Source organism: Amia ocellicauda, chromosome 20, assembly GCF_036373705.1.
Source record: "Amia ocellicauda isolate fAmiCal2 chromosome 20, fAmiCal2.hap1, whole genome shotgun sequence".
NCBI classification, from domain to species: domain Eukaryota; kingdom Metazoa; phylum Chordata; class Actinopteri; order Amiiformes; family Amiidae; genus Amia; species Amia ocellicauda.
In genome coordinates, this window is record NC_089869.1 from 16673887 (window position 1) to 16745770 (window position 71884).

The 71884-nt window shown below is 37.3% G+C and overlaps 5 protein-coding genes across 6 annotated transcripts in view; 3 read left to right on the top strand and 2 right to left on the bottom strand.

Moving 5' to 3' along the window:
- Positions 1 to 29415: 29415 nt before the first annotated feature.
- rps24 (ribosomal protein S24) lies at positions 29416 to 33594 on the bottom strand. 2 transcript variants are annotated; one of them, XM_066693144.1, is made up of 6 exons: positions 33495 to 33594; positions 32651 to 32716; positions 32150 to 32359; positions 31531 to 31644; positions 30751 to 30770; positions 29416 to 29500 (listed from the first exon to the last, which is right to left on the bottom strand). In XM_066693144.1, the coding sequence occupies exons 1-5, from the start codon at positions 33495 to 33497 to the stop codon at positions 30765 to 30767; spliced, it is 399 nt and encodes a 132-aa protein (XP_066549241.1). In that variant the 5' UTR covers positions 33498 to 33594; the 3' UTR covers positions 29416 to 29500; positions 30751 to 30764. The 2 variants fall into 2 exon arrangements, with proteins under 2 accessions (XP_066549241.1, XP_066549242.1); XM_066693145.1 differs by lacking the exon at positions 30751 to 30770.
- A 612-nt stretch (positions 33595 to 34206) lies between these two features.
- Positions 34207 to 48498, top strand: polr3a (polymerase (RNA) III (DNA directed) polypeptide A). The gene is made up of 31 exons (XM_066693150.1): positions 34207 to 34382; positions 35113 to 35248; positions 35397 to 35534; positions 35747 to 35918; positions 36251 to 36405; positions 36662 to 36901; positions 37089 to 37251; positions 37512 to 37648; positions 37744 to 37847; positions 38007 to 38148; positions 38254 to 38394; positions 38583 to 38652; positions 39000 to 39127; positions 39245 to 39383; positions 39535 to 39699; positions 40044 to 40216; positions 40369 to 40480; positions 40650 to 40768; positions 40881 to 41018; positions 41115 to 41285; positions 41606 to 41719; positions 43369 to 43455; positions 43538 to 43620; positions 43943 to 44113; positions 44202 to 44295; positions 44848 to 44940; positions 45190 to 45354; positions 45655 to 45819; positions 46296 to 46427; positions 46838 to 46970; positions 47351 to 48498. Exons 1-31 carry the CDS (start codon positions 34339 to 34341, stop codon positions 47497 to 47499), a joined length of 4173 nt encoding a protein of 1390 aa, XP_066549247.1. The 5' UTR covers positions 34207 to 34338; the 3' UTR covers positions 47500 to 48498.
- A 1629-nt stretch (positions 48499 to 50127) lies between these two features.
- qrfprb (pyroglutamylated RFamide peptide receptor b) lies at positions 50128 to 58734 on the bottom strand. Its single transcript, XM_066693247.1, has 6 exons — positions 58377 to 58734; positions 57342 to 57500; positions 56741 to 56802; positions 51798 to 52033; positions 50836 to 50933; positions 50128 to 50663 (listed from the first exon to the last, which is right to left on the bottom strand). Exons 1-6 carry the CDS (start codon positions 58732 to 58734, stop codon positions 50257 to 50259), a joined length of 1320 nt encoding a protein of 439 aa, XP_066549344.1. The 3' UTR covers positions 50128 to 50256.
- Positions 58735 to 60663: 1929 nt separating this feature from the next.
- On the top strand, positions 60664 to 67931 carry tbata (thymus, brain and testes associated). The gene is made up of 11 exons (XM_066693569.1): positions 60664 to 60773; positions 61291 to 61323; positions 61577 to 61674; positions 61808 to 62055; positions 64967 to 65137; positions 65543 to 65634; positions 65854 to 66021; positions 66369 to 66450; positions 67042 to 67195; positions 67401 to 67447; positions 67535 to 67931. Exons 3-11 carry the CDS (start codon positions 61658 to 61660, stop codon positions 67624 to 67626), a joined length of 1071 nt encoding a protein of 356 aa, XP_066549666.1. The 5' UTR covers positions 60664 to 60773; positions 61291 to 61323; positions 61577 to 61657; the 3' UTR covers positions 67627 to 67931.
- Positions 67932 to 69195: 1264 nt separating this feature from the next.
- Positions 69196 to 71884, top strand: part of LOC136716125 (microsomal triglyceride transfer protein large subunit) — a 12546-nt gene continuing 9857 nt past the window's right edge. The window contains exons 1-5 of the mRNA XM_066693621.1: positions 69196 to 69384; positions 69748 to 69935; positions 70055 to 70192; positions 70504 to 70611; positions 70834 to 70950. Coding sequence (XP_066549718.1) covers positions 69318 to 69384; positions 69748 to 69935; positions 70055 to 70192; positions 70504 to 70611; positions 70834 to 70950 — 618 coding nt within the window. The 5' untranslated portion in view covers positions 69196 to 69317. The remainder of the gene's footprint in view (positions 69385 to 69747; positions 69936 to 70054; positions 70193 to 70503; positions 70612 to 70833; positions 70951 to 71884) is intronic.

The window sequence follows — 71884 nt, forward strand, 5'->3', positions numbered from 1 at the left end:
CTTGCTATGGATTTTTTTTGTTTGTTTTCTAATTTGTTTGTGTTGATTTTGGCCTCATCTTTGAATCTTCTAAACCTTTATTTTCACTCTCTCTTTCTGCTTTTGTACCCTGAATGATTTCAAAAGCCCAAATTTCTTATACACCTTAAATTTCATTCAGATAATTCTAAAGCCATTCGTCTACCTAGACCTGTGGTAACTTGGGAATACTTGGGAGAATGGTTTAAATTGTTGTGTACACGATGATGAAGATGCACAAACAATAATAGAGACATGTAACTACTGCTAAATTATTATTAATTAAGAGATTGTATTAGCACTACATGGTTAGATTTTATTCTTGTATCTATTTGCTTCCCTGATACACAGTGAAAACAGCCCGTAGAGAGCAATTTCTGGGCAGCCGTCCAGTAGACTGCAGAGGGAGAATATATTTGTTTTGATGACCCCACGATGGGAACGATGTCGCTGAATTGAAATAGTGCAAAGAGAAAAATGGAACATGCAACACGGAAAAATTAAGTTTGGCCTGTTAGACATGTTATTTTAATAAGCAAGTGACACATTACATAAAACATCACCACAGAGCCCTAGGAAAACACTATTCTTATCAGATCTCATTTTGGCACTTTTCCCCAGTGAAGTATCACCAAAGTGTTCTTCACGACTGCGCTCTGGGACCTGGAGTATTTATTTTTCTGGCTTGAGGAATACATTTCCTTTCGTCTACTCCATTAAACATGGATGTGGCTCTCCAGTTGATATTTACTTTAGAAATAAACAGGTCGAAACTTGAGCATGAATGTTCCCTTTAATTGTATATGCTAACATTGGTACGTAATGTAAATCGCCTTGGATGAATTTCATAGACGCATTCAGCAGAGCAATGAGAGGACAAAGGAAAACATGCCATTGAAATGATTTTAGATGGATGTCTGCTTGTAAAACGAGAAAGTGAAAAGGTCATAACATTTATACCACTTTTTACAGCCAAACATCCTCAGACTGGCTATAAATATATAGATATTGGAACAGAGACATTGTGGGGATTGGGGATCTCTTGGACTGCCAAAACTTTTTCTTTAAAAAAAGTATTTTGTGCATCAAAAAGAAGAGTTATTTAAGATAGGCCAATCACAATCTGTAAAGGTCAAGGATACTATACTTTATGAGCTCCCCTACTATCCATTAAGATGTCTGTTTCTTCAAGAGAGACACATAATAAATAAGGCTTGCCTGTGACTCCTTCAACTATATTAATTTATCTAAAAATACATATACCTATTTGACATAAGTTCCCTGGGCTGCTGTTGTTCATCGGTGTGGTTGATTTTTTGTTTTTTTGCATTTAAAGTAAGAAACTGCATTATTGTTCAGTATTATAAACAGAAACTGCACTTGTTGCATGTGTATTCACAGTAGAGATGATAGGTTGCATGCTTCCTGTGGTTTTTATTAGGAGAAACTGGTCATGTATTAACAAGAAAAGTGTACAATAACTGCTGGGTTGGTACTTTGGATTAATTGACAGCAGGTTCTGTGTTGAGTGTACAACTGTTGAGTACAGATGATTTATGAAGGACAAGTTGATCGGGGTCCAAAAGTAAGACCTCTACGTAATGTCTGCTTTGCAACATATAACCATATTTCAGTACAACGTTGTGTGGTGACATTCATTACACAAGTGGTAATAAAACTGATTAACACATTCTCATCAGACAAACATTGGTTTCACATTCCAATTTGTACATGATTGAATATCATCCTTTAGGTTTTAAGAACACCCTCAACTGTAAAATGAATAATTTATTTCCACAACACATGCTCATGTTTTTATTGCTGCAGGCAAGAGCTAAACACTGACCTTTTTACTTGCTACATGTTTCACTTGCATCTCCTTTTTATCATATGTCTGCAATATCGTAATAGTATGAATTCATTGACACAAGCTTTTGGCATCAGGTTTAAGTCTATCACTACTATATCTTTTGACAACACTGTGTTTATTAATGACTTTTTACATTTGAACATGCTGTATAGTTATGTTGTGAATAATCAAATTCAAATCCTAAAATCCCACAGTGTTTTCTTTTAGATAACTGTCTTTGAAATATATATTTTTCTTAATGTTATACTGCAGTCATCAATGTAAATTTGAATAGTGAAAATTTGATGTTGTAACCATACAAAATATATATATATAAATAACACTATGTAACACAATTTTTATTCCTGGGTAGTAAGTGTTATTTCCTAATTGCTTATGCCTCAAAAGTATAGAAAATGGCTATTATTCCCTACAAACTTTGCTTTTGTGATCAGGACAGTGATATTTTGAAATGTACGTATTTCTTCACTTCTAAATATTTTGTAGTCATTTCTGTATTACTTTAGTATAAATACAAGTTAATTTTGATTCATATGTTGTTTTTTTCGGACTTTTTTTTTTAATGTGTTACACGGTGTAATCAGAACAGTATTATAATTGGGGTTGGATTTATACAAATGTATAAAGATACTGCTTAATTAAATCTCTTATAACACTGCAGACCAATATAGAAATAAACTGCATAATATTTATGAGGTTTTATAGTGTAAAGCTTTCTAGGACAAAATGGAAGACTATGATTATCCTCTCCTTTGGGTAAAAAAGGAACATTTAAAGGAGGTTATGATTGTAATAGTAATAGGTTAATGTAAATGATGAAAACAGTTCACTTGGTATGCATGGGGGAGGTGCCCAATTATTTTTATTTAGACACCTGACCATGATGCACTGCTTCCTAAGCCGCACAATATATTGGATTTATGTTTTGTATTATCCTACACTTAAAATGATGAGCTGATGATTTAAATCTCAACTGCATATTTTTCAGTGGCCGGTATCGAATTGGATTTGAGAATCACATACAGTATCCCTCAGAGATTTTCTTTAATATCACATAAAAGGGGAGAGGGAAAAAAAAAATCACATGTTTTCATGGAAAATAATTATATAAATGTTTATGGAGGGAACAGCTTAAAAAAAAAAAAAGCTTATTAAAATGATATACCTACCATTTAATAAGATATTCCCATTATGTTAGTATTGGACTAATAAGCCAGTTGTTTCCATTTCTGAGCAGGATACATATTAGACGGCGTAACAAGAACTGTAACTCCTTGTGGTCTGATCTCAAAATACTATATTAATATCTTGAGAGTTGTCTTTTTACAACAGATATATATTCCTGCACATACAGAGGCAGGAAGGCAGTTCAGTAAATCCTCCTCTGTCAGGAAACATTATTTGATGAGGTGCTAAGCTAATAGTAACATTTACCACATTGTGTTGAGACACATCAGTGCTGAAAATTAAAGGCTACATGTCACTCTTGAAGATAACACCTGAAGTACGAAAAAGAGTGTCATGAGAAAAAATCTCCAGCACTCAGTACCTCCCAGCCTGTCTCTTCTCAAATGGATTTGACAACCTTGGCAGTCCCTTGCTAAGTTGGTCTCATGCTGTTTAATACTGTTTAAAATGTCACTTTAGTCTAAGTAGGGGTTTCCTCTAGTACCAATAATATATATATTTTTTTAGACCAGAAGAGCTTATTTTATCCAAATTGAAAATATATACACTACACAAAAAACAACCACATAATGCACGCATTTTCTTCTGTTCATGCTGAACCTCATTGTCATGTAAGTGCTGGGAGGACCTTGTCTTTAACAATCATGCACAACATCTGGATGCTTTGCCGTGAGATCCGGGATGATGGATCCCTTTTATTTCATGCCCTTTCAAAACACTTAGAGCAAGAGGTTCTTACACAATTCTGCTAATACAGAAATAAACTGAAGCACAGGAAAGAACAGAAAGTACAGAACAGAACCAATATTAGAAGATAGCCAGATTTCCAAAGTCAAATGTTTTTGGCCTGATGGTAGTTATTCCATATCTATTTGATTAAATCCTCATGCAGAACAATACAGCGGTGTCTACAGACACATTCTTCCAAATGTACCAAATGAGTTTCCTTTTATACGAGCAATTTCCATTCTAAACTGGTTCACATAAATACCTCTTACATAACTTGATCGGAGTCACTATAAGCTTGAAGGAAAGTAAACCATGTTGTACATCCATCAGAGTATGTCCTATTCCTGTCAGCGCATTGCAGTGATGTGGCTCTTAAGTGGCTTATTCGGTAAAAGCCTCTGCCTGGAGTACCCTGTGAGCCTTTAAACCTGGAGATAGTTAGCTTGCCTGATTTAATGAAATTATTTCATATGATTACTCAGTCACAAAGAATCCCCAGTGGCCCTGTAAAATGGGCTTTACTCCACTATGTGTGAGTTAGGAGATCCATGCTTCAGCGAGAGACGGTGAAGCCGAGGGCTTAGGGGCTCTTGCAGCGCTGTGCCATGGCTGTCCTCCAGCTCACGCTCTGGATGGCAGAGCAAAAACAGGCCTGACAAGCACACTACTCTGATCACGGAAAGTAGATATGCTACACTTTTTGCTCAAAAGGGAGTTCCCTGCTTGCTGATTAGTAATCTGTATTTATAAGTGCCACACGTTTCTCTTTGTTACATCTTCCCTTCATTTAGAGAAGGTTCAACCATTGACCCTGCTGGAATTCTCTTTGTCCGAGGTTAGCAAGGTGGCAAATTGTTCTACTCATTAGATGAACCTGCCAGGGTAGCTCACACTTGACACTACAGTGTTGGTGAGATGGTTTATAAGAGTTGATTACCAGTGTGTATATTCAGGTACCTACTGTACTCTTTTGTTAAAGATAAAATAACCTTTAAGTGGCATATTAATCAGGATCATTTTTTTATACAGAGAAGCACATGCAATGCATCCTGAGGTATCTTTTACAGTGTCTTCTACTCCCTTCAGTTCATTTGGAAGCACAACTAATAGTGTTTGAAATATATAGTAGTTCACACACAGACACACAGACACATGAAGAGAGATTCACAGGCCAAAGGAATAGCACAGACTTATCTCCTCTGGTAGGTACAGGGCGAGATCTAGCAGCATCTCTGCCGAGGTGCTGTATGACAATGGTTGCAGGTTGTGCAGGTGCTACAGTAGGAAGGTCTGTCACGTTGGCAGGCTGCACCGTCTCCGGTCATGACTGCATCAGGGGTGGCAAGACAAAGAGATACCGGTTTGCCAAGAGAGACAGCTGTAGCAGACAACATTTAGTAACAGAAAAGGACGAGACAGTAATAGAAGCTCGTCAAGAGAGAAGTCAGCCAGGTCAATAAGGACAGTCAACTCTGACCTTGATTTGAACTTTGGAAATGAAAATATATTTATATTCCAAACCGTGTAGCATAAAACCTAATTATGTGGCCGGACAGCGTGTTTTAGTGCAGCTTACTGTGCAACTGGCAGTAAGTACTTTAATTTTTCTGTTTTAACTATTGCATTTATGATAGGCTGTAACTTCCATGAATTGCTATGAGCAAGATTATAATTAATACATGCAACTTAACGTGGTTGTTAAGAAATTTAAAGGAAGCAATTACTAACCCTGTACCTACACTGCAGTATCAGAATAGTTCTCTTGGGAGCATTGAATTTATACTTGATATCTCAAGAGCATATCTATATACATAATACATATATATATATATATATATATATATATATATATATATATATATATATATATATACACTCACCTAAAGGATTATTAGGAACACCTGTTCAATTTCTCATTAATGCAATTATCTAACCAACCAATCACATGGCAGTTGCTTCAATGCATTTAGGGGTGTGGTCCTGGTCAAGACAATCTCCTGAACTCCAGGAAAGAATGGGAAAGAAAGGTGATTTAAGCAATTTTGAGCGTGGCATGGTTGTTGGTGCCAGACGGGGCAGTCTGAGTATTTCACAATCTGCTCAGTTACTGGGATTTTCACGCACAACCATTTCTAGGGTTTACAAAGAATGGTGTGAAAAGGGAAAAACATCCAGTATGCGGCAGTCCTGTGGGCGAAAATGCCTTGTTGATGCTAGAGGTCAGAGGAGAATGGGCCGACTGATTCAATCTGATAGAAGAGCAACTTTGACTGAAATAACCACTCGTTACAACCGAGGTATGCAGCAAAGCATTTGTGAAGCCACAACACGTACAACCTTGAGGCGGATGGGCTACAACAGCAGAAGACCCCACCGGGTACCACTCATCTCCAATACAAATAGGAAAAAGAGGCTACAATTTGCACAAGCTCACCAAAATTGGACAGTTGAAGACTGGAAAAATGTTGCCTGGTCTGATGAGTCTCGATTTCTGTTGAGACATTCAGATGGTAGAGTCAGAATTTGGCGTAAACAGAATGAGAACATGGATCCATCATGCCTTGTTACCACTGTGCAGGCTGGTGGTGGTGGTGTAATGGTGTGGGGGATGTTTTCTTGGCACACTTTAGGCCCCTTAGTGCCAATTGGGCATCGTTTAAATGCCATGGCCTACCTGAGCATTGTTTCTGACCATGTCCATCCCTTTATGACCACCATGTACCCATCCTCTGATGGCTACTTCCAGCAGGATAATGCACCATGTCACAAAGGTCGAATCATTTCAAATTGGTTTCTTGAACATGACAATGAGTTCACTGTACTAAACTGGTCCCCACAGTCACCAGATCTCAACCCAATAGAGCATCTTTGGGATGTGGTGGAACGGGAGCTTCGTGCCCTGGATGTGCATCCCACAAATCTCCATCAACTGCAAGATGCTATCCTATCAATATGGGCCAACATTTCTAAAGAATGCTTTCAGCACCTTGTTGAATCAATGCCACGTAGAATTAAGGCAGTTCTGAAGGCGAAAGGGGGTCAAACACAGTATTAGTATGGTGTTCCTAATAATCCTTTAGGTGAGTGTATATACGCATACATACATACATACATATATGTGTTTGTGTTATACATTATAATTACCCTTTATACACTTATTATATTTTAAGGAGTGGCAATTCCCATCTGAAATAAACACTTTATATTGTACAAGAATAAAAATATATATTTTTAAAAAATAATGTCATTTCATGGCTAAAATCATAAACTATGCATCATGAGGCATTTATTAAATAACCAAATGGCTCCCCCTGCTGTTTTCAGCCTCATACAAACAAAAGGTAGAAAAAACAAGTTGACACTTAGGGTTGCAAATATATCAACTGCTTACACTAATAAATCATTGATGAGGCTATCACTCATAACATAAAAGCAATGATGATATAATAGTGTGCATTATAGGAGAATTATGCGTGCTAATATAATAGTGAAGAGCAGAAATAACACTTACATGTATACATTGAGTGCTCATCAATTACTGCTGTAATACATTAATAGAATGATATATGATGGAAGTTTTTTCCTTGCAAGTAAGGGTCCGTGTGACATTATTAGTGTGCCAATACAGCCCTCTTAACAATATGAATTATATATTCTACCACAGAGATTATATTATTAAAGCAGGGAACCAATAAAATTCCAATTGCTTTATTATTTATGACATGAATGCTTAATGAATTAGAGTGAACTTGTTCACATCACCTTCATTAATCAAAAGGTTTCCTCTTATGATTGAAAAGTACATCATTATAATAAAAAACTTAAAGACAAAGGGGCAAGAAAGATAATTGAATACAAAGAAAGAAAGCCTTTTTATTAGGTTGATTACATATATATCTGTGTGGATGTGTGTGTGTGTGTGTATGTGTGTGTGTGTGTGTGTGTGTGTGTGTGTGTGTGTGTGTGTGTGTGTGTGTGTATTAAAAGGACCCGAAAGATAATGCGCTTTCTACATGTCTTGGTTTTACTCAGGAAGGCAATTATACTGACATGGCCTTGTAATTAAGTATGTAAGCAATTAGGTATGTAGTTAAGTTGTGATACCATGGAACTGTAAATATTAATGTATTTATTATTCATAAACAGTAGTGGTTTTCTAAAACCAACTAATGTAATGCAGTCCTTTTTACATCTGTAATTTAAATGTATGTTAGGAGTCTCAGTAAGTTCAATACAACAATGTCAGCTCTGACCCCAACACAAACACACAAATATGAAAATGAATCTGTGTCATTAAATTCTTCCTGTCTTACAATTAAGAATCAAGCTATTAAGCAACAAGAATCTTAATGAGGCTGAAACATAGTTTCAATATATGTTTTCTCTTTATATTTGAATTGTACATCACCTTGTTAATTGTCTCCTTTCTCTAATGTATCTATTTTATTTCAGCCAGCTGCCTACTCAATCTGCTTTGCCCAGATGCTTCTCAGAAGTCAGGGCTCTAAGCGTCAATATGTCAGATCAATAGCTTTGTGTGGCATTGACTGCTCCACAGAAAAGACAAGCTAGACCTGCACAAAACATGTCCGGTATTCCTGCAGCAATTCAAACAGTTAATCTCTATCTCTATATCTGAATCCTCATAAACTCCCTTGTGAACACAATTTCATTGCCTTCACATTAAAGAGGTTTGAAATGAAACACTTCAGGCAACAGAACACTAATGTCATATATAACACACATTTTCAGGTGTAGAACCTAATGTTTATGGTGTATATTTATTCATAAATCAGATATCACCATAAATAGAATCTGTCAGATTAAATTGTATGTATACCATACATAAGATTATCTAACCAACACCTCATCTATATAGATAGAAACAAAAGCAGCATTTTAGATGAACAGTGATGTGGTCTTTCACATTTACAAACCATAGCTGCTCAGAGTGTGCTACAATTGACAATGAATCATGCTCAAATGTGTTATAATAAGTCTGAGTATGGAGAGAAGAGCAAATGGAAAATTCCAGTGTGGTGAATGCCTAGGGTATCACTTTCTGTGTTAATGCCCTGAAGAGCACACCTGAGAAATTGTATGGGGCTCTCTTGACTTTTTTGGCCTGATTACATTTCCTGTGCTTAAATGCTTCACTTTCTAGCCATCATTCTTTACTCTCTTGGGCAGTATTTGTGAGCCACAGTAGTATCCACTCTTTTACAGGTTATTCATTTTGTAGCAGATAAAAGACATTCAAATGATAAGATGACAAAACTAAATCAGATCAAGAAATGAAATAATAAGCTTGAAATCCCTCCCTCACTTTTTTGTGAACAAAGAGATTCAGGCTTTTGGGCTTCGACGGAAAGTGAAGTTCACTGTTTGCAGATGTGAACAGCTTGACATTTACATACATTAAACTAAGACACAAACTCTGACTGTACAACTTATTCAGGATTGAACTTCTGTTGTGTTTATTTTAACTCAAAACATAAAGAACAGGCAGTTCCATAGACATTTGTTGTTTAACTTCTCTTGCAGAAATAACACACAATAATAATTTATAAGCACTGGAATAAGACGGTTACTGTAGACGATTAGTTAGCCTTGACAGGATGGTGCACAGGTCATTTGTGAGAATTACATTTTTTTTTACACTTGAATTTCCACAAGAGCAATGAGAGAACCAGAGAAAGATGTATGTTTATTTCAGAAGAGCACATCGTACAGACACTAGTCACATTAATCTACTCATAACAAACAGTGTTTCCCCTTCATTCACCTTCTTGTTTTTTTCCCCCTACACGAAGAGTAAACATTGCCTCTAAGAATTCACTTTATGGTGGCCCATGACAACTGATTAATAGTCATATATCCTTGAGCGGAAGGCTTAGTAACCTCGGCGAGGAAATTCAATCTTATTCTAATACAGATTTTTTTTTAAAAGCATTGAAGAATCACGTTAATAATAACACCTGTTTGAACCATCTTCTTTGCATCTCAGCAGCGCCGTGTCAGCCATGGCAAGAACCATTCAGAATATGAGTGAACACATCTACACCTGCTTGTTTTAGAACTATACCTCTTATAACGTAACATTTTCTTTGGCTAGTTTCATAAAAACAATATTGCTTCTGAAGACAGCTCAGGTTCAATCAGTATTTGAATTCAAAAAGAGAACCTGAAATTACAATTCACTTTAACATAAACACTGTATTTACTAAGAGTCTTTAAGGTATCTTCTGATGTCCACACTTTATCTGGATCATTGTGCAGTTGCTATTATTTGATTTTCACATCTCAGTGAACTACAGTATACTGTTTTTAATACTGGGCATCTAATTGCACCTTCCACTTAATAACGGTTAATAATGCACCGAAATGTTGAACTTGCATTTATAGTAGCATTTAATTGAATAATACTTGATTTAATACATGCTGGCTACTGGAATTAATTGCCACTGTTTACTTTTTCAGTTGAAATGTGGTATTTCATCACGGCCCACAAAGACCAGAGAAGTACCAGTCATTAAAATATAAATGGAGAAGGGAGAGTGCAATAGTATGACATAGGCGGGTGTTTTATGTAAACACACATAAATACCGACTTTATTAGAAGAAAAATAAATCTTATGAGACAGTCTCACTATATCAAAAGAATGACATCAAACACATGGGCTGTTCTGATTCACTCAAAGACTTTCCCAGCTCTATGGAGTCGCCTGATCCCTGGGTGGTAATCTGTAGCCTGGTAGGTAACTACTGCCTCTCTAACCACTGCCATGGGATACTCCTTCCACCAGGATAAGGCAATGACTGGCTCCAGACAGAAATCCCACCTCCATTCGGGGATTTCAGGACCCCCGTTCTCTTCCCCGCCGCAAGTCCTGCACATCTCACAGTGGAGAATCTCGTATGCCAGTCACATCCCGGCCCTCACCCATCCTGGGACTGCAATCAGGCTCTTAATAATAATGCCAGTCACATCTGCTGGACTGCTGCTGCAGTGACTCGAATCATGCTGGTGCTCTGATGCAAATAACAAGGACATCTGAGATGGAAGACTGGGGAGCGTGTTTTACAATGCAGATACTAGTTCTGAGCTGTGTTTGCTTCCCCCTTTATTGTGTATGTTTAAGATGCATTACACAGTGAATATGGTATGTATTTGTGTTTTTGTTGTGTGAATTATTCCTTTTGTTCGAGTTTTCAAATAAAGAAAATTGAGTGTAATTTCAATATTGAACATCTGTAGCATTAAAAAAAGATGCAATTCATTATGCAAATTGTGTATTTCATAGATCTATTAATATTGTAACATAATTGTATTATTATTTATTATTGAATTCATCCCAGGTGACTTACATGAATAATGTTGGACACTTGAGTTATTGTAGAACTGATAGAAGATTCTAATCTTTTAGCATGTGAAAATATATAAACCAGTAGTTCTGCAATCACCACTGGAGAACAATCAAATTTGTTGCAGTGTAATATAAAAACAATAAATGAGACTAGTAGATCAATATTTTAAGGTAAAATGCTATATTTTAGTAAGTGAACAAGTGGCTTTCAATGCTTCTGTGGTCATGGAAATCATAATAAAGGTTATAAATTATAATAATAATAATAATAATAATAATAATAATAATAATAATAATAATAATAATAATAATAATAATAATAGTGGTGTAAAAGGCCTGCAGATTTGGTTCAGTGTATAATGAATCTCTCTCTGTCTCCGGGGAGCTTGTGCTGTTCTATACCAATCTCTCTCAAACTTCTCTCCCACTGCGCTTCAGAACGGCTGCTTAGAGAGACCACACACTTGTGGGGTCATTGCGCTGTTCAGTTATCCTGCCCATCCATCCTTGGTCTCTCATCTCAAGAGTGCTGCTGAAGATGTCGAATTGTGTTGAGTTATATGTCAGTTTCACACAGATGTCCACTTGGGGCTGAGTTGAAACAATTAAGCCCATTTCACCGGTGACGTGCAGCAGGTTAAAGCCCAGCCCTCCAGAGGACCCAGGCACTTCAAAGCTAGAGAGCTGGAGCCAGAATTCATTGTGTGACTGCAGGAGGGGGGGAATAGCCAAGAAATCAGATTTCCTGGCGACACAACGGCTGAATGTGAGTAAGACCATTGTCATTTAGGGTAAGCAGAGATCAATGAGGGTGAAAGGGTTTTGATTTAGATATCATTATACCATAATACACTTTCTAGAAGCAACCCCATTCAAAATCCCAGTAACATGTATCAATATGATACTAAATATTCGTGTTTATTCTTATTATTATATAATGGAAAATATTCCAACTGTCATCCAAGGCATCAGTGTCTATTCCTTCAACAGCACAATAATATCTGAAACACATCTCGGTAATATTGTCAGCTGCTGTGCTATAACACCATTGTTTGGAACAGAAAAGTAAACTTCAGAGCTGCTTTGGGAAGACGGCAGGTTGTTTTTGTCATATATTACACATGTATCTTTTGGAAGAATGGCAGCCAGAGCCACACATGACATTCACATTCACTGAAAGTGCAGCAAGCACGATTAAAATTCAACAAACTCTGCCTGCCAGCTAAATCTAATCACATTTCAGGACCTGAGAGCTATAAAGTAAATGCATTTTACATAGCGGCACCTAGCAACCAAAAAATTACAGAAAACTGACAATGAGGATTTCATTGGTATCACTGAGCATATATTCTGTATTTGCAGCTGCCCAGCAGTTGTGAGTTACATTGTTCACTGCTATGGGACCGAGGGCATAATAATTTAAAACAGAAAAAAAAAAAAACGGATAACAGTTTTAAAATTATTCTATTATTATTATTTTTAAACACGCATTAATTAAGGATTTCCTTCCATTTAGAGCATTTTTAGAGTTTTAGACATGTCTGGTATGAACTTCATAGCAGTCAATAAAAATACAAGGAATTTCTCAAAGGTAAAATGATTCATAAACATCAAACAAACAAACCAAATGACCAAGAACTCTTAAACATCTGGTATACAGAACTGGCCAAATATCTTGTTCAACATTTCTAATGATAACACATTCAAAACAATGCATTACTCATTATTCTGTATCCATATTAGCTCTTTTAAGAGAATATACGCCCCTGGCCACAGCATCACAACATCCTGTGAAGCTCCTGGCATGATGTACAAAAACAAAATAAGAAAACATCTGACAAGAATCACATACAAATTTCTTTATCATCACCATCATGATCCACTGCTGGATGAAGGCCTCCCCATGATGATTCCACGTGCTTCAATCTACAGTTTCCCTTTTCAACTCACATCTGCAAAGTTTATTATTTAATCTTCCCATCTTTTATGTGATCTTCTTCTAGGTATTTGTTAAACTCCTGGTATCCATTAAATGGCATTCTTTGTCCATCTTTAATCTGCTCTTCTTGCAATGTGGCTGGTCCACTGCCATTTTAACATTTTCACTCTTTCAATGATGTCACATATTTTCAATCTATTCGTCTTCAGGTTATTCCAAGCTTACATCTTACAATGCTGCTTCAAAATGTCTGCAGTTCCTGTATCATTTTTGCTTTAAGTGACCAGGTTTTACAGCCATAAGTGAGCACTGGTAGTATGCATTGATCAAATACTTTTCTCTTCAGGAAAATTGGTAATTTCTTTTCAACAGCATGGTGTTTCTTCCAAATGCACTCCATCCCATTTTTACTCTGCTGATTTCTTCCATAATCTCTCCATCTGCGTCAGCCACCACTGGATACCTCCCTTCCTTACTGCACCGCTTTTCTCTCCCCACAGGTGTCTTCGCTGGAGCCAGTCCTGGAACTGGAATGCGTGGAGCTTCGCCATCCCCAATGGAGTCCGCCACACTGGCTCTGCAGGTAAGTACGATTACTATTTTATTATTTTTGACTGTTCACACTCTAACTTGTATCTAATACTATTTTACAGGGGAAAAGCCTCTCTCTCTTTCACTCCTCTGACCTGCTGTTTTGATCCTGTCTCTGCAATTTGGCCCTGCTCTTATAATCAAGACTTATCACCAGGGTGGGGGAAGAGACAGGTGTTGTAAAGGGCTGCTGGTTGACTAGCACAGGTGTGTTCGACTATGCGAGAGCTCAAACAAAGAAAACTCATGCAGTTAATTAAATATATGTGAAACCAATTAAATAATCAAAACTATTAGGAAAGAAAAATACTTCAACCAAGGTTAAACCAATAAGTGCAGTTCAACAAGATTCATTGCTCTTGTACCTTATGTGAGATCTATTTCACTTTTCACTTAGGGTTTCTCCAGGTCCATTTTGTTGTTGTTTTTTTCTTGAATCTGTGATAAAAAGATTTGGGTTTACTGCAAATTCCACTAATCTCTTGCGTCTTTCATTCCTGTCTCCATATCTGTATTTACCTACTGTTTTCCAATTCTTACATTGAAGTGACGATTTTAAAGTGTGCTCTTACTTTTTCATGAAGTTGTCCTACTTCTTCATAAAAGTTAATATCTCTTCTTAGCTGGAGAACTATGCTTGCTGCTCTGTCAGAAGTGCCATCAAATTTAATGATGAAATTCTCCAGTGTATAATGAATTCAACACCACTTATGTGACCATTTTTGTTCCATAATAAAATAAAATATTGTCCACAGACTTCAGTTCACTTCCCATTTCACTTTACCAAGTTCTTCGTTGTTTTTTATTAAAACCAACAAATAAAAAAATAAAAAAACATAATATATCTATAAATATGTATAATATGTTAAGGCTTGCTAGAACCAATTGGTACCAATATCTTTCTCCGCAGTCCATACTGGCATCACACATAAGCAAAGGGTTGTATAAATATACCAACATCTGCACATGGCTGCATTCATTAATGTTGTTTTTAAAAGCACAGTGGGCATTTTTCCAAAGGGATTGAAATTATATTTATACTGGCAGGAGGTTCAAATAATCATTCACTACCACCTGTACTATGGGGGTAAGCCAACACAAAGCCGAGCCAATTATGGAAATTTGAAAACACCTGGACTTCTTCTTGTATCCTTTCTAAATTATTTTTGTAAGAAGGATGTCTCATTATAGTTGTTTTTGAAGACGTACTTGATTTTTGCTCACTGCTTTCAAAAACGGGAATTGAAACTGTATTGCGAAAAACAATCCCTTTCATTATACAGGGACCCAGAAAACTTTGTTACGTCGCTGCCCCCAGAGTAGAGCAGGCGCGGACCCACCATCTGTTAATTTTGTCTCAGAAAATACTGGTTCCCTGCTGCTGAGTGGCTGACAGAGCCCAGGTGATGGCAACTGCCGCAGTTCAAAACCACCCGCCAGCCCTCCGTGTCTACAGCTCCCTGGCCCTGCATATTAAAACCCATTCTGTGGAACTGGGATGCAGTGCTTAATATATGACTTGTCCAATGAGCTTATTGCCTTCAAATTACTCCAAATGAAAGTAAGTGAGGGAAGGAGAGAGGGGGCTCCTGGGAGAGAATTTCTATGCTGCTGAGAAGAGCCTAATTTTCTAACACCATCTGTTACCAGTCCCTGAGTTGAAAGCTCCATTTATGTCAAACCTCCCACTGCCTCGAAATGAAAACACTAAAGGCAAGCAAGGCCTTGCATATTTCAAACAAATTTGTTTCCTTCCATTGTCTACTGTAGTTCACAGTGTTGTTGTTTTTGTTTTGCCACTTTTTTGGTGGTCAAAAGAAAACACGGGAATCAATTAAGCAACTAGAAATGGCTTTGGTGATAAATAACGGTGTGTGTGTATTAGAAGATCGATATGGGTTCAGTACCGTTTGAGGGTTTAATTGCTTCCGCCATTAGCCCAAGCACTGAAATCTAAGGTAAGGTGGCATGCTCACTTGCCTCTGGATGTTTTGTAATAAAGCTCTTATCAAACATTTCATGATACACTTCTGTTCAAATGTCCATGAAGGAGGTATTGTCAAACACATGCAGGACAGAGACATGAAGTCAGCAGACCACTTGTTAGTCTCGGATGCTTATTCATTTCAAAAGCTTGAGTTCCAATTGTATTTAACAGTCTCTGACATTCAGTCCATGTTCCAACTGACCACTGATTACAATGCTGACAAATCAGAGGGGGGAATTATTCAGATACAACATACATGAACACAGTTACATTAAGACTTGTAAAATAATTTATCCATTGTGCATGCAGAGGTTCCGGTACTTATTGAAGTCACTTAATATAATCTCCGTTTAAAAATATATATTGTATGCGTGGTCTTAAAGCTTGCTTTTTATATAAATAAATAAATACAGCAACACACAAGACAGGGCAAGAATGATTATACTGTGTGCTGCCACTGCTGTCTTTCGGTGGAACTCAACAGGTTTTTATATTTGTAGAAAGGTGTCACAGTTGTGTTCGATCGATCAAAAGGATACTTGAGTGTGACCCTAAAATCCCTGGTGTGGTGAGCCTACAGCAGATAGAGCACATCCAAACCAAACACGGGGCGTCACATGTCACACACGCCAAATGGAATACAAACTACCGTGCAAAGTGCAGATGTCTTCTCACTCGTCATAAGACACCAAACAACAACACTAAATATATATATATATATATATATATATATATATATATATATATATATATATATATATATATATATGAAATATCTGCATGTTTATAGGAAATGTCCTAGAGCTGAAATCAGTTAGTGTCTATACTATTCTACTGTATCTGTCATGAAGTCTGCAGCTTTGTATATTCAGATCTCGCACACAGCACACAGCAAAGTTTATTTCTGCTGGTGCTATTCTTAGGAAGTGTACTTCCACGGATCTCGAGAGACAGACCTTCACAGAGAAGCAGAAGAAATTCGATGGAGTGTTTCAGGTTTTAGGTTTGCACTCATGAACGCAATGATTGCAGTTACCACCAAGATCTAATCATTTTAAGTATGTGATGAAAATGTTTCTACCGCCTTCGAAAAGAAAGTAGACAGGCCTCCTGTATTGACCATGCAAGATAAAGCATCTGCATTGGAACAGCGGTGAATATGAAAATCACAATTTTCATTTTGACCTTTCTAACCCATCTGATTTCTTATTCTGAACAGTTAATGCCAGACGTTTAATTTGAATTACACTGTCTTTGACTGTTAATTAAAGAAACACAATACGGCACTTTATAATTGATTTGTTTTTATCTCTATTTACATGATACAACACATATAAGCACAATGAACTTGGCTGTAAGTCTTCCTGAAATGCGGTAGAAAGATAAGATGGCCGCAGGCATCATCACGCTGCTGCCGGAACTCTACATATGAAAAACTAAATGCACTCCTGTAATTCTTTACTTCAGAAACAGACCGGCAGTAAGGTCAGAAGTGCTATGCTTTAGCAGATGGTGCCTGAAGCAATTCCTGCATTTTATGTTGCCTGATAAGCCTCAGATGACTGGAGGTTTCTCAGCTGTGTTCTGATATTTGTTTCAGTATAATTAGCCCGAGTTTTTTTCTTTCAGTATCACGTTTTACATTTTAGAAATGCTGTTATTTCTGAGATGCCACAACACCATCTAGAGTGTATGCTTCAGTTTGCCTCAGCTGGAGAACGTATGTATGTATGTATGTATGTATGTAAATATATATAAAAAGACATTTAAACAGGCAACATTTCAGTTGTGCTGAATGCCAATTAGTATTTAATTTGATACAAATATTAATTTTAAACTGTGTATTTTCTTATCCTACGTTAAGATTTTAAACTGTAGCGTTAATAGAAAATTCAAAATAAATTAACTTATGGGATAGCCAAGGTTAATGGAAAACACAGAACAAAACACAAGACTTATTGATTTAGTTGTAATTCTGTTACAAAAATAAAAAAAGTGTACTTGGGAAAGAAAGTTACCTGACAGATACACAAAACAAACACACGCACTTGGTATATTAAAATACTACAACACTCAACACAACATGGTGCAATATAATTGTATATATTGTTTCAAATGATGACATCAAAAATGTTACATCTGTATTTTCTAGACACCTGTGCAGAGTATGAATCATCCTGATTCCTTACAAGCACCGCACGAGATGTGAAAATGAAAGACAAATTATCAAAGGCTTCTAATTTCATAAGATTAACCTAGAATAGACTCTTTCACTGATCATTGATTACCCCCTTCAATCTTTCTACCACATTAAGGATATTTCATTCAGACAAAACTAATTGCAGTGCACAGTTTTGGCAACTGCACCCAGCCAAATTGCTTTGAGAATAACCTGGATATACTTCATCTACCAACACAGCATATGACATGTGGGCGCACTGTGCTGTAACAATGTTTGCTTCAGATGACATGTAAAATTATACTCCCATCTGCTTTGCAAACATTAAAGGTCCCACTTCACATGTCATATCAGAGCCAGGGTATAAGTCTTGATGTCCCCTCTCTTTCCAAAACAGATTAAAACAAAAAATAAGTGGTAGTGAATGAATACCCTGATAATAATAATAATAATAATAATAATAATAATAATAATAATAATAATAATAATAATAATAATAATAATAATAATAATTTGCTTTAGTTGAGTCAAGAATTAAGTGAATTTTCTATTCAGTAAAAGTACTGGTAACACTTTACAATAGGTCTCCCTAATTACAGTGTATTAACATAGTAGGTACTCAGTAACTACATCTTAGTTACTCATAAGAACAGTGTAATTATGCATTTGTTAACATGTACTTAACATGTTAATTCGATGTTGCTGTATAAAACCACTGTCCATTGGGTCATAGGGCTTTATTGTTATATCTCTCAACTCGCTATATGATGTATTGTATGATGGGATAAAATGCTGAAGTACTGTCAGTAAAACAGAGTAATAGTTTTATCATTAAATTGAAATGCTGGGGAAATAAATGCATTGTAATATTGTCAGGTGATAATCTTTCTGAACTGTGTTACAGAACAACTCAAACTTGTGAGGCTGTGGTGCAAAAACATTTGATTAGGATTATTTGTTGGTGTTTAAAAAAAAAAGAATTAAACCTACCTTCTTCCTCCATTGATGGCACACTTCAGTACTTCAGCTTTATTAGTATTAGTCTCCCTTTGGTGTGAACTATACCCACTGAGCAAAATCATACCACTAATGGTTTTGCTGTCAGAGAAAGAAACTTAAGCTTGCCACTAAATCTTTTTAGAAAATTGTAAGAGCAAGTAATTTTGCACCTATCATACCCCAGAACTCCCCAGGGCCATCATTAAGTTGAAAAATATAGACTTCTGTTTCCTAATAATAAATGTGTTAAATAAAAAGGGTTCCATACAATTTAAAAATAAAGCTTCTGGCAAACATTACCAATATCATATCATTTATCATAGGGTTTGAAAAGTGTTTCTTTCATTTCTTTTTTTTTTCTTTACCTTTGTGAAAACAATTGTTTCTGACAATGGGGTCTTACTTATACAGACATGTGACATTTTGTAAGCCCAGTAGTACGGGATTCATTGATTTGCTTACAAAAGAGAGGATTTAAAATATTTGAATATGGAAATTTGAATATAAAAAATGTAAATGATACTTGTGTTGTCGTCAATACAAATTTAATATTATGATTAGTTTACTTTTCTTTTTTTTACCACAGATACCGGTTTAGTTGCATGATATGGTAAGATAGTCAGTATAATTGTTAATAAAGAAGAAAGTTAATTCCTTATCCATTGTATTCGCATTACAGGTATGAAGGAATTGAGCATTTTACTGCATTACAAGGTCAATTCAATGATACATTTGATGTATTTATTACTTATTTATTGTACATCAGGCTTAATTTGTTATTGTTAATACACATTCTTAGTTTTAATATGTCAAGAAATGGACATGACCTGCATTATTCAGTGTTTTAGATACAAGTCTGAAGAAATGGCACATGAGTTTGCTAGCTACCTGCTGGGATAATGGCAATGATATATTTAGAAAGTAGACATCCGTGTAAATGGCTCTCTCCGATCTCCTGTTGCTGTTGTACACCTCTTAGCAAAGCAGAAAGTAGGGACACTTCAGCGTGCGTGACTTACATTAGAGAGTTTGAGATGTGTGTCTGATCCCAAGTTTCAGGAAACATTGGTTCAAGTTGGTATTTAAGAATTGAAAGGAAAGATTGTGCTTGAAGACCTTGATGGGACCAAGCAGTTTACTTAAGTGTCTGTGATTAAGCCCTGATCTTTATTAATTGGTTTGTTTGTTGGTGTTCTTCCTTGTTTTAAAGTGTTGCCAGCTTTCCAAAAGAGTTGATGGCAGTTTAAACTCATTTTGAGACAGATCTCTGGATTCTGATTCGAGTCACTTTATTATGTAAATGTTTCACCCATTTTTTTAAAGGATAAGGCTGGTACCCATAACTGAAAATGTAGTCAAAGTAGTCAAATCTTCTTTCTTACACTCGTTCCAATTGTAATTAGGAAAGGCCTATTTAAATAAATATGCTTGTGCCATCTGTACTATCCTGCAGGCAATGTAACCTACAGTCTTATCGCAAGATTTGAGGCTAGTCTTTTTCCAGAATTTTCTGTTCCACAAATTTAAATGCTTTTTATACCAAGATGCTGTACAATGAGATCAATGGCATTTACACAAACAGAATTCAATAAATCTAGACTGTATGTTGTCTATTAGAATACATGCAAGCATAAAGTAGGCTATCATTTAGAAAAATACATAATTTCTATGTTTCTATCATCACTGTAACTTAAAAATGTATAAATCTCTAAATGTGTATAAATAAATTCAAAGGTGGCTAATCTAACATACTTGTAGGTATATTTAAGGGTTATTTACCTAGATTTAACCTTAAAAGGAAGTTTTGGAGGAATTAGGGTAACATGTTGGTCTGGGCTAGAGTTAGTCCCCACTAAACTTGCATTGATTACTGCTAGGGTTGTGTATCTGTTGAGTTAATTGACAGGTGGACATAGTTTCAAGGTTTAATAGTTACTACAGTTAGGGTACATTAGCTATAAACTTTAAATTTTTATCAGAGCTTTTAAGAAACATTTGAAAAATCAAAAAACTTTAATTTGACAAGAACCAGAATATTTTAAATAAATAAATCATGCATATTACTGCATGCATTTAGCAAGTACACCTTCTTGTGCAGCGCAGTACTCTTCAAAAGTTAATTTAGATGTTTTCTAGGATTGGGGTTCAGGCTGTTCTGAGGCCTTCAAATGGGGATAGGTTGTCAACTGTTGTAAAACAGTGTAATAAGCAGCCTCTATGCCATGCAGTCTGGTACCATTATGCCATATCACCATTCAGAATAAAGATTTTGAACATCATTCAGGTGGCATTCTAAGTAATTGTTATATATATATATTTATTTAATATTAGTATTATGAATATGATTATTATTTAAAATGTAGGAAATAATAAAAAATATCAATTTAAGGGTAGTTTCTGCAAAATATTGGCAGACTGCAATGGACTCTGGGAAAATAATTCACAGGCTAAGATTAAATAAATATGAGGATAAGGAAATTTTCATATCTGAAGAATTATTCTTTATACAAAGAATATAAATTGCAAAGAAAGGACAACTCGGATTTGGTTTCAGTATTAATAGGTTAATCTAACAATACCACAGAGTTAAACAGTGCCGTGGAAGAGATTCGGAGAGAAAGCTTGAATTAATGCGAATTCTACCTGAGGCATTTCTACCCCTGAGCTCGGTGGGGCAGTCAGTCTGTGTGAGATAGAGAGCGAGGCTCACGGATAGGGTCACACTCCACCATTTCAATAAGCTGATAACATTTCATATAGGCTACACAATGCGATGCATCCTCAGGGAAGACAAATCCATGCATTTTAATTGCTCTATTTTCATTGTGTTTTAGGGTATTTCTATGCAAATCTGTCTTAAAATTCATTTTCAATAGAAAAAGGAATATATTTTCTGTAAATCGTTGTTTTTAAGCATAACTGAATTGAAACCTTATGACTTGTATTATTCTGGATTACAGAACTGCTGTTATTACAGGAATTAAGTTTTTTTTTTCAGATATATAGTACTGCAATGCAGGGAGCTCAGGAAATATCAGAGAAAAGCAACAGAAGCATTACAATATCCAATTTAATTTGTATTTTTTTATGCATAAGTCAGTACAAATCATGTTTCAGATGGTGTATAGTTCATTATTATCCAACTCTTCTTAATATTCATATATAAAGTCTCCTCATGTATAGGTTAAAGACAGGCAACGGAATAATCTGATTATCAAAATTACATTCCTGTGCAAAAAAATCCTTGTATTCTTTTGTTTCTGTGTGAACGTCTGAGAGTGTAATGGGAGCGACAGGAAATGGATGGGGGGAAATAAATATAGTTTTTCAAAAATATGGATGTAAAAATGGATTGATGGTGGAGACAATTGAGGAGCTTTGTAAACAGACTGTTCACTTGGGAAAATGTTGATTTGGTTAAAGAACAGAAACCATTTAGGAACTATAAATAATTAGTTATGGTTGCTGCTTCAGCTAGTTTGGTGATTAAGGAGATTAAAGAATTACAAAGTCATGAATCAATAAAATAGACATTCAAAAACTAATATTAATAATAATAAAAAGAAGACTGTAAATTCCTTATGACTTATGATAATGAAATAATGCAGGAAAACAGTTTGTGGCAGCAAATGGTTCTAGACACTTGATTTTCACATTTTGTCATACTCACTGTTGTAATGATAAATACTGATGTCGAACGATCCTCCAGTTATACAGGTGTGTCTAGATACCCATTTTGTCTGTCAGCAACATGAGTAATAATATCAAGCTGAGACATGTGAACTATGGAAACAGAAAACAAAATATATGTGCACCTGTTTCACTTCTTCCATCTTGATATTTTTCAATTGAAAATCTAAGGGCTTTCCCATAGACATTAATAAAAGAACACACAGGCATTTGCAAATATCAAAGTATGTTGACTGCAAAACAACAAATGAGTCACAACCACCGGCGATTAAGCCTGTAGCAGCACGAAACTGGGCTCACACACACATGCACACACACACAAACAGCTCTCATTACAAGCCGGGCTGTCAGAAATACCTATAATCTATAATCAAGAATGTCTAGCAAGGGAAGGCATCCTCATTATATTTTCCCTTCCATCCCTTCTGACTGATTTCAAGTAATAAAATACACTAAATCCAAATTCAGGAAGACAAGGAGTCTGGCTGTTTTGACAAGTTAAATGACTGCGGGCAACATTTGGCTGCCAGTCTGCAGGCAGCACACGTAGTTTCTGTGCTGCTCTTTATTCCTGTAGTAGATTCTAACCCACCACATTCCCTTTTGAGGTGAAATTGAAACGGATTGTGTTGTTCAATATTTTATTGACAGCAGCCTCACAGATTGTTGCTACAATGACACCAAGGATAATTATTTCACCGCAGATTTCCCCCCCCTCTCTCTCTCTTTCCCCAGCCCTTCTTTTCCTGTAGAGAATTAGTTTTGCATAAATTACCCTGTAGAATATTTAATCAGTACCCCCACAGGGAACCAATGTGGCTGATTGCTAGGAACCAAACATAGATAGAGGAAAGGAGACTCCAAGTGAGTGCTAGCACAACTGCAGGATGAAATGAAAAAGATCCTCATTGTTTATAGTTCAGGATGTGATGCCAAGGCGGTGTAATTTAATTCGTATTTGTGTAGATTTGTTTTCATTTAATAGTAGATTTAGGGCATTTACAGAGAACAGGAACAGACTGGCTGGCCCACACCTCTGTATCGTGATCTCTGACTCCTTGTCTGGAAGACGCGGGTGTATTTTCATTATTGTTCTCATTCATCTCTGAGGTTGTCTACAGCAGTGTCATTAACAACAAGACACACCAGGCAGTGTTGGTCAATTGCATTTGAGACCCCGAATATTGTTATCTCGGTGAGAATTGACAGTGCCATGTTTCTGTTCCAAGAATTGCAACCCCTTGTACATTAGCCAGGCATCTGTAAGGTGGCAGTTGAAGAGGTGTCCCTTTGCTTACCTGTAGTGTTGATGTTTATCTACCAGACTAGTATACATACAGAATACAAAAATATTAACAGACAGATGGTCATATTGTTGTATGTGGTGCCCAGTTTTAGTTAATTATTATTATTATCTTTTTGAAGACTCATATATTTTGCAGTGTGTTATTCAAATTAAGGTTTTAAGTAGACTTCACTGGCAAACAGAATTAACATTGACTACTTCCGGTAAATGCCTCCAGTCGATATTACATTGAGCAAGATTTGACTAAATGTGTGTCCTATCTGTATTTTGTGATATCATAGAGGTCCCTGACTTGCATCCTAGTGTCCCAAAGGCTGGTTTTCATTCCACTTGAGTTTGTATTGATCTAGCTGAATGAAGATCTTGCTGCTGGGAAAGGATGTCAGCCTTTCTGAGATCAAAAGCAGGTATAGCTTCCAAAATACCTAAAACTGCTTAACAAATGTCCTCAGACCCCCACTACTGTGAATAAACCTATTTGATGTGTTGTGTGTGTATCTACAAGCATGATAGGAAGTTTTTTTTCATTGGTGTTTGTTTTCTCTCCTCATTGACTTACCTTTGAACCAGTTTGAACCTCCAAGAATATTTGCCACCTCGATGGTTTCAATAAAGTATGAAAACAAATTATTACAAAGAGGGGAGTTACGGACATGTGCAGATCAAAAAGAATAAAATGCAAATATATATATATATATATATGGAAGTAGCCATCAGAGGATGGGTACATGGTGGTCATAAAGGGATGGACATGGTCAGAAACAATGCTCAGGTAGGCCGTGGCATTTAAACGATGCCCAATTGGCACTAAGGGGCCTAAAGTGTGCCAAGAAAACATCCCCCACACCATTACACCACCACCACCAGCCTGCACAGTGGTAACAAGGCATGATGGATCCATGTTCTCATTCTGTTTACGCCAAATTCTGACTCTACCATCTGAATGTCTCAACAGAAATCGAGACTCATCAGACCAGGCAACATTTTTCCAGTCTTCAACTGTCCAATTTTGGTGAGCTTGTGCAAATTGTAGCCTCTTTTTCCTATTTGTAGTGGAGATGAGTGGTACCCGGTGGGGTCTTCTGCTGTTGTAGCCCATCCGCCTCAAGGTTGTACGTGTTGTGGCTTCACAAATGCTTTGCTGCATACCTCGGTTGTAACGAGTGGTTATTTCAGTCAAAGTTGCTCTTCTATCAGCTTGAATCAGTCGGCCCATTCTCCTCTGACCTCTAGCATCAACAAGGCATTTTCGCCCACAGGACTGCCGCATACTGGATGTTTTTCCCTTTTCACACCATTCTTTGTAAACCCTAGAAATGGTTGTGCGTGAAAATCCCAGTAACTGAGCAGATTGTGAAATACTCAGACCGGCCCGTCTGGCACCAACAACCATGCCACGCTCAAAATTGCTTAAATCACCTTTCTTTCCCATTCAGACATTCAGTTTGGAGTTCAGGAGATTGTCTTGACCAGGACCACACCCCTAAATGCATTGAAGCAACTGCCATGTGATTGGTTGGTTAGATAATTGCATTAATGAGAAATTGAACAGGTGTTCCTAATAATCCTTTAGGTGAGTGTGTATATATATATATATATATATATATATATATATATATATATATATATATATATATATATAGATATATATATATATATATATAAGCAACCAAGTGTACTGTAAGGTTTTAATGTTTCCAAGATCACCACAGAGATTTAAAATAAAAACAAAGATAAAGTCATGATCAATACCATAGCTGAGTTTCAGATCAGTTATTCTTTCTATAATAATGCTCTTTGCTGCAATTAAGTGTAGAATAGATCCCATGTCCTTATTCATCAAATAAATTTCATTGACTTGAGAACTATACAGATCAATCTTGTCTGCCCAGCTTTTAAATAGACTAGTAGTACTTACAATGCAACACAGATGATGAATCGGATGTATACACAAGACTTTCTGTAAACTGTGGCTGACAACTAGATAGGACTCATAAGTAGGCAACGTGAGCAATTCATACATTGACTTCAGGAAGAACAGCGAGCCTTGTTAAGGCAAAACTCAGAACCCCTGAGAAATAGCAAATGATTAAAAAACAAGGCATAGCATGTACAATTTTCATAAGGCTTTTATTTATTTATGTATTTTTCCTTCCCTTTCAGTTTTTGTATAATAATGTCTTCCCTCTGCCGCAATGAATTAGAATGGTTCCCTCGGTAGAATTATTTATGGTTATATTATATAAAAAATCACAAATGGAAAAATAAAAACAATTACATCTGAAATATTCTTAATACAAATTTAACGGACTAGGGGATTGTAAAAAACCTCCCTCAGGTAAATGCTGTATGTGCCTTCCATTACACCTGTGGCCTGCAGGTAAATAAATGTTAGATGGGGTTCTCTATACTGGATTCATGATCCCTGAGAGACAAACACACACATCCGTATAAACTTCCATTAGTAGACTTGCAGACACTTGTTTAATTGGATGTCATTTATATATGTTCTGGGAAATTGTATTGTTTGTTGGTTTTGATGCCATAGCCATAAAATGCTTACTGAGTTCTCAAAGATGGACTGTAAAACAATTGGTAAAAAAATTAAAGAAAAGTGGTTTGTGTCAAAAGTGTGCCTATATTTATTATTATTATTATTACTACTATTCTTTTAAACACTTTGCAAACACAAAACTTAAGTTAATTCCAATATATATTAATACTTTACATTGCCTGGAGCTGCAGAACAGGCATAACAGAATCTGCTTTTGTTTCTAACCTGAAGGCAAAAGAGACAGTACCCTTCCCAGCTGCTTCAAGGCAAAAGGCATTAAATAATGTGATTTTATTCATTTATTTATTTATTTTCAATACAAACAGTGCAAGTTTGAAAATGAATTAGTTTTTTAAAGACAAAATACTTTTTTCTTTATAAAATACATACATGCATGTATACCTTCATTCTCCCAATAAAATGTTACAGTTAAGAAGTCGAAATTAAAGAGTGATATACATAGCAGAATGTTATTAGGATTACTTCCAACTGTGTTTCATATTTCGATTCCCGCTTGGAAGCAAGTATTCAAGTTACAAAACTGAATATTTCACAACCCCTGCAATGGGAAATGTCATCTGAAATCTGGGGGTTTTCCTCAACGCCTGAAACAGTCAACCAACATTGTCAGAAACTTGAAATCTTTATTGGAACGACTTTCCTGTTTCTGCTTTTCTTTTTATACATAGAAACACTTTTTTTTTTTTGCCTGGCTTTAAGCGTAATAGTCAAATCAACATCATAGAGCTATTGTAGAAGCTGCCTTTCTTCATTCACTTGGGAACTTGGGGTCCCTAAGGAATTGTTGTGAGCCCCTCGCTGTTTAGTTTACTGATTAGCTGACTCAGCTGCTCATGGTGAATAAAAAGGGCTGCAAATAATAAAAAAAAAAAATGTTGCATGAAAATGGAACATGAACAAGTACATCGCACCAGTGCCTTTCTTAGGAAACGTACCTCAGTGACTGTGGGAAACTGTTGCAGCCTTTGATGCCTTGTTCACGTTTTCGTCGATGATTATGAACATGGTCAATCTTCGTAAAGTATTGCTAATCAAATGTCAGATATACGTGAGGCTGGAAGACAGAAATGTAATATGATAGCATGACACTAAGTAACAGTGAAATCATAGAAAACTAAAAATTGTTTAATTTGTTAAACGCTGTACTCTGGTGCTATAAGACGGGTGTGTTTTCATTACTTTATCAAGCAAGACAGGAGAAAAACATGGCATGATTTCTCCCCATAACTCTTATCATGATCTGACTTCTCAGGATTTGTATTAAAGTCATGTTTTGTTGAGCCACAAATTGTGAAGATAGGAAAAGTGCACTCAACCTGCACTATGCTGATCATAAAAAATAAACCAGCACACAGAAATACCATTATTTTCAGCTACATTCCCAAAACACTGGTATTAGACTGAAAAAAGGTGATGTTGGCCAACAGTTGAAAAGAAGTCAAGTCATGTGATGGATCTTTCTCATAAAATGATTTCAAACCTGCAACCAATGGGTGAAAATAAACATCCCATAAGAGGAACCTGGCACCAGTCCCACTCCTGCTCGTCCTCAACTTAACCTCAGGACAGGTTTGTGGATAAATTGCAACAGCATAACAATAATGAAGTAAACTTGCTGATATGGTTGTTCAGTTCAGGTCCTGAGATTGGTGCTCTTGTAAGGCAGGCGGCTGCAGCTCCTGTCCAATAGCCCAATGGGACTAATTACAGTGTTTACTGTAAAAACAAGCAAGGAAATGTATTCCCTTTCTTTGCACAATAAAGCTAACGGGAGGAGAGACTTCTGCATTACAGATACTGTAATGTTTAACCCTCAAAACACTCCTTCAGCTTAAACCCATTCCAGTGATGTACCTGTTCGAAAGACTGACTTCTCCAATATGGGGTTTCAAGCTGTTTATAAAAGTTAATTCGTATAGAAATCAGAAATCTGTATCATTACTCTCTACTAGACAATAGTTTAGCTTTGGACACAATTTTCTATTTGTAGACTAGGCATGTGCTCAACACAACCTACACATCTTGCTTCCAGGAAAAGTATTAATTAGTTATGAATTACACATTAACAATTCACAAACCTCCCTAACCCATACACCTGCATGGATTATATGTGGAGATGCTTTGTATATAAACAAAATATTGAAATGCTTACCAACAAACCTTTAAAGCTTTTTCCTTTCTTAACTGGTGGGATCTAGATTTGTTACTGTATTTGAGTGATGCCTGTTAAATTCTAGCAGTTACAAATTATTCAGGATTGTAGCTTTTTGTATTTCTTTTTTATAGGAATTGTTTTGTTAAAACCTCTAAAGCTGAATAAAAACTATTCAACAGGTATTTGTCAAACTTACTATGCTGTATGTTGTTGACAAGGAGCCCAGGGTCTAAACCACTGCCTAGTACTGATTATTCATAAATTAAATGGAGCATCAAGACTCTGCTGAAGTACCACATTGAGAAACACTTCACCAACTAAACCAAATGAGTTATCCCCTTTTTAGGAACCATTTTGGCATGTGTATACATTCTTCGATAGGAGACACAACTCACTTTGTGCTCCATATTGTTTTGATGACAAAGACTTTTGACATTGGTTTTCAATACAAGATGCCCTAATAATTTAATGGACAAAGATCACGATGTGACTGTTTCACCAAACTTGCATACACTACTGTACTTTGTTACAACCATGTAGCTTGTAGTTCTGGAATTACATTTATATTTGTAATGCCTGTCTTTTAAATGCATAAAAATAAATAAAATGTTCAATGTTAATCATCACAAAGTGTTATAAAAATGGTTCTTGCATTGCTTAAAAATATACCTGTTGCGACATCTAGTGGCTACAAAAAAGCATGGCATGTCAACATTTATTCTTTTGCTAAGGCAGTGTCTCTGGCACATGAAATTAAATTTAAATAAGTATGCGTCCATTGGCAATGAACATATTTTAACTGAAATGGACAGAAACGAGACATTGTACAGTTTTTTTTACAATTTATTTGATGACAATATACAAGAACATCCTCAGCTCGAAGGCATCCCCTGAATATCCAAAATCACTGCAAGACAAAAGAGGTGAAAAATGTTAGTTAAAAACAAACTGCTGAAGGGACTTTTTTTTTTTTTTTTTTTAAATCAAGCTTTACATGCTTTACAACAGTTCAGTGAGATTACTAAAAACGGACAGATCTGTAGACAAGATTAATTTATAGTCTAATTGTATTTTATTTATTCTGAATAGTTTGACATGGGAAGCTTTCTCCCACCACTAACACCTAAACCAGACCTGCTTCTACAGGCTGTTGCTGTACGCCAAATCACTTACATTTCCCTGAAACTCTGTGACTCAATATGATTTTTAAATACAAAGTGAAATAGTGTTTTAATTTAGGAAACTAAGACCACACCCTTGTCTAACTCAAACTAATTTACATAATCAAGATTTAAATCAATCCAATTAAAAAAAATTAAGGCAACTACCAATTCAAATTTGAACACTGTTTCCCTGTTCAACCCTCTAATTGTACATGTGCATTAATGGTGACCAATGTATTTATACATGTATTAAAATGGCTCTAAACTGATCCAGGGATCTCAAGTGGGGTCTGTTGTAAAGTGTCAAGGGGAAAGTCCCGAAGCATTTTAACCATGCATTTAGGATGCTGTTCTAACCGTATGCTTTAACACACTAACACATTTGGCGAGTATTATACTGCATGCAATGCAGACAATGTCTTTAGTAGATTCTTTATAAACATCAAAGTAAAAAGTTGCTTCTTTGCTTTGAATGCAAAATTACTGTAAATGTTTCCCAATTTTAAAAAGGGAAATCTTTCCTACTCAAATAGATCTTTGCCAGTGAAGAGAAACTAAATGAGACATAGGCCTATATACAATAGTCTAAGAAAATGCATGTCCTTAAGATTAAATTAACTAAAGCTGTTACAGCAATTTCTTAATATAAATGTACATCGACTCCACTGCATGCCTCTTGAATCAAGGCCTCCAATATTCAATCTGTTGTTCAATCGAACATTTGAGATACCTAAAAAATAGCATGCAATTGAATGGATCTGAAAGATTGCTTATCGAGAACTTCTTGTACACTTTAAAAATGCGAGTGTGTACTTAAAATAAGCCCTGATTCATTCTGACAACCCATTTCAGTAAATTAAGACAAGGGACCACAACAGCAAAGGAAAAGACTAAACATTTGGGTTAAGGTACAAAGGTGGGACATGCAGAGGAGTTTAACTGGGAATTTCAAACGATGTGCAAAATCAGCACAGCACACCATGCTAAACAATACCTGAAACAGAAACCTCATTTCTGGATAAAAAAATAAAGCAACAAAACATGAGAAATGAAAGACTGCATGTTTGTTTTCTTCATACATGGAGTTCATGATTCTAGATGAGCACAAATAAATGCACACTTCACAATTAGACACCCTGATTACTCAAGGATTAGCACTTTTTGATCAAAGCACTGGAATAGTAAGTGTTTTCAGATAGATATTAGATATTGGTCAACCCAAAAGGCAGTCAATTTGGCGTTTCCTGAGACTGCTGTAAAACTATTAGTTTAAGCACTAGTGAATCTTTCACAGACATCAATTAACACAAGCTCTAACAAAATGGACTCATTCAAGACTAGTGCTAATCCGGGGTTATGAACTAGATCTATGTCTACTGAGGAATGGGAATGTAAAAGGAATACAAGTTAGCCATAAGGACATCCTCTTGTTAGAAGTGATGCAGGTCTAAACTATAGGGGAGCTATTGAAGCTAGAGACCATGTATGGAAATAACATTTACTTTCTGATGTCCAGAAGGAAATAAAGGAGGAAAGATAATAAAGCGAATTAAAGTAACAGCACAACAATGAGGAAACAAAAAAGCAACATGAGGATGAACATTTATGAAAACACTGAAATGTTGCCGCCACCCATTACATAGTGTTTAAAATTACCATTCAGTCCTCTAAATACATTGAAAAAGACAATCAATAACCTGGCAGGACGTAAGCCAATACTTATGCCCGTTTCTCTGAAACAGCAGCCTGTGAAGAACCACACTGTGGAGATTACCTTTTTGCCGCTCTGGCCAACATTTGCCTTGGCCGTCCCCCGGACTTTCTTCATTCTGTTCTTGCGTTCCTTGCGCTGTTTCCTGGAAGTCTTTTTCTTCTCATAAAGACCGTGCTGTTCAAAATGGACAAAGACATGAGCAGCTGACATTTTCACACTAATCCACACCAGTTCTCTTGTAGCCAAAAGAGGGAACAAGTTAGAAATTGATTTGGGGTATTTTACATGTGTATCCCCCATTATATTTGTGCTATTGCATAAAGCACTACCATCAGGCTTGCAAAGATTGATATAGTTCATATCAAGAAGTATTTTATTCCTAAACTCAGATTTCACAGCCTGCAATGTTCTATAAAAGCACAGCATCTAATGAGTTTTTTGGACAGATCAATACTTAAAAGGCTCCTAAGGAAGTACTTGGCCTCAAGAAAAACTAAACTATTTTGTGGTAATCTATAATAAACAAAAAACACTTGTGTGTAGTAATCTGTGCTTGCAGATTTTGTCCCCACATGCTTTCTAATCACATGACGGTGGTACACTGTGCCATACATGTAGAGGTCCATGTTCAAAAGACCCTTCAATGAGTGTGTATGGATTACAGATCAGGTCCACTCACCCTGGCCAGCCTGTGCTTGGGCTCGTTCTTCTTGGCATAGTCCAACGAGTCGTAGACCATCGCAAAGCCGGTCGTTTTGCCACCGCCAAACTGAGTTCTGAAGCCGAAGACGAACACCACATCGGGGGTGGTTTTGTACATCTTGGCGAGCTTCTCCCTGATTTCTGTCTTGGGGACCGTTGCCTTGCCGGGGTGCAGGACATCGACAACCTACAAATCAGATTTTCACAAGGTTACTTTCACAGTGTAGGTTTAATTTGTACATCCCCCCACCAACACATTCAACTATTCACCCACCAAACCTGTCAACTACATCTGCATTGACATCAATCTCAGAGCGGTTACATTGAGCTCAAATGTTTCTACACCAAACAATTGCATTATTCAGGTTTGTTTTCATCCCCAGTTGGGTTTGGGTTGTATGGCACCCTATGGAAAGATTAAGAAGCGATCAATGCTTATTTTATTGTTCATTATTTTAAAACCCACTAAAACACTTACCATTTGCTTCCTCTGAAGCAGCCGGTTTGTCATGAACTTCCTGGTCCTGATAGTCACTGTGTCGTTCTGGAGGATAGAGGCAATAGGGGAACATACTTTTTAGAGACTTTTATGTATATATGCATAAGAAAATTGGTTGACCAACAGAAACAGACCTCACTAATCAAGCTTGCATGCAATGAATGCGCCGAGTGAAGATCAATGTTATACAATTGCATGTAGTACAAAAGCACTATTAAATGATAAAATATATCTACGCATCCCATAAAATCTGAAAATGTACCCAACATCTAAAGCATTTCAAAACAAGGCATTTCAGCATGGACAACAACTTCCACACTTGCACACATCTGTATAGTATTCTTTAATGATCATTGTACAATTTAAAAACGTGTTATAAGTTTCACCAATTCACGGATCCGGAATACACGTTGCTCTTCAGTTTAACCGACACATAACTGATATACTGTTCTAGGTATTAACAACCAAATCCCTTTAACACAATATATAAACAGTTGAATTGTGATTATTGCAATACACTAGCCTTCATATAAATAATCAGTAAGTATACTTCCACAGCTCGCAGTTAATATGAATGCATTGTTTCGTGTATTGTTGTTTTAAACAGTAGTAATTCAGGTGTTCAGTGAGATTTAGGCCACAGGCTCCATCAGGGGGAATCGGGCGCATAATAAAGTGATTAACTTAATCCATCAATCGGTATTTCCAATTCTTTGGTGTCCTGTTAAATGACGCTTCTTTAATTGCATAAATGCTACAATGTGGGAACGATGGCTAAGATAATAGATGGATTTTGATCGGATTTTCGTGGCGCTAAACTCACCATCTTGGCAGCTGCCTCTCTCAGGGATGTGGAAAAGAAAGAAGGACCCTTTGCTGGCCAACCATATGCCTGCAGAGTAATTCCACAGGCAGGGCCAAGGAAGTGCCTGAATGAAAATCATATATTCTTACGCTTATTATTGTTATTTGTATTATAACACAAAACAGAGTATATTTTAAATATAATCCAAACAATTTAAGACACGTTTAACGTAAAATTGCATAATTATATGTCCTGCAAAATATGGTATATACTGTGTTATTAATAATTAAGTATATGAGAACAGCACTACCTTTGCAGGGCGAATAAATTGATTACAATAATCTCTTAAATCCTGAGTAAATTGACTGACTGACTAATTTCATGATACAAAAAATAGATGCTTTGATAAACATATAAATTAGCCTTTATAAAAAGTCACTGATGTATTTAACCATTTTGTTGTAAAAACCTTATCATTAGAATGATTCAATAAAATGTGAATCAGTATTGTGTATGTATTTCGGGATTTTATATGCCTCTGTTATGATTATAATTTATAAAGAATATTCAGCCTCAAACCCAAGATGTGCAATGCCAACCGCGTTTTCCACGTCCTGCCGCTAGAGGGCAGTGTTCCCGGACGGGGGGTCCACACTGTGGACTGTGTGCTTTCTTGCCCGGCGCTCGTTGGCAGAGGGGTTAAAGGTTACGGCTTCACACACTGCTCAGCATTTCAACATGGAGATGTTCCTCCTGGCTGTTGCGTGTGTTGCATAGCAAAACAGAGAGAGTGCTTCGTGTGTGTTTATAGATGAAGCTTTTCTGTTTCTTATAGCACAGACTGCTTAAAGCAACACTAATCATGGTGAAGGAGCAGTTTAGGGAAACGGATGTGGCTAAAAAAATGTAAGTACAAGACAAGGAATTAAATATTGTACTTATTAATATTAGAAGTTACCTGATTTCTAGTAAACATTTTCTAGGAGTGAGATGACAGAAATGTGCAATGGTTTGTTAAATGACCGCAGTATTTTACATACAATGCAGAAAGTTTATATTAATTTGAAAATAAAGTGTCATTCGGATGACATTTTTCCAACACAAACAGCATGTTTTAGAAAGATGCAATGTGCAGACCTACTTCATTCCATAAAACAATATCAATTGTACCTATGCATTTACTAGACCAATATTATTTGCTTTGATAAAGTAAAATGGCATCTTGCTAGATATTAGTAACATTTAACAAAAATAAATACTGAATATACTGAAATAAATACTGAAGCCTACTATATAAAAAGCTTGTTCTCCGAAAGAATTATAAATGAACAAAATTCACCTGATCTTCAAATTGTCTTTCTCCCCCACTGCATTACGCCATAATACACACATTTCCAAATGCATACTTTGAAAAGGTGATTTTTTAAATCCTCTAAGCTGCCATCTGAATGGTTTGAAGCTCTGGACTCTTGAAGCTGAAGCTCCAAACCTCCTCCCAGGATGATTCTGCCTCATGACATCTACATTTGTGATGCTTTTGGAAATTTAAGCTTTTTCCACTTTTTGTAAACTTTACTAAACACATTTGTTGCTCACTCAGTTTACAAATCTGTGCCTTTTGTCTGTCATTGATTAGAAGCCACATCTGTTTTGGGATGAAGTCTTCTGAACAGATGCGGCAGCAAGCACACATCCAAGTGGTCAGTAAGAACCTGTACAGCCAGGACACCAGTCATACCCCACTATCCTATGGTGTGTTGGATCACCGCATGGTAAGGAAATCTGGACCTTTTATTCTTGAAATGAATCAAGCTGGAGTTCTCTGATTAGGAAATTCCAGCTCATAAATTGCACCCGTTGCATATTTCATGCAGCACATATTATACATCTGAATTTCATTTTGTTTTTGCTTTCTTGAAGGGTACAAGTGAAAAAGATCGGCCATGTGAAACCTGTGGAAAGAACCTTGCAGAGTGCCTGGGACATTATGGATACATTGACCTAGAGCTACCCTGTTTCCATATTGGATACTTTAAGGCCATCATTGGAATTCTGCAGGTGGGGTTAATTAATTCAAAACATGTTGTTTCTTTATTGAAAATGAATACAGCAAATTCAATCAACTTCCTGAATGGAATTTCACGAATTGTAAGGTTTAATATATATATACACACTAAATGGTGAGGAATTCTAAATGTTATTTCTTCTCATTAGGTCTGTCTGCAAACACACCTATTTGTATGGTTTACTAACGATTGTTCATTTCACAGATGATCTGCAAAACTTGCTCCCACATCATGCTATCTAAAGAAGAGCGAAAACAGTTTCTGGATATTTTGAAAAGACCTGGTTTAGCCTATCTGCAGAAACGTGGTCTAAAGAAGAAGGTTTCAGATAAATGCCGTAAAAGGACGATCTGCCTGAACTGTTCATCTTTCAATGGTAAAAATGATGTTTATTTTGTGTCCAACATCCTCATTATAAAAGGTTGGCCTGTTTCATAAGAGTCATGTCAATAATGAAGACATTTACAGCTTGTTTTCTACTGTTGCCCAAAGCTTTCCTGTGAATTCCCATGATGTGTATGCCATATCACCCCACCAGTACTTCAGGACTTTGAAAACATATTGTCAAAAAAATGATTTCCCCCCAGGCATGACTGTCATGGGCAGCAGAGTAGAGGGTTTAAATTATTGGATAGAACATTTATAATAGCAAGTTAAATTAATGTTACACTTTGCATTACTTTATCTTTCAACTCTGTGTTTTTTTAGGTGCAGTCAAAAAGTGTGGGCTGCTTAAGATTCTCCATGAGAAGTACAAAAGTAATAAGAAAGTGGTGGATACAGTTGTATCTGAATTTCTTCAGTCCTTTGATATTGCAATAGAGCACAATAAAGAAGTGGAAGCTCTACTGTCAAGGGCACAGGTAGGTCACATAGTATGAATACTTTCAAAAACCTTTTTTTGTTTGTTTTTATATAAAAGTCAAAGCTCTTAATCACTGTTTTACATCCAAATGTATTTTTGTAAGTAAAGTTTGATCTCTTGTCTATCAGCCAGTAACTTTAGGTGTTGACTTTTCTAGGCTATGGAAAGCTTGTTTTCTTTAATCTGATCGTGTATTTGGACTGTTGGATATGTTAATGTCCGTACAGTGTTAATTGACTTCTCTTTAAATTCAGGAAAACCTTAATCCATTGGTAGTGCTAAACATGTTTAAAAGGATCCCCTCTGAAGACATCCCTCTGCTACTGATGAACCCAGAGGCTGGGAAGCCCGCTGACCTCATCCTGACCCGCCTGCTCGTCCCTCCTCTGTGCATCCGGCCCTCAGTCGTCAGTGACCTCAAGTCAGGCACCAATGAGGACGATCTAACCATGAAACTGACCGAGATCATTTTTCTCAACGATGTCATCAAAAAGGTTTGGATTTAAAAACTAAAACAAAGCTCCAGTTTGGGTAACTTTGATAGCAGTGATAGAACATGATTCTGTGGCATCATTATATACCAGTGTTCCTTCTCACCTAAGAGTCTAGATGAATTAAAACAAATGTAGTGTTTCAGAAGTGGCTTGATGAGTTCGTTATTTGTGTACATTTACGAAACAGCATCGGATGTCAGGAGCCAAAACTCAGATGATCATGGAAGATTGGGACTTCCTGCAGTTGCAGTGCGCTCTTTATATTAACAGCGAGCTTTCGGGGATTCCTCTCAATATGGCGCCCAAGAAATGGACCAGAGGCTTTGTGCAGAGGCTCAAGGGAAAACAAGGTGTGTGTGTGTGTGTGTGTGTGTGTGTGTGTGTGTGTAGGCAATAAGTGCAATAATGACAACCTGTGAGCCAGTCTGCTTTCTCAGTTGGTGAAGGGTGTAACACTTTTAGGATATTTTTAAAGTGTAAGCTTAGTATAACAGAAATTAAAGATGATCTCTATCACTGAGGAGGTACTACTGTGTACTCCACAAACCCAGTGACTGAAATTAATACAAATGTCGTAGAAAACTAACTTATTTTTGTTAATGATTCCCAGGGAGATTCAGAGGTAATCTGTCTGGTAAGAGAGTGGACTTCTCTGGCAGGACAGTCATCTCTCCTGACCCCAACCTTCGCATCGATGAAGTTGCTGTGCCGGTCCATGTTGCCAAGATACTCACTTACCCTGAAAAGGTGATCTCTCTCACTTGACATTCAGTTCTGTCAGCACAGAGCGATCCGATTTCCCTCTGGTACATTTTACTCATTCTTCTCTCGTGCTGCTCCAGGTGAACAAAGCTAACATAGATATGCTAAGAAAACTTGTGCGAAATGGACCCGAGGTTCATCCAGGAGCAAATTTCATCCAACAACGGCACACAAACATGAAAAGGTGATTTCATTTTTCTGCTCTTGTTCAAGGTAGAAGTACAAAATGATTGGATACAGTATATAGTGTTTTCAAAATGCTGATTCTAGTGTCCCAGTATACAGTTACATGTGAACATTTTCACAAACTTAATTTATAACAATTATTCTGTGATTTTTATAGGTTTCTTAAATATGGCAACCGTGAGAAGATCGCCCAGGAACTGAAGTTTGGAGACACCGTGGAGCGGCACATGATCGATGGGGACATCGTGCTGTTCAACAGGCAGCCTTCCCTGCACAAGCTCAGCATCATGGCTCACATTGTAGGTTCCCATGTCGCCTTTCTCCTCTGTGCTTCTTCAGTTCAGTTATGAACAGCCACAGAAATGCAGTTGTTTCAATTGATATTTCGTTTCGTCCCTCCTCAGGCTAAAGTGAAGCCCCACAGAACATTCCGGTTCAATGAGTGCGTGTGCACACCCTACAACGCTGACTTTGACGGAGATGAAATGAACCTTCATCTTCCTCAGACTGAGGAAGCCAAAGCCGAAGCTCTTGTTCTCATGGGGGTAAGCGTTCTAATGAGAACTCCTGCTCGGTTTCTTTTAAATCTTTATAAAAAATCCTAAAGTTCCCATTATAAGTTCCCATTATTTATCCCATGGATAAAATTATCCATGCTAATTTCTCGCTATTTTATATGAAAGGTGTTTTAGGAAATAGGTAAAATGAAATTCAAAACCATATATTTTTGCAGACAAAAGCCAACTTGGTGACTCCACGAAATGGAGAACCCCTGATTGCTGCTATCCAAGATTTTCTCACAGGTGAGTTTTGTATTTTTCATGAAACTGTGATTCAACCCATCTAACACTTAATCTTACTCTTGAGACAGGTAGTCTTAAATTAATTCATCTAATGAGTCAAGTTATAATTTCAATATTCACTGAATTTTCATTTATAGATGGCTTACGCCTGTGTTTGAGCTAGTATTATAGATTTTGTTTCATTTTCATTGTCTGTAGTATCACTTCCTTTTAGTATAATGCCGTAGCTCCAGTAGGTGGTACCCAAGAGCTGCTTTTCAGTTCGTAAAATTAAAGGAAGCCCTTGTAAGTTCTTGACCTCAACTTTTGTACGGAGATAAATGCATTTTCCCCACTTCACTTCACAGGAGCCTATCTCCTAACTCTGAAAGACACGTTCTTCGATCGGTCAAAAACCTGCCAAATAGTTGCTTCTATTCTTGTTGGGAAAGATGAGAAGATCAAAGTGCAGCTGCCTCCCCCTGCAATCTTAAAGGTAATCTTTCACCTAAGGACCTGATTTTCCATCCAGTAATATCATATTTTTCAATAATTTTATTTCTATAGACTCTGATATATAATTTATTTGTATTTTTCAAACTCTCACTTCTAGCCAATAACTCTTTGGACTGGGAAGCAGATCTTCAGCCTTATTCTGAAGCCCAGTAAGTCGTGTCCAGTGAAGGCCAACCTGCGGACCAAAGGCAAGCAGTACTGCGGCCGCGGGGAGGATCTGTGTCACAATGACTCGTGTAAGTGTCCGCCAAATGGCATCGTTGACCTTGGTTTTGTACTCAATACCTTACAAAGGGATGATGTCATCGGAGTCCCAGATTGCTTTGACCACTAAAACAGTGATCTCTGCTCATCCTCATGAAATGTTCTGTTTTCTGTGTCTGTTAGATGTGGTGATTCAGAACAGTGAGCTGATGTCGGGAAGCATGGACAAAGGGACTCTGGGGTCGGGGTCGAAGAATAACATCTTCTACATCCTCCTGAGAGACTGGGGGCAACTGGAGGCTGCCAACGCCATGTCCCGCCTGGCCAGGCTTGCTCCTGTCTATCTGTGTAAGTGAGGGCAAACTATGCTAAAAGAACACTAATCATGAGTGGAGATCTTTGATATTCCATCTAGGTTTAGAATAGAAGTAAACTGTTCCCCTCACGAATTGTGCAGAAGAAGAAACTATAAGTTCTTCTACCATGGAAGAAGACTCTTTACACATTTAATATTTTACATTATCGATGGTATCCTAAAACCTACTTGATGTCCTCTTAATTTATGTACATTTCTGTAAAACACTTTTTTTTCTTTTTGTTTCAATACAAGACTTTCGTAGCACTGGTACGAAATTAGCCTCTAATAAATTATCTATTGCTGGGATGTAAGGATGTTTTCTCTCTCTTTTAAGCAAACCGTGGGTTTTCAATTGGGATTGGCGATGTGACCCCAGGCCAGGGCCTTCTTACAGCTAAACAAGAGCTCCTGGAAGCCGGCTATAAGAAGTGTGACGAGTATATCGAGGCCCTCAACACTGGCAAACTGCAGCAGCAGCCGGGGTGCACCGCGGAGGAGACGCTGGAGGTGAGAGGGGGCAGAGCCAGCATCTTTCTCATGAGACGCTATTCTGTTGTGGAAGGCCATTCCCATCTGCATGCATTCATTAATTAATGGTAGATCGCATGTTTTTAATTTTCATGTGAAGATGTTGACGTAGTTCTGCTCTGTTCCTCCAGGCCCTTATTCTGAAGGAACTGTCTGTAATCAGAGACCATGCTGGCAGTGCCTGCCTTAGGGAACTAGACAAAAGCAACAGTCCCCTGATTATGGCTTTGTGTGGCTCTAAAGGTAGGTCTGTTCGTAAGTGCTTTTGCAGGCCAGAGAAGTCGGCAGGTGCCTAATCTAAATCAGCGGACCCTAACAATTTTAATCAGATGCAGAAACCTTGATTTCACAATGACATTCACCTGGTGGCACACACATTACTCATTCTTTTGTTTTATTTTTCTGCTTCAAGGCTCTTTCATTAACATCTCTCAGATGATTGCCTGTGTAGGGCAACAGGCCATCAGTGGGTCTCGGGTCCCTGATGGGTTTGAGAACAGGTCCTTGCCACACTTTGAAAAGCACTCCAAAGTAAGTCTAAGCAATACGAACTCAGAATAACCTTTGACAGTCTATGAAATATCTACTGTATATATATCCATTTTAGGCGTTATGGGCTTGATATCTTCAATGCTCTCCACAGCTTCCAGCTGCGAAAGGCTTTGTTGCGGACAGTTTCTACTCCGGTTTGACGCCCACAGAATTCTTCTTCCACACGATGGCTGGCCGTGAGGGTCTGGTGGACACAGCTGTCAAAACTGCTGAAACTGGGTACATGCAGGTAACTCCAGTAACCTTGGAAAACGTTTTTCTGGGCGCCATGTCTTCTATCTGTGCTCCATTTGTACTGTAATGCTTTGGTTCTGTGTGTTGCCAGAGGCGACTTGTGAAATCTCTGGAAGACCTCTGCTCTCAGTATGACCTCACGGTGCGCAGCTCTACTGGTGACATCATTCAGTTTATCTACGGAGGGGACGGGTTGGACCCCGCCGCGATGGAAGGCAAGGATGAGCCGCTGGAATTCAAGAGGGTGCTGGACAATATCAGAGTAAGCCATGGCAACATTTTTATTCATACAGGTGAATTAAAATGTATGTTTTAATAGTATAAGCTTAATAATGTACAAGTCTGAATTGTATGATAAAGGAGGAAACTAAGGACAACACTGGATATGTTGTATATTTTTGTGAGGCTAATCTGAAATCTGTGTGTGAACTCTTGAGTGGTCTCTGTTCAGTCTGTTTTGATTAGAGATGTATATGAATGAATCTGAAGTTGTAAGTCTATAGGCTGGCATCATAGCCAGGGGAGTGGGCTGGGGTTGTCTGTGAACAACGCACTGACTCTTGATCCTGTTGCGTCCTTCAGGCTGTGTACACCTGCCAGGACCAGCCGGCTCTCAGCAAGAATGAGCTGGTGTTGACGGCCGAGTCGATCATGAAGCGCAGTGACTTCATGTGCTGCCGGGACAGCTTCCTGGAGGTGAGTCTCGCTGCGCCGGACCTTAGGGCCTGTTTCTTTGTGACTCTTACCTGGATGAGTCATTCTGTGTCAACCTCTTTAACACTGCTTCTGTACCCATTTTCAGAAAGTTACACTATAGCTTCTCCTACTAAGAAGATACTGGTGGTATGTTAAAACCATTGTTGTGTTAGTGGTCAGAATGCATCATTTAAAACCCAAAAGGTACCCAATCTGATCTATTTTATTACATTTGTTATTAGCTGCTATGAAAGTGCAAGTTATTTGTATTAGGCTGTTTTTAAAAGATATTGTAATTTTGTCTGTGTAGGTAGGGCAGCAGTAGCAGGGTACGGTCACTAGATGTCCCCAAGTATCCTACAGTATGAAGCGCAGTCAATATTATGAACGGATTTAAGTTTTTTTTTTTTTTCATGTCTATGTATAAAGGCTTGGTATTTATATATAATAACCATAAAATGTCAAATTAATTTGTCACGATTTTTCTTAAGCAGAAATATTTAATCCATTTAATCATATTGGCAAAATGTCAGATTAGCAATTGTTTTTAAACAACTTCTTGGTATTGCAGGGGCAGAAAACAACCTTAGCTGAATGGTCACCTAAGTTTAACGCATAAACACTTGACAAAATACTGTTGTGATACGGTTTAGTCAATATTCAAATCAGATTTCTGTCATTGCATTAGGTGGCTCTGTTTAATTGAGTTTCCTCCCCATTTTTACTTGAAGGAATTAACTGAAACAGGTTCTGAAAAGTATCTCGAGGTATTGTGATATAAGCATGTGTGGAAAGTGCTGTGTGTTTGGTTTGGAGTTTTTGGGTTTGTCTGCACATCTTCAGCACCCAGTTTGTATTGCCACTGTTGTGTACATCTGTAGTTTTATAGTTAATATCTTAACTGTTTATTCTTGTATGTAGAAAAAAAAAATCATTTCAATCTGTGTTAACTTGCTTAAATAGCTATATCAACACAATCGGAAGTATTATGCTGAACTTCTTGACCTGCATGATTAGCTCTCGGCTATGAACAGCTGCTTTGTGCACTCGGCTGATTTTAATGATAATTGGTGCTTGCAGATATTTCAATTCACCACAGGATACAGTCTTCGCTCTGCAGTACTTTGTTTCATATTGCAACAGACTAACATTTGAATTTGATGGTTTTCAGCCCTTGTCCTGAAGGCTATGGTCTACAGGTTTTTGCACTAGTGGATCTCTAAAAGTACAATTACATTTTGAATTACTGACAGCTGTTAAATGATTGGAGTTAATTCAGGTGATTAAATCCAAACGTATTAAACAGGTTTTCATGTTATGGAAAATAAGGTTAATTTTACTCAGTTTTATAGTGGTAACCCTTTTAGTACTGTATATATGGAGAGCAGCAAATGTTTGTTAAACCATGTCAGTTGATGTGGATATTGGCATCTGTTAAATAACTTAATGAGGCTGAAAAATCTTTACTGGATTGTGGGGAAATTGTCTTGGTTGTAGCAGTTCTGACAATGACCGCTAAACACTAGACATTTTATGGATATTCTTTACATTTTGGGTTCTGTTGATGCAGTAGGATAAAGACTAAAAGCATGGTTTGCTTTTCTCAAGGATCTTACATGTTACTACTAATGTGCATTTGTTTTTTTAAGGAAATCAAAAAGTTTGTCAAGAATATTTCCGAAAAAATCAAGAAGACCAGGGACAAGTATGGCATAAACGACAACGGCACAACTGAGGTAATGCTCCGATGTGCTACATAGCCAGATTATTCTAACCCTGAACTACCTCATGTTAATTAGCTTTAAATTACATTTCCAGCCAAGAGTTCTTTATCAGCTGGACAGGATCACACCAACCCAAGTGGAGAAGTTCTTGGAGACGTGCAGAGACAAGTATATGAGGTAATGGACTAACCAAATGTTTCTTGGCATGCTTTTGTCTTCTGTCTAAGGCCTTGTTATCTTGCATACTAAATATACAAAATAAACTTGTGAAATACTCTTTTTGTATATTGCGTATATAGTGTGTCAGAGCAAATGTAAAACTTCAAAGGTATGTCACCCAGAAATGTAATTGTTTTTAATACAAGCTTTTCATTAGCATTGCGCTCGAAACAGCCAACCGTTTTCTTGCATCCCTGTTGTTCAAATTGCATTGCCTTCCCTGCCCTTCAGCACACTTAGACTGTATTGTTGAGTATACCGCTGTGGTCTCCCTGTGCAGAGCTCAGATGGAGCCAGGGTCTGCGGTGGGCGCGCTCTGTGCTCAGAGCATCGGAGAACCGGGCACACAGATGACCCTGAAGACCTTCCACTTCGCTGGGGTCGCCTCGATGAACATCACCCTGGGAGTCCCTCGAATCAAGGAAATCATCAATGCATCCAAAAACATCAGGTAAGCCCATGGGAAGACCTTATCCGTAACCTAAGGCTGTGTTTTTTGTCGAATTCTAACTTAATTTCTTTCTTTTATGTATATGAAGTACCCCAATTATTACAGCCCACTTAGATATTGATGATGATGCTGACTTTGCTCGCCTTGTGAAGGGAAGAATTGAGAAAACCCTTCTTGGAGAGGTATTGTTTTGTTCTTAAATCTCAAATTCACAATTCAGGACAGACTTGCAACTGTATATTTCTGTCGATACCCCTGTGAATACATCACGACTGATCTTTATTTGTTGCTGGAGCACTTTAATAAGATAAATTATCAGTGCAATTGTCAAATTCCTGTATGAATTTTATATTGTTGCCAATGTCAGATTTAATGACTGTTCAGAATGATGCAAAGACGAATATTCAAAATCTCACATTTTCAAATTACTGGAAACACTTGATATGCACATAAATGGCTTAGATTTAAAAATAATTACTAGATGTCAAATTTGACTTAATCACTCTGGAGTTTTTTCTATTTCAAGGCCTCTATTAGCACAAAAATAATGAATCTGTTCTGCTTATTCTCATTCCACAGAACACTTAAAGAAAAGCCTGATTTTTAAACTTGTTTTAATATATATACATTCAGTGCTTGATAGTCCTCTAACCCTAGATTTTAAATCTATATATTTTCACCAAATATTGCATTTATGATCCTTGCGAATAAAGCCATTTGTTTTTCTCCCCTAGATCTCCGAGTATATTGAAGAAGTCTTTCTCCCGGATGACTGTTTTATTCTTGTTAAACTGTCTCTGGAGAGAATCAGACTCCTGAGATTAGAGGTAGGTGTGCTTTTATATGTGTCCTGTGCTGACTGACTTGTGTCTTCTGTGCGTTCATTATTGGAGTGGTGTTTATTTTGTATGTCCAGCAATTAGTTTCCCAGATCACTGCAATGTGACATTTTTAATTGGATGACTTGTCAAACTGTCAGTTTTGTTGAAAAGCCTTTTGTTGGTAACAACGTCTTCAGAGATTTCATCCCTGTATGTGGCAGGAGTGCCTGCTTCATGGGTGTCTGTTTTCCACAGGTCAATGCGGAAACTGTGAGGTACTCGATCTGCATGTCAAAGCTCCGAGTGAAGCCTGGCGACATCGCGGTCCACGGGGAGGCCGTGGTCTGTGTCTCCCCTCGAGAAAACAGCAAGAGCTCCATGTATTATGTTTTACAGTCCTTGAAAGAAGATCTTCCAAAGGTACAAAGACAAGTGCCAGGTTTTAAGGAGTTATATTGCTTTTTTTGTGTTTCTATTTCTCATTAGTTACCAGCTGTGCATATTTTTTCTGTAGTATTTTCCTGCCTGAGCATTAACCCTTAACAGCCCTGATTATAGTCACCAAGTGTTGGTATTCCTTGAATATCCATTAATTATGAATCCTGCATCCTTGCCATTTTAAATTTAAAGACCTTGTTTCATTTTTCAAAAATATCCATGAACATTTACTGGATTTACACTGGTATCGTGTTGTCAGTAATGAAGGTGCGTCTTGTACAGATAGTGGTGCAGGGTATCCCAGAAGTGTCCAGGGCTGTTATTCATATTGACGAGCAGAGTGGGAAGGAGAAGTACAAGCTGCTGGTCGAAGGTGACAATCTGCGCGCTGTAATGGCAACGCATGGGGTCAAAGGGACGCGAACCACTTCAAACAATACGTATGAGGTAGGACCTTCTGACTTTTCTAAGATTTGAGGAATAATTTAAGGCTTATAAAAACCTATTAAACCATACAAAAAAAATATATAGGTTTCGAAAAAACGATTATTGATTTGATGTGTAATGTCTTCATTTTACACACTTAATGTCCCTTTTATTTGTTAAGCATTACAAAATGATAACAACATGGTGTTACAAGAGGGTTGGGTTGCTTCAAATGTAAAGTAATGGGTATTAAACAAAGCTGTGATTCTGAGTTTAATCATTGTGAAGCAGTTACTTTTTACAAAAGATCAAACTGACACTGTGCGAACACTCCCATGAGCCTTTGAAGGTTCAGAGCCTTCGAACCTTTAGACTCTGCCTTATGCTTTCGTGTGAAAGGAAATGAAGGAGTACAAGAACCATTTCAAACTGTCAATAACCACTGAAGCCAGTTTTCCCCAGTGAGTTTTGTTTTGTTTGATGTCCTTTCTTTAAAGGTTGAGAAAACACTGGGAATTGAAGCCGCAAGGTCAACAATTATCAATGAGATTCAGTACACAATGGTGAACCATGGCATGAGTATAGACCGGAGACACGTTATGTTGCTGGCAGATCTCATGTCCTATAAGGTGTGTAACTGTACAGGGCTAATGGGCAGTGGGAAAAGCACTTTTACAACCTCCAGACAAATGTATACAATTTTCTAAATTTTTATTACTGTATGCATTACAATCATTAGTTTTAAACGTATACAACGTGGTGTTTTTGAGAGACATTCAGTATTAACTGCTTCTTTACTTTGAAAATATCCATCTGTAACTAAACCAAGTGTTTTTCAATCTTTTGTTAAAGTAAGGTGAAAATAATAAACCGTAAAATTAGATTGTTTTTAATAAGTGTGTTAAGTGTTCATGAACTGCAAGGCCCGCCAAGTCAATAATGTTGCTCACGTAGGTTTAAAATGTGTATAGTAATATATAACTTTTTTTTTTTTTGCTGGTTTGTCTAAAATTGTGGAATTATTTCACACCATTTCTAGGGTGAAATCTTGGGAATCACTAGGTTTGGTCTGGCTAAAATGAAGGAGAGTGTTTTAATGCTGGCGTCCTTTGAAAAAACAGCAGATCATCTTTTTGATGCTGCGTACTTTGGACAAAAGGACTCTGTTTGTGGTGAGTGTTTTTCCTTAGGAAAGAAAATGGGAGGCCTTCAGTGCTGCCATGTTATATTGTTCCATAGTATCTGAAGTATAGCTTAGTATAGGAAGGAAGAAACCATCCTCATCTCTGTCATGTATAAAATAAAGCATTAGATCAAAGTACAGCAGACTTCAGCCTTGTTTGTATCACATTTTTAATCCATGTTTTCCTCTAAACTCATGGGCTTTAAAACTCATAGGAAAAACACACAATTTAGATTTGTATGTATGCTTTTGATTTTCCCCCTATTATGCAAGCCTTCATAAAATGGCTGGTGTCCTGCACAACTTATATAATTGACATTGACAACTGAGCTCTTGCATGGTTTAAACTCTAGGTTATTTCTGTCCTAGGTGTATCAGAATGTATTATAATGGGGATCCCAATGAACATCGGGACGGGACTCTTTAAACTGCTCCACAAAGCTGACAAGGTTCCAGCCCCCCCCAGGAGACCCCTGCTGTTTGACAATCGTGAATTCCACATTCCTATCATCACATAGCAGGACCGGCTACAGCTGCACATTCAGTTTAATCTCAAGGAAAAGCTTTTATTCATCCTGAATCAGTGCCACACTAATGGGTTTGAAAATGTGAGCAAAAAGTTGTCTTCCATGCGACCTTTTTTGTGCCAACTTGTTTCAAATAAGTAAGGATAGCATCTTAACTAAAGCTAGAGTTCCATATTTATGTCTATGTCCTGTTTGTTTACGTGTGTATATAATATATTGTTATTTAGTTGCATTTAACATGCAAGAAATTGTTTGGTTTTTGGAGAAGATAATATCCAAACATCTGCATGTTCCACTCTGTTGCTATCCAGCAGTAGTAGCCAGACAACATCATTACTGGAGTGATGTAATGTAGGTTTGCGTTTTAGTTTATATAAGGAGTGAAAAAAATGGCTGGAAAAAGCTTTAAAACAAATCATGATATGTTTTAATGCATTGAAAATGTACTTTGTGTAGATATGTGAATTCACATAAATGTATTGCAGGTTAGAATGAGTGTCATCATTCAACTGTTTGACACCCCTCCCCTAGTTTCCATGTAACTTTATAAAGCATTTCAAACTGTGTTTTTCATGGTCCATGGAAAGACATTCATGATTTTTGTTTCCTGTTACCTTTTTTGCTTATTTTTTGGAATAAGAACAGTTGTTTTTTATTCATGTGCCTCATTTCTAAGGAACAGTAATTAAAAAATCCTGAGAGGCTTTCTCTCAAGTAGGCCCTTCAGGTCTTTTTGTTTCTCATTCCAATGTTTACAAAAAAGCCTACTAAATATTGAATTTCCTTATAATTTATTTATATCTCTTGCTGTACATGCAATGCAAAGGCTTAAAGAGAATTTAGGACATTTAATTTGTAAACTTGAGAGAATAAGACCTGTATTGTCAAAGTGAGCAGTTGTAATTTACTGTGTGTGTGTGTGTATATATATATATATATAATCTTTCAAATGCCTTGTTTGTGAATAAAAGTTTTGATCTAAAAAGCATACTTAAAATTCTCAAGGATTCGCCTGTGTTTGACGACAGTTTTAAGGCCTTCACGCATTGCACCAAGATTTATTTTGACACTGTCAAGCTGCTTTCACACCAACTGTGTTCAGATCATTAGAACGCAAGAAAATTCAACAAGTATGTGTGTTCCCATTTCCACTCCAAAATAGTTATGAATAAAGCACTGATAAGCGGTTAACTTTCATGATGTTCTCATTTAATGATGGCTTTTCAATAATTTAGTCACATTTTTTATTTATAATATATAACTCAAATTTAATATACATTTTTAATTACATATTTAATATTGATAGAAACATACAAAGTCAATTTTGCATGTAATAGAAAATGTCAAACTATTAACTTGTACATTTCCATGTGTGTCTTGGCCTTTTTGGTATCCATATACAGTTTGGTCCATAAATATGTGGACAGTGACACAATTGTCATCAGTTTGGCTCTGTATGCCAGCACAGTGGATTTGAAAGGAAACAATCAAGATTTGCTTTAAGTGTAGACTTGTAAGTTGTGTTTTTTTTTTTTTTTTTTTTTTAAATCCAAACTTGGTGTTATAACATCCACGTTTGAACTGGCTCTGTATCTAAGTCCGTCTGATGTGTTTTGTTGTACATTTGAAGTTGAAGATCAGGTGTAGCTTCAAGTGGTGTTTATGGTGAGGATACTTATCCTTCATCCAAACTCACATCTCACACTAAAGACTCACTGAAACCAACTCAACGGTGTTAAATTGTAAATCAACACCATATCTATCTGTCAACCATTTTCACACATGAGTACACCCACAATTCAACACTATATAGCAATCTTCAGTGGAATTTTTCTTAGTCACTGAGATAGCTGGTGGTGTAACAGAGTGACCAATTATGATCCAAACCACTGCCAGACCAATTACTGAGCATCATGTGAAATCCTTGAGCTATTTTTATATATAATGCTTGTAAAGATGTGTTTATTACAACTTATGCTGCCACCACCATAACTCTCCTGATGGTGTAGAAGTATAATGCCGACATTTTCATGATTCATTATATGGAAACAGTTGGTTTTGCCTAATTGGATCAAATTAGATTAGATTTACATTTTGATTAATTGTAACCATTAATAATTAACTACTGTTACTTCTAATATATTACATAATACTACAGAGGTTAAGACTGAGTAAAAATAAAATAACATTCAACAGAGAAAGAAAATAAGATTCTCTGTTTATAAAATCACACAGCAAAGTACATATAGAAATACAGATACAAAGGAATTTGTCAACCCCTAGTGCACCGCCAATATGCACTGAATCCTTTTCAATCATCCCCTTTGCAGCCTGGTTTTAATGAAACATTATTAAAACATTTCTTGTAACAGGGAAAGAGAAAAAGGAAAATCCAATCCAGAAGCAAATGCATATAATACATATCACCGGCAAAATAAGTATCATCAAGCATGTATTCAAATATTCAAAGAATTCAAATAAACATGTCCTAGATGTAATGTCTGTTTAATAATTGTTCACATACTTCACGTTTTTGAAGCACAAGCCATTGATATCCTGAAAATGAACTGGTGTTAATGTTCAAAATGAATAACCAACACATTTCAACAAAATATGTTTCATGTCATTTTATATATTTACAATATAAATGATATGCTTGATGAGGGAATTTCGTCATTGTCCACAGATCCTGGAGACTGAATATTCATACCAACAAGTTCATTCTGCCGAAATGCCCCTTGAACACGCTCAGTGTGAACAGCTGTAACTGCTGCTTGGTAACTCACAGTGGACAGTTGATATTTTCTCCTCTACAAAGGCTGTGGAAGTGGTTGCTTTTGATGAGGTTGATGCAACCTTGTCAGATAGGCTGAACTGAATCCCCTGTGTTGGCGTGTCTCTATGGAAGGCTTCATGTTGCACATGGTTTATAAAATGCACATTAAGTTTTGGTCTCTCCATGGGAACTGTCTGCTGTGAGTTCTGGTTTGGTCTCCTGAGGCAACAGGACAGGGTTGACACACAGTTTTTCTTAAAGTTTTCATTCATGAAGGCATACACAATGGGATTGTTGAAGGAGTTGGAGAACCCTACAGCCTGCACAATGGCGATAATCATGCTGACAGTGATGTCGTCATATTCCTTCTCAAGATCATCTGTGATTAAACGACGAAAGCACACATTACAGCACATAATCCCTAGGAAAGCAGTCAATTGATCTAAATAGAAGGACTGAATTCAGGATATCGTTCCTGTAAGTGTCCCTGGGAAAAACTGCACATGAGATGTCATTTAATCAAAACAGAGTATATATGGAAATCAACTTACTATATTCGAAGAGCATGTGCACTATATGAAATGGAGCCCAACACACTGTAAACAGCAAAACGACGGTAATCATCATTTTAACAGCACGTTTCTTCTTCCTGTAGCAATCGAAACCACAGAACAGTTAATATAAACATGTCATGGACTTCCCAATACCTGCATATGTACCATGCACTGTTGTTCTTTAAAAAAAGTTATTAATGGAAAGAATCCTCTAAAAGCTACCCTTATGAAGAGAGGATTCTTGGCCACTCCTCCAGGCAGACTTGCTGGATAATAGACTTGATTGTGAGCTGTATGTCTTTATCATTCTGGAAAGTTCTATCATTGACTCAGTTTCCTGACATGGGGCACCAGGATTTATGGCCAAAACTGTGGCTGCATATTCATAGGGTATTCATATAGTTGTACATTATTTGGCAATACATTATTTTGAGCAGATATTGTTTCATATATACAATACTGATTCAACACTTTTTCATTTTTTGATTAATTTGTTGATGAACACTGAATTTACGCCTGCCTTCTCTTAGCTAATCCCATATTAAGTTATACTTCATCAATGGTAAGAATAACTCCCTCCAGAGAGATGGCAATTAAAAGCTACATTGCTGGGGTTGTATTCAGGTTGATACATCAGTTCTGTTCTCTGTGGGTAAACATTTTGGTTACAAAACACAGATACACACTTTATGTGCACAAAATGGGATTTAAACCAAGTTGGGACTGTCAAGAACCATCAGGAGATTTCGAGAATCTCAGAGTCAGCGCTGTTCAACCACAAGAGATATCTCAGAGGAACTACACATATTAGGCAAAACAATCTCAAGTGTTTGAAAAAAATACATCTGTAAAAGCAAAGCCCTAGTGGGATGCAGATAAACACTTCTACAGTGCTCAGGAACCACTCAAGACTGGCCCTCGTGTTTCCATTCACAGTTCTATCAAAATAAGCCAAGTACCTGGCGATTTTGTTGATCTCCCTGTGGTTCATGGTGTTTAAGACCGAAGAGTCTCCCACTTGCTTTCGGATCCAGAGTTTGAAAGCTATTCTGGTGTAGAGAAAGAGCATGGCTGTCAGAGGCAGAACGAAGAGCACCACCAGGATGAAGGTGGCATAGACCTGGCGATGTGTGGGGGAATGCCAGCGCTCCTGACAGCAGATGTGATGGAGGTCATAGAGGAAATCGTACTTCACCTGAGGAAGGAGATCATTCCTGTTTGAATGTTAGCAGTGAAGCAGCAAAGACTGAGGTAAGGCATTCATATGCAAGAAGCTATTTCTGCTGCATTAATAATCATAATATTATGTAATAACTATTTTATTACACATGCCTGAGATGTGATCATATTATTGGGTCTATTTTGCACATATTCATTTTTAGTTCATAATAATAATAATCTTAATTGTTGTATTACACTAGTCTTTTATTTCTGAAATGCATCAAGTGACTACTGAATAAAAATCACAACTCAGAATTGATGGCATTGAATTAAATTAAATTATTAAAAAACACAGCCAGACAACAACACTAAATAAACTAGAACATAAGAACATAAGACAGTGTACAAACGAGAGGCCATTTGAACCATCATGCTTGTTTGATGTCCATTAATATATACAGTGGGGGAAAAAAGTATTTGATCCCCTGCTGATTTTGTATGTTTGCCCACTGACAAAGAAATGATCAGTCTATAATTTTAATGGTAGGTGTATTTTAACAGTGAGAGACAGAATAACAACAAAAAAATCCAGAAAAACGCATTTCAAAAAATTTATACATTGATTTGCATGTTAATGAGGGAAATAAGTATTTGACCCCTTCGCCTTAGTACTTGGTGGCAAAACCCTTGTTGGCAATCACAGAGGTCAGACGTTTCTTGTAGTTGGCCACCAGGTTAGCACACATCTCAGGAGGGATTTTGTCCCACTCCTCTTTGCAGATCCTCTCCAAGTCATTAAGGTTTTGAGGCTGACGTTTGGCAACTCGAACCTTCAGCTCCCTCCACAGATTTTCTATGGGATTAAGGTCTGGAGGCTGGCTAGGCCACTCCAGGACCTTAATGTGCTTCTTCTTGAGCCACTCCTTTGTTGCCTTGGCTGTGTGTTTTGGGTTATTGTCATGCTGGAATACCATCCACGACCCATTTTCAATGCCCTGGCTGAGGGAAGGAGGTTCTCACCCAAGATTTGACGGTACATGGCCCCGTCCATCGTCCCTTTGATGCGGTGCAGTTGTCCTGTCCCCTTAGCAGATAAACACCCCCAAAGCATAATCTTTCCACCTCCATGTTTGACGGTGGGGATGGTGTTCTTGGGGTCATTCCTTCTCCTCCAAACACGGCGAGTTGAGTTGATGCCAAAGAGCTCGATTTTGGTCTCATCTGACCACAACACTTTCACCCAGTTCTCCTCTGAATCATTCAGATGTTGGCAAACTTCAGACGGGCCTGTACATGTGCTTTCTTGAGCAGGGGGACCTTGCGGGCGCTGCAGGATTTCAGTCCTTCACGGCGTAGTGTGTAACCAATTGTTTTCTTGGTGACTATGGTCCCAGCTGCCTTGAGATCATTAACAAAATCCTCCCGTGTAGTTCTGGGCTGATTCCTCACCGTTCTCATGATCATTGAAACTCCACGAGGTGAGATCTTGCATGGAAACCCAGACCGAGGGAGACTGACAGTTATTTTGTGTTTCTTCCATTTGCGAATAATCGCACCAACTGTTGTCACCTTCTCACCAAGCTGCTTGGCGATGGTCTTTTAGCCCATTCCAGCCTTGTGTAGGTCTACAATCTTGTCCCTGACATCCTTGGACAGCTCTTTGGTCTTGGCCATGGTGGAGAGTTTGGAATCTGATTGTTTGATTCCTTCTGTGGACAGGTGTCTCTTATACAGGTAACGAGCTGAGATTAGGAGCACTCCCTTTAAGAGAGTGCCCCTAATCTCAGCTCGTTACCTGTATAAAAGACACCTTGGAGCCAGAAATCTTGCTGATTGATAGGGGATCAAATACTTATTTCCCTCATTAACATGCAAATAAATGTATAACTTTTTTGAAATGCGTTTTTCTGGATTTTTTTGTTGTTATTCTGTCTCTCACTGTTAAAATACACCTACCATTAAAATTATAGACTGATCATTTCTTTGTCAGATGGCAAACGTACAAAATCAGCAGGGGATCAAATACTTTTTTCCCTCACTGTAAGTAATCCAAGGATACTATCCAGTCTATTTTTAAATGTTCCCAAATTTTCAGCTTCTACCACATCGCTGGGTAGTTTGTTCCAGATTGTGACGCCTCTCTGTGTGAAGAAGTGTCTCCTGTTTTCTGTCTCAAATGCCTTGAAGCCCAATTTCCATTTGTGTCCCCGGGTGCGTGTGTCCCTGCTGATCTGGAAAAGCTCCTCTGGTTTGATGTGGTCGATGCCTTTCATGATTTTGAAGACTTGGATCAAGTCTCCACGCAGTCTCCTCTGTTCCAGGGTGAACAGGTTCAGTTCCTCAGTCTCTCAGTAGGACTTTCCCTTCAGACCTGGAATAAATCTGGTTGCTCTCCTCTGAACTGCCTCTAGAGCAGCGATATCTTTCTTAAAGTGTGGAGCCCAGAACTGTTCACAGTATCCAGATGAGCTCTAACTAGTGCATTGTACAGTCTGAACATCACTGCCCTTGTTCTCAATTCTACACTTTTGACAATATACCCTAACACTGCATTTGCCTTTTTTATTGCTTCCCCACATTGTTTGGATGGAGAAAGTGAGGAGTCCACATAGACTCCTAGGTCTTGCTCATGCGTTACTTCATCTAGTTCTGTTCCTCCCATAGTGTAATTATAGTGGACATTTTTGTTACCTGCATGTAATACCTTGCACTTGTCCACATCTGCCAGGTGTCGGCCTACAACTGAATATTATCTAAGTCCCTCTGAATAGCCTGTGCTTCCGAGATTGTATCTGCTGAGCCGCCTATTTTAGTATCATCTGCAAATCTGACAAGTTTGCTAACTATCCCAGAGTCCAGATCATTAATATAGATTAGAAAAAGCACAGGCCCTAGTACTGATCCCTGTGGAACTCCACTAACAACCTCACTCCAGTTAGAAGCAACTCCTCTAATCGACCCTCTGTTTCCTATACATTAACCAGTTCATAATCCCTCTACTTACATTACCCTGAATGCCTACAGCTTCCAATCTGAGGATCAGTCTTTGGTGTGGAACTTTATCAAAAGCTTTCTGAAAATCTAAGTATATCATATCATATGCTTTCACATGATCTACAGCTGCAGTTGCATGTTCAAACAATTCTAATAGATTAGTGAGACATGATCTGCCTCGTCTAAACCCATGTTGACTATCTCCAAGAATACGGTTTTCATTAAGATGCTCCTCTATTTTCTGTCTTATAATTTTTTCCAACATTTTACAGGTGATGCAGGTGAGACTGATTGGTCTGTGATTTCCTGACTCAGTTTTGTCCCCTTTCTTGTGGATTGGTATGACATTTGCTGTCTTCCAGTCAGTTGGCACATCCCCTGTTCTAAGTGTCTTTTGGAATAGTTTTGTTAATGGCCTATAAATAATTTCCCTTATTCTTTAAATACTGTAGGAGATATGTAGGAGGTGATCTGTTTGTTTTTAATTCTGCTAGTCCCTTTAGTACCTCCTACTCCCTGTCTTAGGGTTTGACTGGACTGGTTGTTAACCTGTGGCATGTTATCTGTTTTTTCTTTTGTAAAAACCTCAGTGAAATACTCATTTAGAACATTTGCCACATCTTGTTCATTTTCCAAGATACTTCCATTTTTGCCCTTTATCTGTTTCACGTCCTCCTTTATTGACCTCTTGTAGTATTGAAAAAAGCTCTTTGCATTAGTTTTAGCTCCAAGAGCTATGTTTCTTTATATTTCTATTTCTATTTGCTTTCCTGATCCCTTTCCTAAGATTTCTTTACAGTTCAACATATTCTTTGTATTTTGTTTAATCTCTATCCCTTTTGTATGCACTATACAACATTTTCTTTCTCTTGACATTTTTTTGCATAACTCTATTAAACCATTTGGGCCAATGTTTTGGTACAAATTTCTCCTGAGCCTCAATTACTATATTCTTAAAATATACCCATCAATTTTGTACTGAATCTGTATCCAGTGTGCTCCAGTCTAACTCTTCTAAGTGTCACCTCATACCTTCAAGGTTTGCTTTTCTAAAAGTATAGAACGTTGTTTTAGACTTGGTCCTTGTTTTTTGAAAGTATGCCTCAATGCTAACCATATTGTGATCACAGTTTGCCATTGGTTCTCTAACTAGTGTCCCTCTGACTCTATCCTGGTCATTTGAAAAGATCAAGTCAATGTATGCACGGTCTCCCTGGTTGCTTCCCTGACAAACTGAGTTAGAAAGCAGTCATTTACCATCTCAACCATTTCTATTTCTGCTTCTGTAGTCCCAACTGGGCTTTCCCAGTCAGTGTTTGGGAAATTGAAATCCCCCATTATAACAGCCACATCCTTGCTACATGCAGTCCTGACACTGTACAATGCAGCATCTTGCTGAATATCTGAGTTGGGTGGTCTGTAACACACTCCTACCACTAATCCTCTGGATCTTTTATTCAAAAGCTTAATCCACACAGATTGTTTCATTACTAGGGTCTAATTTGAGTTTTTCTGCCTCAATATCATTTCTGACATATAATGCTACCCCACCACCTCTTTTGATTTGTGCATATCCTTAACTTATTCATCCCCATCATTTTCTGTAAGCCATGTTTCCGTCACTCCTACAACATCATAGTCACACGCCAGCACTGTGGCTTCTAGTCTTCTATATCTATGTAAACATACGTCTACATGGCAGTTTAGTAGTTTCTTACAAATATGTAAATAAACATGATGATCTTACCTCCAGCTGCTGAACATACAGTAATGGAGATCCAACAATCACAGCTGCACTCCACACAACTCCTGTTTATTGAACAAAAAAGTACATCCTGGTTATAGCTACACGATTAAAATGGATACCTTAACTACACTTCACTTCAGAAAAGCCCCTCAATGTTTGTCCATCAGCAACTAATTGTTCTGTTAGTGGCCCAGCATCTAATTTACAAGACAAATTAACATTAATACCTTCATTTCAATTCCTAGCTGCCTGGTTTGGTTTATGTCTCCATCAGGTTCAAATAAGACTTTGCAGCTGTAAACATGAAATATGTGGGCAATCTCAACAGAGAATTCTTGACATTTTGATAATCTGGTGGGTTGAGCCATTGTTCTGATTATGTATGAAAACAATTAAACAATTACAGAAGCAATATAATAGGAATCATCTTTAAAACTCAAACAGCACACAGACTTAAATCCTTCTGGAATTGAGTCCTTTCAATAATACAGATTTAGATCAATAATACAATACATCAAACCACTTTCTGCCATAGCTTAACATTGACTAACATGTAAAAGTGGATATAGGATTTTGTTTCATGCCATCTTCCAAACCATACCAAGCATCCTGTAGGCTCTTTTTGGGGTGCACTGCCTCTTCATTTTCAGTGGGTAGACAATTCCCCGGTATCTCTCTACAGCAATGCATGTCATTGTAAGAATACCGGTCACTATGGCAGTGCTTTGTACAAAAGGGATCATCTTGCATACAAATACACCTGCAAAAGTGAAAGAAATACTTGGTTACATGTTTTCCCTCCAGCTTATCTCAGTTACTCAGTAAGTATTCAGGTTCTGTCAAATGCATCAGATAAATTACTGACACCCAAAGTCAGCAGCTGTACATGTGATGGTAATATCAGAAGTGCTTTATTCATCAAGAACATATTCAAACATCTGAGAATGTGAAACTTTTCCCCAGGGTTGTAGGTTACTTGGTGCCTTGCAAGTTTTCACCAGCCATCCTTCAACATGTGGAAAGAGTTTGGGGAAAAAAAATATCAGATTCATTTGAACTGCTCAATTAATTTAAATCTTATTAATGAAAAAAAAATGTTTACAACCCATGAGAATAGCAAGTGAGAAAACTCATGAACTAATGTATTGCTTATTTCTGAGATCAAAGCTGTCCATGCTCCTTTTATTAGGTCACAATGTATTTTGCTTCCCATTTATTTGTAATATATACTAATAAGGAGTGGAGAATTGAAGATAGATAGATAGTGAATTGAGTTCTTTACATTTTATTTATGGGTTTAAAGGATATATATATATACCAAAAAATAAGCTGGTATGTCAACTTGCAGTATAATTGATTGCATGAAAATTATGATTCAGCATATCGCTTCAGTGAAAGGAGACTGAAATTAAAAGCGATTCATGAAAACCAAGTTTGGTGTGCAATGTTCATAATTAATGCATGATCCATTAAGCCATTATATCCATTATATAATAATAATAATAATAATAATAATAATAATAATAATAATAATAATAATAATAATAATAATAATAATAATAATAATTTTATTAACATTGCAAAGACAAACACACAAACTGTTTTCTACAGTAAATCCGATGCATTTGAAACTCACCTCCAAGCCACACAGAAGAGATGTTTTGCAGCAGGGTGAAGGGGATGCAGAAGAAAGTGATGAGCAGGTCGCTGACAGCCAGGGAGCAGATGAAGATGTTGGTGGCAGTCTGCGCCGCTCTCTTCCGCAGCACAATGAAGACTACCAGGCTGTTCCCCACCAGTGCCAGGACGAAGATAATGGCATACATCACCACAAAAACTATCTTCGCTGCAGACGGCAGCTCGGGGGTGTAGACGAGGGGTTGCAGATGATAGGTGTCGATAAAGTCCCGTCGGGAAAGGTTGTAATAGTCTAGGAGCTGCTCCAGTACCTCGGGGGTTATTTTCTCCGACCCCATCTCACCGGAGGCGGTCATCCTAGTGTCTCAATCCCAAACGTAAGATCAATCAGTGTATGAAAAGGTAATGCAGATTGAAGCGCTCTTTTAGTTCAACTTCAAGCGGAGTGCCCAATCGCTTCTGCTGCGCCAGATGTTTGGAGAGTTTGAGATGTTGGTCCCCATGATCGGGTCATGTGCTTTTCTGGTGTGATGGTCTGTTCTTGTCATTAAGTGTGGCGCACATGTGTAGCTCCCCCGAAATAAATAGCAGCAGTCATTTTCCAGCAGGTCAATTACTGTCACAGACGGATTGAAGACGCCTTCTGCATGTTGACCACCTGATAGGTTTAGTCGGGATTGCCTTTGCTTTGGTCCTTAACTGTTTATGGCAGGCGTGGTTAGCAAGCATGCAAAACGCAGAGTATTGCTTCTTCCAGGTGATGTGATACTTATATCATGCATCTTTAAATGGAAACGAGCTCATTTTACATAATGCCAATGGGATGAGTTACATCATGCAAAAAAAAAAAAGAAGGGAAAAAAGCACTCAACACTCAACACTCAACAAGTTGCTGTCACCATTTAAAATGACTCCCTGTTTGGAAAACCCTGTGTCTTATCATTGCATTCAGGCACCTTGCTTTGCAGGGTTGAGAGTCCAATTTAAGTTATATGAGTGCAAATAACCAATTCATAGCCCTATTAAATAGAGTGTCCCTGGCTTTTATATGGTGAAAATGAGGACAGCACTGTTTCTGGTAAACAACTCAGCGGCCAGGAAATATTCACAATTCAGGGAGCTAAGTATTTACAGTAAATGTAGTAGCAATGTACAAATAAATCCTAAAAAGATAAATTACAACACAGTGCATGATTCAATTAAGGGAGATTGTAGGGGCAGCTCAGTTCATATTTTGCCTATTTTTGATTTTATATCAACAGTTACAATTATAATCTTTTCATTCAACAGTTGATGTGATATAAAAGGTTCATTAGAGGTAACAGAGGTAAGAAACTACCATTATCACATATATTTCTGCAATGTGTATATCTGCTGAAAGAGTCAGTTCTGTGATTCTGGCAGTGAGATTTGCCTTTTACTGACCACAGAAAAGAGGTAATAGCCTGTTTTTTATAGGTCACCGCTTAGGGGACATTACAGTAAATGCCCAAGGGAAAGGAAGATTGGAAAATGTCTTTATATTCTTGAAGGTTTTATCCTGAATTCTATTGTTGTTATCTGCAGGTGGGTACTTTGCCTTCAGCTTGTCTTTTCAGAAAAGCTGCAATCTTATCGTTAAAAAGTTCACAATTGTAGATTCCAGTTAACTGTTTCAGTAGGTGAAAGTGACAGTAGGGCTCTGGAAATAGCAACACGTGTCAGTGATGTTAAGATCTTCAGGTACAGATATTTCTATTTAATCTGAGTTGTAATTTGCACCTAATACGTTCTCTGTTGGCTTGTTCTGCTCATCGGATGCAGCTTCAAGTATGTTTGTTTCTCAGGAGAAGTGGGGATTGCTGGGTCAGTGGAGGTGGGACTGAGGAAGCCAGAGCAACATGATGCCCTCCCAAAGATATGCACCAATTTTTACTATGGGTGTAAACCAAGTGGGACACATCCTAAGAAACAGCTCCTCATATTGACTAACTATAAATTGAGCTCCCTTCCCCCTCCCCAACCAGAACATCTCAGTCCATTTCCCTTTAATGCTAATGCCTTTCCAAATAAATCTGTGCAATTCACACACACAGATAGAAAGAACACCTTAGGTACTAACAGTTTTTACATGCAGTAAGTGCACTTAGTGGTTTAAACAAATATATAAATCCTACTATTGATTGATTTATTTATTTATTATAATAGAATGTAATCCTTCTGTAACAAACGTTGCTGGATTGCCATTGCACTTTGTATTTTGAATGGGTCCGACAAGCTGCCCATTGAGGCAAGATGATTTTCTTTACATGTTGAGAGTTGGTATCCTGGCAACTCCATAAACACTGCCAGCAGAAAGACTGGAAAGATTACAGACTTCAGCAGAAAGTTGAGAAAGGCTTCTGCTTGGTAGAAGGTAAGCTAATTGAAATGTCTTGTATTTTTCAAGTTGTATTAAATGAATGCTTTGTTGAAATCAAAATGTTTGCAAAATATTTATGTTTATTGTTAATAACAGAGTGAGAAATGTCTCATATATTTATACTTGTATGTTCTCTGTGCATTGTTATTTTTAAAGCGTAAAGTTGGCTTTTATGGTTAATATTGGTGCTTGTTGTGGCTAAAGCATAGCAAAAGTACAATTTCTACTACTACTACTACTACTACTACTACTACTACTACTACTACTACTACTACTAATAATAATAATAATAATAATAATAATAATAATCATATTAAATAGAATTCTATACAATAACCTCTGTAAAATATTATACACAATTAAAAATCAGGACTATAATAATACAAATATAGCATATATTAATATTGTATGTCTCTCCACAAGGAATATAGTTTCCAATTAATCTTTTCAGAATGTGCTTGTTTAGCATTTCCTTTGCTACTTAAGTTTTAATTTCATTTCTGTCTTGCAGTTGGCTGTTCCAATGCCATGGCAAAGTGATATGGTTTGTAGATGCTTTGAATGTAGTTTGTGTAATCAGTCTTCATTAATGTCTTTTTGTTAAAAAATAAAAAATATCCTAATTTTCCATTTTTATCATTATCATCAATTGGTTTAAAACACATTGTGTGAACTGTCATTACATTATTTTGTTAATTAAAATACATATTTTTAGATTTTTAAAATATTTTGAAGAGGATTTTGTTTTCTGCATCTTCAGCTAAGAAATTGAATGAAATCTGTTCCTTTTTGTTTAGGGCTTTTTCCTGATATTTGCTGTGTAAAACAATATATAGATACACACTGCAGTGGCTGAAGCACGACGTACTGGTTGTGACATGGATCAAAAACCAGAGTAAGTATAATAATAGACAATGGATATTCTGTTGTAGCAACCAGGCATATCCCTCCCAAAAGCTCCTACAAATGCAGCTGACTTTGGATAGATCAAAAGGTAACCTGTTATTTAGGTCTATTGTCTTTTCAAGGGCCATGGAGGCATCAGTAAAGAAGAGAATGGAGATATTGGAGGACGCTGTTTCCACTGCTATCAATCGCAAGGACGCCCTCAAGAACATGAAAAAAGTCGAAGATGTGTCTTTTAATAATCCTCTGCGTTTGACTGAGGATGCTGGGAAACTGCCAGCCAAAGGCAGCCCTCGGTTTGGCACGCTGAGTCACCATTCGTTTTTCTCCCGACACAATCCTCATCCTAACAGGGTGACACATATCCAGGGTAAGCCACTTTGGAAAACCAGACTAGACATTTTCATTAGACAGTGAATGAAAAAAATGCTATTGACGTATATGCTTGCCTTTTAGTATGAAAGGTTGAAAATACATCACATATATGATTTAAAGTGAGATAATATACCACTGCAGAAAAGAAGTTCCTTTTGCTGCAGATCTAACATCAAATATGTATGTATGTATGCACACACAATCTATGTGTGTTTGCTTGGTGAAATGGAAAAGAAAGCAGCATTAACTATCAGCTGCTCATCTTTAAATAGGCTCAGCAATTATTATCGATTTCTTAATCGTTCTTATCCAGAGTGACTTTTAATTTACACAAGAAGCAGTGCAAAAGTGCAGTAATACAGTCGATACAAAATACAATTTAAGAAATACAAAAGTGCAGTAGTACAATCAATACAAAATACAATAAGCATACATCCTAGTTCAGTGAGGTAACAAGTGCAGACAAAATACAATTAAGTCCTAGGTATGTGCTAAAGGGCATAGGAGGAATCTCAGAAAAATAATAGACGTTCCAACAATATGTAAGTAGGCAGGAGCAAAAGGAAGCATCGTTACATAAAGTAACAGCTCAGGGGAATAAGCTGCTATATTTCAGGTACAGTCTGAACAGATGTGTCTGGAGTAATCGCTTGAAGGTGGTCAGGGACTCTGCTGTCCTGACCTCAGTGGGAAGGTCGTTTCGCCGAGGTCTGGACAAGTAGCCGAGTTGGGTAGTTGGTGAGGAAGCAGCAGATTCTGTGTGTATTGCTCAGGAAGAATCGGCAAATGTAGTCTGAGTGAAGAGTGAAGTGCTGGGAGTAGGATAAAGGGAGGTCAAGAGTGACCCCAGATTCTTGTCAGAAGTAGATAGCAGGGATATTGAAATGGAAAGATCTGTAGAAGGTGAAGAGGAGGAGGGAAAAGAGGAGAAGATAAGGTTTGGAAAGGTTAAGCTTCAGATGATAGGATAGAGATAGAGACAGGAAGAGACTAGAGAAGGGATGTGGAGGTCAGAAGAGGGAAAAGGCCGCAAGATCTGAGCGTATTCTGCATAGAAGTGGTAGGAGAAACCATGGGATGTGATGAGGGGGCCCAGAGAGCGGGTGTAGAGAGCGAACAGGAGGGGGGCCAGGACAGAACCTTGCCAGAGAATCAAAGGTCAGCAAAGGAGGAGAGGAGAAGGAAGTGATTGACAAAGTCCAAGGCTGCAGAGGGATCAGCACAGAGGCATGAGCAGAGTTGGTGCGTAGTCTATGACTTTCAATAAAACACATATCAGCCTAAATAAACTTCAGAGCCTTTTGCATGCTTTGATTTCCTGTACAGGCTTGTCACCAGGATTCAGAAAGCACACACTATTAGAGGTGTTTAACAGAATTATTTGCAGTGCTTCTGATAAGATTAGCTCTGCGTAACCATTGGCTGTGTCTTCATGTGACTTTCAGTACTAAATGTTGCACTTTAAGTAACAAATGTATGTCTTTACAAAACACACATAAATGGCACTAAACACATGCAGACTGAAGAGGAAACATTCTCATCATTAATTTGTATCATTATGGTTTTTTTCAACATTTTCAAATATAATAGACATAGGCACTGTTCAAATTTAACTATGTTAAATTCACTTTTAATTAAGCATGAAATTAAGGATTTTCAGTTCAAATGCTCTCTGTCTTTCACAGTTCAGTCTTGAATCCAGTAACATACTACCAAAAAAGGACTAAATGCAGGATTATTTATTCAAAACTTTAACCTGAGTCACTGATTTACTTTAATTGCATGGCTGTTGCAGAAATTACTTAGATGATGATATATAATTTTGATGCTACTCTACTGCTCACTTATATTCCTGTTAGAAATCTGATTGAAACTAAAATCAAACTCCTGCTTTTTCTTTACCTGTCATGTATAAATAGAATTCACCAAGGCCCTATTCAAAGGTTCAAAGCTTCATTTGTTCGCGAGGGACTCAAATGTAGTGCTAAATCTTCAGAGGTTTGTTACATATTCAAGCAATGTATAAGCTGCTCTTATGTGTTTATTTGGGTTGAATTAAAAGTGATTAAGGGAAAAACATTATGAAGGATCATTTGTACGTATTAGAGTCTTGCTGTGATGTTGCTTTTTCACTGAATAACAGATGAATACTACCTACAGTGCATTTTCCAATACCTCAAATAATTAATGTTACCTTAAGCAGGAATAGCCTTCATAATTAAGTGCTCTTTTTCTATCTTCTGAATAAATTACCTCTTTGCAGCTCCACAGCTGGAAAGATACTGATTAAAAACTGCCTCAAGTGTTTTTGGACTTGACAGGGAAAAAAAAAAGCTACATTCTTGCTATTGATAATGTCTTGATGGGAAACAAAAAAGAGCTCAACATAATTGATGTCTGTGACCTAAGTGATGTCTGAGGGAGAATGCTGAGGGAGGGTACACTATAAAAGCAATGTGTTTCCGTTAATGGTTCACTGTGTACTACACAACAAACAGTTTCTTTTCTGATGTAACTCATTATAGAAAGCTAGGGGAATACAAGGTTTGAGCTAATTATTTAAGAAACAAGAATGGCAACATTTTATACTATGGTGTCACAAATAAATGAGTGGTACAGAACAGTTAGGAACCATTAATAATTCCATTTATGAATGATCAATAAACCTTTGATTTATCATTTATCAAAAACAAACTGTCAAAACACTATTTTGTTTCAAATCTTTATTATAAATTATATATAATGTCTTATAAGGGTTTATTGACCATTTATACATTGAATTATTAATGGTTCCTAACTGTTTTATGAACTATTTACCAATCATTTATTAATGACACCATAATGTAAACTTTTACCACAGAAATGATCATGAAATCCAATGTATGTAATGCACTTTCTTTTCGTAGGCCTAAATGGGAATCCGGTGTGCATCGTAAACGATGACTGGTATGCCACCAGTCCTTCATCTCCACACCCTTTCCTCAGAGACCAGACTCTGATGACAGTTTTGGGGGCACCTGGAGTGAAGATGCCTTATGGGGAACTTTATGGAAATCAACCACAAAAACAAGGCACAGGTAATGTGTGCTAAATGTTTGATAGACGCAGCCTTTTTAGTGACAAATATCCATAGCAGGCTGAGGATTTTGGAAAGAAAGAGACCACGGTTCTATTGAATTCCAATGTACTGTTTCATGTCTTTAAATATTACCAGTTGGCATCATCTCCATCAACTACAGAAAAGCTTGATTAGCTTCATCCCCCTTGGTAATGTCCCTTTGGGAAGGGATGCCCTCTTGTGCTCATTAATGAAAATACACCTACTACGTATTCACATTGTACTACATCTGATGTATGGGGAAAGGAAAATTGGAAGTCAATTGTGATCTCCTTAGAGATGGAAAAACTATAGTCTTCAGATCAGAGAAGTATTTGTTATGAATACGTAGTGGTCAAAAAGTGTAGTTTGTCTATGATTACAGCCCTGCTGTCTGATGCCTGGAGGGAGGAGCTAAAAGATCTCGCTGCTAAAGTCTGTCTCTCAGCCCCTCTTGGAACAGATGGCAAAAAAACTGTGAGTCTCATGATAGATTTATTATAAAAATGACTATTATTATCATTATTGTAGTAGTAATATTCCAAGGTGTCAATTATGTTACAGTTTCGGTTTGGGGTTTTGGTTTATGTTACCATTTTTCATATTCATAAAATGGTAAATGGCACAATATATATTTATTTGTTTATTGGTGAAAAACGCTTGTTGCCTCAATCTGGATGCTATGTTTTGCTTCAGAACCACCAGGCAGAAGAAGGTGCCGTCCGCCGCAGCACCCAGTACTCAGCCCGCACTGGACGGATCATCCCGTCCTCATCTCTTCCCTCCAGCAGGCGTTCATCGGGGAAGCACTCCAGGACCGGAGGCCAGGCAACGTCTTCAGCGCTCTATGACCAGGAACTAATGGTAATGGTAATGGTAGACTGAGCATGTTGTGACGAGCAATCACATGACCACTGTCTTATATTAAAACACATCAATCACTGTTTGCATTTTTTCTTGAACATTTTGTCAGTTTCAAATGATACCATCTACAAAGGGACAGATGTGTTTAGTGTTTATGCCAAGTTGACGATGCATTTAGTGTTAGCATTGAACCTGCCCTCAGCCATGTTGCAATGTTCAGTTCATGCCAAACTGCATTCTAGTCGGCGATTCTCAAGGTTGTTTGCATTGGCAGGTGAGAACCCGTTTTTGATTTTGTGGATTTCGTGTCATGCTGACCCTGGCATTCTCTCTGTGACCCTCACCAGGTCCTGGAACTGCTCTGCCAGATCCTCCAAACCGACTCTTTATCTCAAGTCCAGCAGTGGCTTTTGTTAGCAGGCCAAAGAGGTGAGAGGAAATTGTTTATGATTCAAATTTTAAATAACGTTTTCACTCACATTGAATGAGTTTCCAGTTTTCTACAGTCTGCATAAACTGAATTATTTGTTTGCTACCACTGGGTAATTAAAATGTCCAGCAGACACCTCAGAAAAGTATATTGTTGTAATTCCTGAGTCCAATTAGCAGCGCACACAGATGGGATTATGAGTCTATGAATGCCAGTGGAAGCCTAAATCCTACTAGGTAGCACTACACTACTATAATTGTATGGTATGAACCCTGCCGTGACTGACTAGACCTGACTCTAGATGTGTTATGACTTTGTAAATCACCAATTTGAGTTTTTGACCATTGGTAGATATGTCATATTGGTCTGTGTCATATGTCTGTGGGGGTGGGCAGCATTGTAACCGGTCTATTAGTAATTTCTTACGTGAGTCGTGACTGTGAAGGTGCCATCAATCTTTAGAAAATTTGCATATAAATGGTCACAGCATGCTTTAGTATCAAATGTGTTTTCCACTGCCATGTTTTCTACGTTTCTGTCTGATCATTTCCAAAATATATTCAGTGAAATTGGTTGTATCTGCTTTCAAGAGAAAGACTTGGTGATGGGAATGATACAACAGGCAGTCGACAGAAGTACCTTTGACAGGCCCATACCTGACAATCCAGAGGGGTTACACACTCTGATGTCTCCGCTGGCGAGGAACTCTGTACGGCACAGTATGACTAAAGACAGGCTTCCTAGGTAACATTCTCCATAAAATCAGTCTTTAAACGGATCGGTAATTCAATACAGCTCTCGTAGCATTACGTAAGTGATTACATCCGATTTCCAAAGGTGGTTTATTATCAGTGTGTGTTTGTGATTGGGAATACAAGATATGAAAGATATATCAATGGCACTGACTTTGTGAATGCCACTTTTTTTTCCCTATTGTATTTCTTCTTAGATCCTATCAAGGGCAGAAGCAAGAAGCAATCAAAGAAGAAATGCCAGGTATTGAAATAATGTAATCCTAGTTTAAGTGCTCTTGTACAGGAAAGGATAAATAAATGTTATAAAAATCTGCATTTCTTTCCTCAGAGCGTATGGGAACTGCTGAGGTTCTTCTGATTCACACGGACGAGACTCTTCAAATTCCAGAAAATGAAGTTCCAGATGATTGTTCGAACTAATTTCAACACAATTACATGGTTTTCTTCTCCAGATTGTACATTGTGATAAAGTTCATAGAGGACTAAAGTTGATAGGTCCTTGTTATAATGTATTGTAATAAATGTATCTTTTAAAGACTTCCAGAAACAATATGATCAGAAACAATAAATTAGTATGAACTGAACTAAATGTGGATTTGTGCTCTGATTTAAACTCTTTGTTAAGAGTGTTTGTGTGGATCTTATATCAACTGAATGCAAGTCTTTTCTTTCACTGGAGAGGTTAGGTTGGTTTTGTTCATTAATAAAACAGAATCGCTGGGGAATGGAATATTTTTACTTTGCCAGAAAATGTGCGAACAGCCAAAGATTCGTTTTACAACATGGGGATTGTTTAAAATAAAGCATTAATATCTTATAACCAACATACATTTTGAGTGAAAGAATACATAAGTAATATTAAAATACATTAAACATAGGCAGGCTTCCAATTTAAAATCCCAGAACTATATTTATATGTACACTTTAATAGAGAATATATGGTGAAAACATCTATTGCATGTATATTTTCAGATGCTGGTAATTTCTTTCACATGATTCTACATTTTAAGTACAGTTTTGCTGGCTTTTCCGTTTGAAATCTCTCACCACTCACTTAATCACTTTCGGTCATTGAAGTAAAACAACCAAACTGTGAGACCACAATAATTATAAGGCTGGAGATGCACTGAATAATTATTTTAAAGTATGTAATTAAAATAATGTGATTGACACTAATTATGGAGCAGTTAATAATGACATTGATTTTGTAATGAGCTCTGAATGGTGTATAAAGTCACTAAGCAACCTCAATGCAGCAGAATTTTGTATTATTGATTACAATTGTGGGTTCAACATTTGTGTCTATTGAAAAGAAAATGAATGGTATAGCTGCTTTTAACATTTCTAAGACGTTTGAGAAAAAAGATGAGATACATATCAAATCTGACTAAAAAAGCAACAGATCAACAGCTGGACCATTTTTCACTCCTTGGCTTAATCAGATTGTGCGTCTGTGTGTGTGGAATAACAAGCATAGACTAACTATATTTCTCAATTAGACACTTCAATTATATTATCTGATTCTGGGGCTTTTCAGATTCTGTTACAGGTCATGCTGGAAGGGGAAATGTATTGTTCTTTCGTTTTGGATGAAATATTAATTATCAATATTGTACTCAGATTTTAACTCTTTGCATTCTCAATTCAGAGCAGTATTGTTCCCTCATGAAACATTTTGATCAATAAATTATGCAAATCATAATGCTTGAACACAGGCTAGACTTCATTAGTGCTCTTGAATTGAAACTGTCCAGTCTGTGGGTGTAAGTAAGAGCTCGCATTCAGGGAAACAATACTGCATGTTAATGAAAATGGTTAAAAAGTGAGATTTGTTTTGTTTAGTCTGAATATGTAATCACAAACACATGCACAAAAGCAGTTTTTCGTGATCCCCCTTCATGTGGTTTTTCATAAGTAACCCAACAATAATGATTTGGTTGGTTTTAAAGGCCGCTCCTGCAGTTGTTTTGGAAGGTCTCCAGCTTTTGGATTGTTTACTCAGTTTCTCCCTACAGATATCTCGGGGCTTTGTTGACTCCTGCTGTGTTTTCTGAAAGCAGTCTAATACACTTCTAATCCATGTAAATGTATTGTGCGCTATACTCTTCATCATGAAAACAAGTGATGCTTTTACACATTCACTGGCTCTTCTCCTTCTGGTTTGGGCTCGGGCAAATGGTAATATATCTTTTCTGATTCTATGTATAGCTGACATATGTTTAGGTATTTCTGCTAATCCGTATACAGGGTTTGGAGACAATTGCCGAATGTTTTTACATATATCTCTGAGGACAGTCATTAACTTTTTTTCCCTATAGCTTTATGTACCTATTATGTATAATCTTAAATTATACAGTGAAAGATTTTCTATATGGTAATCAAAGTTATTAACTATCAGAAAGGAGGCTTCCAAAACATCTTCCAAAATGTCTAATTCTAATTAACCTTTGTTTAATCTTGTTTATTTATGGTTGTTATTCATATTGAAGTTGCTGTATAGATGACAGGAAATTATTTTGAATGTGTTTTAATGCATTTTAGTGTACTCCGAAGCATCTAAGTTTGAAACAGGGACTCTGTATGAGTACCTCTACACTGTGGATGTAGTCCTGGAGCCGACTGCTGAGCATGACCGGATGAGATCTGGATTCTCAATGGAGGCCGTGGTACAGATCCATTCACTGTGGAGAAATCCAAGCAATGAGCAGGACCTGCTGGTCCAAATCAAAGTCAGTTTCTTCTGCTTCCATTGTCGTTCCAACTCTAGAAATGTATGTAACTCTGAACTGTGCAGATTAGAGACAGAATTAAAAATGTGCTTCTTTGTGTTTCCTTCTCTTTGTTTTAGTTTCAAGACCTTAAGGTTATGAGCAACCATAATGGAAGTCAATCCATCTTCATGGATTCGTCAGTAGAAGAGTTACTTGGACAACAGCACCTACATGATTTAAGAAAACCTGTCTTGATTCACTCCATTGGCGGAAAAGTAACCTTTTTGATTTCGAAGTCGCTTCTCTTTGATCGCTACAGATCCTACAGATAAGACTCAGGACTGATAGACTGAGACATTCTAGATTTAAAATGGCCATGTGCTTTTAAGAAAACTTTTCCCTTTCTAATGAGTTTCAGCAGGAGATATCGTTGCATGCATTTAGATCAATGTCAAGGTATATATATATAATGTATATATATGTTCTGTGCTGCAATGAGCCATATTTCCTTTCTTCTTAATCATAATCTTTCACAGCTTCCATTCTGTGGTTTCAAAGCCTTTCTTACTTTCAATCCCTGTTGCAGCTGGAAGACGTGTTTGCTGCTAATGAGACCAACAAGTTTATTTTGAATCTGAAAAGAGGGCTTGTTAGTGTTTTCCAGATGCAGACGTATTCTGGAACAGCTACAGAGGTGAGCTTAGCGTGATATTTACAGGCACAAAGGGGTTTCATGTACTCGCTATATTGTATGGTTAGCTGCGTGATTGCTATGTACAATTTTAGAAGTATATATATCTGCTCAAAATGGATGGAATGCACTGGATTTGATAGAAATAATGGCTCTGCGGGGTGTTAGGTGAAATTTAAACCAAAATAAAGTTTTGTTTTGTTTTGTTTTGTTTTGTATTCCCAGAATGATGTGACTGGTAGATGCAAGGTTTTGTATGAGGTTTCTGGGAAGCAAATCATTAAAATAAAAGATTTCCAGAGCTGTGAAAAGGAAGATTTTGGCTATACCTCCACAAACCAGGTAAGAAAATTGCTAAAAGTGATATGAAACACAGGGGAGGTCTTTACTGTATTGATGGTGAGCCCAGATAAATCCCATCATGTCTGGGAACAACCCTTTTGAAGTGTTCCTTCATGGGTAGGCCTGTGTCACAAAGTTACAAATGATTAACGACTTTTCAAACTATATGGATAGATATGAAACAATAGATCCCATAATGGTCCTTAGTCTTACTACAATGTACAGGACTCCTCAAAACAAATTTTTAGGGGTTTGTTCAAGAAATACGTGTATCACTTTACTTTTCTTTTTCCTCATATCCACACAACAGCAGGTTATTTGAAGAACAGGAATTTATACAGCAGAAGCTAAACATGCCCTGCATCTGTCACTTGTTATTTCTTATCACTAGGGGCTGATGGAAATCTTTTCTGGTTCATTTTCCTCAGAAAATCAGAAGCTGGCTGCAATCAGCATTTATATTAATGAAGTTCTGCAATATGGTTTTAATTTTATATCCCGATTACTATTGACACGTACAGCATATGGGCTTGGGGTTAATAGCATCTGTACACAAAGTTTCCTTGGAGATATATTAAAAAGGCTGTTTCTACAAAGTTAGAAGGGATTAGGGTCAGCAGGTGAAGTTCACAATTAGCGTCATCAGCTATTTGCACAAGGACACCTGTACGCTCGTTTTGATATCAAGGGGGGAAATAATCTGGCATTCGGCCAGTTTTGCTAACGGCCAAAAACTATCTGCTGTGAGGGGCTGAGGAAGTTCACTCAGAGGAAGAGCTTCTCAGTCGGCAGAGTCTCGACTCGATTTTAAAGCTCTAAGGACCACAGGCTCAGACTGCAGCAGCTCTGCTTATAGGTTGAGTCTGATAACAGACCCTCACACTGATTTCCAGCCCTCTGGCCTTTGATATGAAGCTCCCTCATCCTTCACTGA

What these genes read in the sequence shown, in the direction of transcription:
- rps24 (XM_066693144.1), bottom strand. An exon ending in TGCTTCAGAGGAAGCAAATG is followed by an intron (nt 32,360 to 32,650) that starts GTAAGTGTTTTA and finishes TCTGATTTGTAG; the next exon opens with GTTGTCGATGTCCTGCACCC. An exon ending in CCAAGCACAGGCTGGCCAGG is followed by an intron (nt 31,645 to 32,149) that starts GTGAGTGGACCT and finishes CATTTTGAACAG; the next exon opens with CACGGTCTTTATGAGAAGAA.
- polr3a (XM_066693150.1), top strand. Translation starts at nt 34,339, where the DNA reads ATGGTGAAGGAGCAGTTTAGGGAAACGGATGTGGCTAAAAAAAT. An exon ending in CTCCCCCTGCAATCTTAAAG is followed by an intron (nt 39,128 to 39,244) that starts GTAATCTTTCAC and finishes TCTCACTTCTAG; the next exon opens with CCAATAACTCTTTGGACTGG. An exon ending in AATGCATCCAAAAACATCAG is followed by an intron (nt 44,114 to 44,201) that starts GTAAGCCCATGG and finishes ATGTATATGAAG; the next exon opens with TACCCCAATTATTACAGCCC.
- qrfprb (XM_066693247.1), bottom strand. Translation starts at nt 58,734, where the DNA reads ATGACCGCCTCCGGTGAGATGGGGTCGGAGAAAATAACCCCCGAGGTA. An exon ending in CTCTTCTGTGTGGCTTGGAG is followed by an intron (nt 57,501 to 58,376) that starts GTGAGTTTCAAA and finishes TCACTTTTGCAG; the next exon opens with GTGTATTTGTATGCAAGATG. An exon ending in TGTATGTTCAGCAGCTGGAG is followed by an intron (nt 52,034 to 56,740) that starts GTAAGATCATCA and finishes CTCCTTCCTCAG; the next exon opens with GTGAAGTACGATTTCCTCTA.
- tbata (XM_066693569.1), top strand. An exon ending in CAGGGTGACACATATCCAGG is followed by an intron (nt 62,056 to 64,966) that starts GTAAGCCACTTT and finishes TTCTTTTCGTAG; the next exon opens with GCCTAAATGGGAATCCGGTG. An exon ending in TCTATGACCAGGAACTAATG is followed by an intron (nt 66,022 to 66,368) that starts GTAATGGTAATG and finishes GACCCTCACCAG; the next exon opens with GTCCTGGAACTGCTCTGCCA.